Source organism: Vicia villosa, linkage group LG4 (assembly GCF_029867415.1).
Source record: "Vicia villosa cultivar HV-30 ecotype Madison, WI linkage group LG4, Vvil1.0, whole genome shotgun sequence".
Taxonomy (NCBI): domain Eukaryota; kingdom Viridiplantae; phylum Streptophyta; class Magnoliopsida; order Fabales; family Fabaceae; genus Vicia; species Vicia villosa.
This window is the reverse complement of record NC_081183.1, coordinates 79,489,710-79,561,798: the sequence shown is the minus strand read 5'-3', so window position 1 is coordinate 79,561,798 and position 72,089 is coordinate 79,489,710. Positions and strand designations below refer to the sequence as shown.

Sequence of the window (72,089 nt, the reverse complement as noted above, 5' to 3'; positions counted from 1 at the left end):
GAAAGTTGTAGATTTTGATCCAATAAACAACTTTGACACATCTAATTTTTTTCCATAAGATCAACCATTTAAGAGATATGGAGCTTCAAAGTTGGAACTTTATGAAAATTTCACTTAAAATCTCATTTTCTTCAAAGTTCATGGATCTTTTTCACCCATTTCCTTAAGGGTCTTGAAGAAACTTTCAACTAGGGTTTTGAAGTATGCAACATGAGCTTTCCAAAATGTCCAAGAGCATGAAAAAATATGGAGTGTAGCCATGGTTTTGAATTTTGACATTAGTGAACTTTTCACTTGAAATTACATGCCATTTTCACTAAGTTATGAACCAATTTGCCAAATGATCCAAATAATGATGCATAGATGCAATAATTGGTAGATATTTTCTGATTTGAGATCAGAATGGAAGAGGATAAGAAGCTTGAGAAATAACCATGGTTAAGTCACTTTTAACCATTTGCATTTAATGTGAAAGATTCCATTTTATCTCTTAAGCCAAATCATCATTCTTGATCAACTTGCAAGAGCTTTGTATTCAGAAACTTTGGCCTATAAATAGAGGTCCTTACCTCATTCAAAATCACACCAAAACCTCATAAACATAGGTTTTCTCTTCCTTTCTTAGAATACAAGTTTCATGGTTTTCAAAAGAGGTAAAATTCTCAACCTCTAAACCTTTGAAGTTCTAAGCAAAGTGATGCTTCTAACACTTCCCAAATACCATATGGAAGTTGTTTGAACCTTTGAAACCTTCCAAAAACACCTCAAACTCAGAATCACTACCTCACTTCTCAAATATGCATAACATAAGCCTTATCATGCCAATTTTCATTCAAGCTCAATTCTGTCCAATCTAACCATCCAGACACCATCCATGTACCATATATGAACTATTCCAACCATCATACATGATCTGAAACACCAAAATCACTAAGCTTGATCCTCACTTGAACCATACTGCAGATCGAGTACCATGGATTGATCAAGAGGTTTTCAAATTGTTCCAGGCATCCAAACATGTTCCATAAGGTCCACTGAAGCTGTCCAGATCAAGAAACAACATCTGGAATCCCTCATTTGCAGAATTCGATTTCCAGTTTTGCCATTTTTAAGGTAAGCTCTCTTGAACTTCAAACTCATACATACACGCATCATAAATGAAATATTGCTTTGCCATCTTGTTTCTGCATATGCATGGATCATTAACCCTCAATCAATTGCCAATTATCTTGCACAAACACGATTTCAGATTGAATCATAGAATTAGGGTTCTTCGTGTTCATCAGAAAATTAATGATCTTAGAGTGAAAATAAATGAAATTAAAGGTCACCATCATGTTCCTTGTGAAAAACCGAGTGAAATAGACCCTTTGATCGATCAAAACAACACAGATTTGAAGAAGTTCAAAATTCAGTTAGGGTTGTGTTCTTGGCGCGTTTTTTCGTTCAAAGAATTCAAATATTTGTTTTAAAATATAATGCATTGGAAGCGTATGAATAACAAGCTGCACGCGCAGCTCGCTTGGTTCATGTTTTGAGTAGTAAACACAAGGGCGTGGGTTCAAGCCCTAGTGGAGACATTTCCTTTTTTTTATCACTTTTTTCTTTCAATTTCTTCACAACTTCACCAATTAATTTAACCAATCAAATCAACTTATTTTTTCTTCATTTTTTACACACCTCTTATTTAATATACATATTTTGACAATATCAAAAAAAATCACAAAAAAAGATTTATTTAATATGTTTTTAATTAGGTTTAAAATGATACATTTTTAAGTGTTTTTAAATACTTTAAATTTTGTTTTTCATTTAATTTTCAAACCTAATCATTTGTAAATATATTTTGTGATCAAACCCTAAATCACTTAGGTCTTAATTAAGCATTAAAATTTGATTTAAACTTAATTAAGTTGACTTTTGTCAAATTCAAATCATTTTAAAACAAGCGATCGCGATTTCTTTTCAAAGACGATAAACCATTTCTTTTTGAAACTATTGATTAAATCTTTTTAATTGATCAATTGATTTTCAAAACGATGTGGGGCCTCTCGAATATTAGAGAGTATAAGACCCACTCCTTTTTCCTTTTATACAGTTTTTTTTCTTCTTTAAACAATAAAACTTCTTCAAAACAAAATCTTTTCAAAACAGCTTTCAAATCATTTTCAAAACAACAAAACTTCAAACTTTTCAAATATACCATGGGCCTCCATGTAGGTATAAGTCCCAAGCCCCTTTTGTACAGACCTTTGCCTTTGTACAGTTTCAGTTTCTTCAAACAGAAAACAACTTTCAAACGGTTTTTTCAAACGACGCGTCTGTAAATAAAACAATCAACCATGTTTTTCAAAATAAAACAGGGGCCTCCACATAGGTATAAGTCCCATTCCGGTACATGAAATTAGGTATTTCATTGTACGCCTTTTGTACATATCTCGATCAATTTGTTTTCTAACTTTGAATAACAAATCAAAAAATGAAGGTTTTCTTTAAAATCTTCCCAAAAATATACCATGGGCCTCCATATAGGTATAAGTCCCAAGCCCCTTTGTAAATACCTGTTTACATAGCTTTGAATAAACTCAAGTGGACTTCTCCCCGAGTGTGAGTCCCGAGCCCTGTGTATACAACTGGATCATGCTTACAGGTATATTTCCTTCATAAACTCCATTATATACACACACTTTGTCATATATAACTGTTCATATAACTGTTCATGTTTGTTCATGTACTTGTTCATATTTGTTCGTACTTGTTCATACTTGTGATTGTGTTATATATGCTTATTCAACTTAGTACAACACTAGGTTCCCCATAGCCTCCTATTGGGCTTCGTGCAAAGAATCTCCCTAGTTTAGGTTAGGACATAGAGTATGGTTTCCCGGTGAAATCGCTCTAAGAGCTCAAACCAACTATACCACGCCTCCCCTTGGGCTTTGTACAAACGAGTGACCCTCCCATAGCCTCCTCTTGGGCTTACAATGCAAGGACCCTCGATTGTCCCTCCCATAGCCTCCTCTTGGGCTTACATTGCAAGGACCCTCGGATAGCCTCCTCTTGGGCTTCGTACAAGGACCCACGGGCTTCTTATAAGCATCCCCAATATCCAAATCAAAATACCCTAGGAGATTAGACATTTATCATCTCTATGATAGGAGTATCTCTTCTATATCATCACAAACAATCTATCAATCAAACTTTTTTGCCACAAGTCTGGCTAATCAATCAAACTTCTTTTTGCCACAAGGCTGGCTAATCAATCAAACCATTTTGCCACCATACTGGCTGATTAATCAAAGTTTTTGTCACAAGGCTGACTTCATTGAAACTTTTGCCACAAGGCTGGCTGATTAATCAAAACTTTTTGTCACAAGGCTGACTTCATTGAAAGTTTTTGCCACAAGGCTGGTTAAACAAAAAAAAACATCTTTATCATTCTAAGCGCCATAAGTGGCATGGCCCAGGGCTTATAATGAAAAGATTTTCAAACAAAAACAAACAGATGTATGTGATGATATAGATTAGATACATCAAACATTTAGATGACATTTGTCTCTTATCCTTTGCTTCCACTAGCATAAGTGGGAACTACGATTGCTCTGACTTTCTCAACATCCCTTTGAGAATACGTAGGCACAAGGTCGTATCCTTGGCGAGCAAAACAAAGCAAAACAAAAAAACCACTCAAACCTTAGCACCCGTAGACCCCGAGCTACAGATGCTCTGATTCCCTCTAAGGGATATGTATGCAGAGGATCGCGATGATCTTTGCGAGCATAATCAAACAAACACCTTAGGTCCCACCTATTTCACAAGAACCTCTCAATAACATGGAATGAAAAACAAAGCAAAGAAACCTATAGAGTACTATAGATACGTTGGGTGCTAATACCTTCCCTTCGTATAACCAACCCTCTTACCCAAGATCTCTTCCCCCACTTTTAGGTTATTGCAGCTTTTTTCCTTTTCCTACTTTGGAAACAATAAAAAGTTTGGTCGGTACAAAAGAAAAATCATTTTTTGAGCACTCGAGCCCAAAGAAGGCATCAGGTGTCTCATCCCGAAAAAGGACAACGATTTTTCCCCGCGACACTTACCTTCAAATGATGCTTGGTTTAAGTGGAGGTTTCTTGGTTTTGCAATTCCAAATTCTTACTCCCTTTGAAACTTGAAACTTGGAAGAGAGAAAAGAAAAGAGAAAACAAAGACTTGACAATGTTTTTTTTTGGTGTCCCCCCCTTTTTCCTCCTCTTGAATGAAGAAAATGAAGTTCTATTTATAGGCAAATGATTTGATATGGAAGCCTTGCAAGTTGGAATTGTCATGATTAATTTTGTGGAAAAAGAATGGAATATTCTTTCAATGAGTGTATTTCTTTAACCATGGTTAAAACACTCAAGTGTTATTCTCTTCAATCTTGCAATAATATCTTTAAGCATCTTGAATTGGTCTTGATTGGCAACCATAAGCATCTTTGATAATATCTTTGAATTATCTCACTTTAACTAAACTTTAAATGAATAAAATTTAATTAAAATGAAATAAAAGTGTCATGAATCATGGATAGGTCGTGGATGCCCTTTAGACATATGGGAATCGAGATTGAATCACAAAAGAATTGGCCTTTTTGAAAAAGAATCAAGTTTTGGTCATTACTTGTTTTATGCATTTTCCCAAAAAAGGTCAACTTCATCAAGGCATATATCCCTCAATTTTGATTCTATGAAAGTGTTCTTGTACTTTTTGGAAAGCCCAAGATGTCCTCTACAAGCCACTTTGGAAAAATTTTTGAATTTGGAGAAGTTATCTTGATGATATGGGCTTTGACAAAAAACTGCTTTTTGTTGACTTTGAAAATGACCTGTAATGTTTTGGCTTATATCTCTTAGGCGGAAGCATTTCTTGACCTTGGTCCCAACATCAAAGTTGTAGAGAACTGAATTTCCTTGAGAATGAGATTTGGTTGGAACTTTTCTGATAAATTATGAGAGAGTTATGGTCGGTCAAAGTTCAGTTGACTTTTTGGTAAAAAACTCTAATTTTGCAATTTTGAGTTTTGTTGATTTCTGAACTTTTCTTGATGAATTATGATAAATCCTTGATCAATTGATGAATCTTTTGACAAAATATGGATGCTGACAAAAAATTGCTTTTTTGACTGTCTGTTGACTTTTTGGTCAAACTGGTCGTCTGTTGACTGTTTGAGCTGTTGACTGTGCGTCCGAGCGAATCGAAGTTTGAAAATTTTCCTGGTGGTACTTTGAGATGTATGGAGATCTATGAAATCCATTTGAGGTCTCAAAAACTCGTTCTCCTGAAAAAAAAAACAAAAACCCTAGTTAGGGACTGTTTGTGTAGGAGACAGTTAGGCGTACATGATTTTTATGCAGTGTTGAGTCTCTGTTGATCACGTGATTATCAGAAGACTTCTAGAACAAAAATCTTGGAAATATGAAGTGCGAAATATTGATTTGACTGATGGTACAAACACGGAGAATTGCGCTGATGGCGGGTTTGACTGGTAACTAGCTGTCCGGGTATTAACGTAACAGTTAAAGTGAAAACTTAACAGTTAAAGTTAATTTTTTCTTTCTTTGTTTTCTTTTTTTGTTGTATTAATGGTGAAAAATTTATTTACCTGAGCTGTTAGAAAAACACAAACATAATAAATAAATAAAATATATTGTACGCAAACGAAATTACCGATAATAACCTTGAAAAAATATTTAATGCACAGAAAAATAAATATTTAACACACATAATATTATCTTGATAATTAAACTACCGTACAACAGATAGTACAACATTTAATACTAACAGTACAAATATTACATAATATAATGAACAGTACGACAAACAAACGGTACATTATTTGAGAACAAAAGATACGACAAACTTTAAAAATGACGATTAAAAACCCATGCTATAAATAGCAACATATAGATGATCGGGAGTGTAAGCAATGCAGGTCCGCATTTTTCAGGACTGTGCAGACAGAAAAAGGACATGATCACCGTAAAAATAATGATGACTATAAGAAAAAGTGTATCTATCCACTTTGCCATTTTTGCCGGGGAAGAAGAGAAAATAATCATGAGATAGAAGTTTGAGAAATTTGGGAGATGAGTGAAATTTGATGTGAGAATATATGGAAAAAATGAGGAGTATTTATAGAGTGAAAAGAGAGAGATAGAGACGTTGGGAATGGAGTGGTACCGTTTGAATAGTAGTAGGATTTGAAAAAAAGTATGGTAGGTTTTGAAAAGAAAAGGGGTATAGAATAAAGCTAGGATTTGATTTGAAAGAAAGAGATTTGGAAAGAAAGGAAGATATTTGAAAAGAAAGAAAGAGATTTTGAAAAAATAATATAGTATAAAAATAAAAATTAGTGGGAAATAAAACCAATAATAATTTAATTGTTACCAGTATAATCTGAAACCCGGACTCCGCGCCTGCAAATTTTAATTCTGTACCAACTGCGTCAGCATTATTTATCTGAAAATAAATCTCAAATAAACAGTGTATGAAGTGATAAACAGTATTTGGCGTTTATATAAGAATAAATTTAACAGCGAACCAAAATACTGTATAAAAAAATTCTAAAAATTGAGTATTTATAAAATCAGGATATTTGTGAAATAAAAATCCAAGATTGTATAAAACTCCAAATTTTTAGACAGAAGTCTGTTGACTTCTCTTTGAAAAAAAGAACGCGAGCGAATTTTGGGTTTTTAAAAACTGGGGTGCAACACATCCCTTAATCCATATTCAAGACTAAAAATCAACAACACCAATTCCATCCCTAAAATGGTTAAAGTGTTTAGTCTTGATAGCTTTAGTCAGAACATCTGCAAGTTGCTTTTGAGTGCTACAGTGAATAACTTCTAGCACTCAATTTTGAACTTGAATGCGCAGAAAATGGAATTTCGTGTCAATGTGCTTGTTCATTCCATGCAACACTGGATTCTTGGCAAGATTTATAGCTGATTTTTTCAATCATCAACCTCACAGGCTTGCTCACCTTATCATCAGATCCTGCAACAAGTTCATAGTTCAAACAACTTGACACGCAAACAAAGCACCTGCAATGTACTCAGCTTCGCAGGTTGACATGGAAACCATAGGTTTCTTTTTGGAGCACCAAGAAATGAGACTTCCCAGTTACTTTTGAAAAAATATCTAGAAGTACTTCTTCTATCAACTCTGTCTCCACACCAATCAGAGTCTGAATCAGATTTAGCACCAGAAGGGAATAAAAATCCATACCTTTGAGTCCTCTTAATATACCTCAATATCCTGAAAACAACTTGGCAACGTGCCCACTTTGGTTTGTTCATAAACCTACTCATTATTCCAACTACATAATAGATGCCAAGTATGGTGTTACAAAAGTATCTCAATGAGCCAACCAACTGTTTAAAAATTGTAGCATCCACATTATCACCCTCAACATGAGAATCCAGCTTGCGATTTATTTTAGCAGGTGTGATTGCAGACTTGCAATTTTTTGACTCAAATCTCTTCAAAAGTTCAAGTTCATACTTCAGCTGATGCAATATTATACTCTTCTCGGAGTACATAGTCTCCATCCCTATAAAATATACCATGTTTCCTAGTTCATTCATCTCAAACTCATCCATCAGTACCTTATTGAACTTGACTATCTCATCTGAACAAATCCCTTTTAGTAATATGTCATCAACATAGAGACACACTAGAATCATATTTCTTTCACATGTATGTTGAACATAAACCTCATACTATATCGTCGGGTTCAAAAGTATATACCTTTGAAGTTTCACGTTTCCTACGTGTTGAAACATATTCTGTTAATGTTTTGAATATTACAAACTATTTTATCTAAAGAAACTCCAAAGTGATTTCATCAATTTATCATCTAAATAATTTATGGTCTCTATCAAACAAAGAGTTAAAATGATGATTCAAGACTGTGCTGACAGAGAACAAAGCTTTAAGAACATATGGATTTTCAGAAGTTCAATGAGTTACTCTTTAGAATTATGGTCCCAGAGTTACTCTTCAGAATTATAGTCCCAGAGTTACTCTTCATAATTATGGCCCCAGAGTTACTCTCAAGAATTACGGTCCCAGAGTTACTCTCAAGAATTACGGTCCCAGAGTTACTCGTCCCAAAGTTACTCATCCCAGAGTTACTCCTCCCAGAGTTACTCCTCCAGAATTACTGTGCCAAGAATAAGTCTTTGTTGAAATAGTCAAATGTCAGAATTTGTAGAGTGTCAGCAGTACCAAGACCAAGTAATACCAAGACCAAGTCCTACAAAGACAAATCTGCCAGCATTACTCTCAAGAAGCTCTCGGCTTGCATTCACTCTTGGCTTTGCTCTATAAATACAAGTCTCATGCTTTATTCTCAAGGACCGAAATCATTCACAAGCACTCAAAGAAAGCAAAAGCTCTTACTCTCAAACTATTCATATTCTCTATATATATTATCTTTAGCTCTCACTACCATATAAGTGATCAAAATATATTATAGTCATTATACACATTCTATAAGTAAAATACTCACTGCCATATGGAGAGTATTTAGGAATTTATTGTAAACCTCATAAGATCACATAGTATATCATATATATACAAACCAATCATTTTGTAAGCTATCTGTAAGCTATACCATTCAGAAGTGTAAGCTTGGTGAGGCTAAGAATACATAGAAGAAAAAGCTATTGTAAGAAGTATCAATAAAGGACAATCTCACAGGGTGTGGGGACTGGACTAACCAAGTTGGTGAACCAGGATAAGTTTTCTTGTGTTCTTTATTTACTGTCTTTTTCTTACATTATTCACTCCTATATTTTATCACACACAATAACACTAATTACTTAAACTTTTCAAGTTATTACTAATCATTCTCTTCTTATCAAAGACAACCTTTTTAAATACTTATATAAATGTTAAAAGGGACATAATCCAACCCCCCTTGTTGTGTCGTACCTTATTCCATCAATTGGTATCAGAGCTCTGGGCTCTGAATATACAAAAACACTTAACCGTGTTAGAGTTAATCGATCAAACAGGAAATGGCTGATACAAAGTTTATAGCTGAATGAGGATCATCACATAGGCCTCCTTAATTTAATGGTTCTGACTACTACTACTGGAAAGGTAAGACGAGATTGTTTCTACTATCTCAAGATAACAACATGTGGTCTGTGGTTGAAAATGGAAACTACACACCAATGACTACTGCAACAGACACAGTTGCGTCAGTTCCAAAAATTCAGTCACAATGTACAAAAGAAGAAAATGACAAGGTACTTCTAAACTCTAAAGCTCAATTTATTTTATCATGTGCTCTTAGCAGGGAAGAATACGACCGGATAGAAGAATGCACAACTGCTAAAGAAATTTGGGATTCTCTCAAAATACATCATGAAGGAACAAGTCATGTTAAAGAAGAACGAATTGATCTGGGAGTTAGAAATTTGAAACTTTCGAAATGAAGGAAGAAGAAACCATAGATGAAATGTTCTCTAGATTCACGGTAATCGTTAATGAACTAAGATCACTAGGTAAGGCTTATACTGCTCATGAAAGAATTAGAAAAATCTTGAGATGTCTTCCAAAAATCTAGAGACCTATGGTAACAGCTATCTCATAAGCAAAAGATCTAAAGACTCTACAAGTTGAAGAACTTATAGGATCTCTTCGTGCTCATGAAGGCATCCTCAATGAAGATAAACCAAGAAAAGGAAAAATGATAGCTCTTAAAACTTCTCAAAATTCTGCATCTCAAATCTCCACCTCACAAGGAACAAATGAAGAAGAAACCGGATTCCTATCTGAAGATGAGAATGATTTGGCTTTAATCTCCAGAAGGATTCAACAGATGATATTAAAAAGAAATCAGAACAGAAGATCATTTCAACCCAGAAAAGATTACCAGAAACCAGAGATTGACAAAAGCAAGATTACATGCTACGGATGCAACAAACTTGGACACTTCAAAACAGAATGTCCACACAAAACTCAAAGAAGTTTCTCCTCTAAAAAGAAATCTATGCTCGCACAATGGGATGACTCAGAAAACTCTAACTCTAAAGCTGAAGATGAGGAAGCTAACTGTTGAATAGTATATTCAAGGCAAATATTTTTAAATCGTATCTACAGAGATTGGGTGATATTACCGCCGTTCTATAGTTACTATCGCTTTAAGTTTAAGTTGTAACAAAGTTGGTTTGAGTTGATTTTCTATTTTTCTATTCAAAAGGTAAAACAAGTAATAAAATAAGATTTGTTCAAAGATAAAAGATTGACAAGATTGATTTTGGTTTCACTATCCCTATCTCCTATGTGACTTTAACAACTAAAGTATACTTCAATAGCAATGCAATGTTCTAGTATCCTCTCAACAATGTTTATGTCTAAACAAAGTTGTGAAAGTTAATATATTAATCTTTAGATGATCTCTCACTCTAACTATCAATACATTAAGCTTGATTGATTGATACAAATAGAAAAGTGGCAAATAAATCTATCTCTAGCATTTATCCACTACTTGATAAAATGTTGTAGAACAAGACTTGAAATATATTTCTCAATCATAAATCAAATCTAAATATGAAATATAAAACAACAACATTCATCCATTTCAATACTAATGAAGTTCATACAAAAGTGTTAGAGGAAATACATAGTTAACAAGGATAGCTACTACCTCCAATCTTGTCAAAGTGGGATTTAGCTACTCATCACCATGGTTGACAACAAGAAGAATGAAGAAGAAGCTCTGAGCATCAATCTCTCACAAAGTTACAAGCTTTTCTCTCCAAAAACCCTAGCCTCAATGTTTGGTTCACAATAGAATAGAATCCTCTAATTCCCCTTTTTTATCTCCCTAAATAACCCCTAATTCGTACTAACTTTTCCTATTCAAAAGATAAGCCCAATTCTCATGACAAGTGGCAACAAAGTAAAAGATAAAATTCTGCAGCGCAGTGTTTGCGGGGCAAACAATGTTTGCGGGGCAAACAGTGAAATTCAAAGCTGGACTTGTTCAGCATCTAGCAGTTGGCGGCGCAAAGGATGTTTGCGGGGAAAACTGGCCTCATCAACACTTCTTTTGCTATTCCAAGTCTTCAAGTAATTCCTTGTTGCTTCCATGATCTTCAAACCTTAAAAACGCTACAAAACTAACAAACATGTGAAATAACAATTCAAATGAACTAATATGAACAAAATTGCAAAATTATTAAATTGTATGAATAAAAGTGTGATTATTGAGTAAAAAGTGGTTAAAGGGACCAAAAACAATATATGAATATTAGTACTATTTGGTCCCTAACAACTCTCCCCAACTTACCATTTTGTTTGTCCCTAAACAAAAATTCACAAGAGTAGCAAGAGCAATGCACAAGAGAATGATGACAAGGTAACCGAACACTCAAGTGGCTCAAAAGTATAAGTCTTTTCAAAGTACACTCACCACAATGCTAAAACAAAGCATGAGAAAGAATGATGGCAAAGTGCAAATTATTATCAAGAAATTCCAAAAGAGACATGTCAAAATTGAATCAAACCTACACACACATCATAGCAATGATGAATACAAGAGGGTTTACTTTCACTCATCCGGGCATTCAACTCAACAACAACTCAAATCATGCGTTCACCATAACAATTTCAAAAATTATGTGCAAAGTGAGAATCAAGAGGGCTTTTATAGGTTGTAATGTGGCTTGGGTTACAAAGAAAGGATTTTATTAGAGGGAAATTAAACAAAAATGTCTATCCTAAGGGAGCATTCCTATCCATTTACTTAACAAAAACACTTGCTTGAATCCCCTTTTCTTTCTTTTTCTCTTTTTTTTCTTTTCTTTATTTTTCAACAACACAAAACGAGAACGATTTTTCTTTTTCTTGCCCCAAAATTTTAAAATGTGTTGTTCTTTTCTTATTACCACAAAACTTCTAAGTACCATTTTTTTTCCTTTTTTTTTCAATCAACACTCCCCAACTTTAGGATTCAAACCATAATAGATACAACAATGCTCCCTACATAGACATAGGCCCAAGGCAAAATTGCAACCATTGCGGTTGAAGGTTTTAATGAAAGAACAAAAAATTAGGATTCACATACAAAATATTTTCAATAATCACATGAATCCTAATAAGCTCAAAGGGGTTGACTAAGAATCACTCCTCACAAGGTTAATTGATTTAACTTTTTGGTCAAGTGGTTTTTCTCAAATTCAAACAATGCCTCTATCACTTTCACACTTTTCAAAAACAAGAAATATGCAAGGTTTAGCATGATAAAAATGAGTTGAAATAAATTCCGGTATCCCGCATTTAGTGTACAATGGAAAGTTTCCTCACTTGGCTAAGTTCTTTTGATTCAAAAATGACATGTGACTCAAGGAATTTATGCTAAGCAATTTGCACACACCATCAACTAATCATGTTAAGTCTAGAGAGCGATAAAGTGTACCTTAATTCTCCTTGATACCGATTCTCATCATTGCCACTCGAAGTGTTCACAACATCAACTCTTGTTCGTGCCAATTGATTCCTCAAGCTTCCTTTGTACAAGAACAATTAACAAAACAGCAATTGGAAAAGTTGGGCTAATCACTTTCCACCAAAACACACAATTAAACTACAATACTAACAAATGCAATTTTAAAGATGTTCAAATGGTGTAACGAGAGTCACCATAAAGTACATAATTAAAAACCAAAAAGTGAAACCATAAATAAATAAAACAAAACAGAATTAAGACTAAAATAAAAATAAAAATAAACTAAAAAAAATGCTACAACACCACTTCAATCCTCTTCTTCATCACCACCACCAACTGTCCCGATCACATCCTCCATTGTATCGTCCTCATTTTCGGTACCGTTGCCTCCTGCACCCCCTAATGAAAAGTGGTCTGTCCACAGGCCAATTTGCGTATGCATCATACTCCGCTTCCAAGGAATGTGGGTGAAGATAGGGTATTAGAATGGGAGATGAGTTTAGTGAGGACGAGAGCGGTAGAGTGAGAGGAGAGAAGTAAAAATAAAAGATAAAAATAAAAAACTAGGTAAAATTAAAAGCTAATTTTTTTTTATTTTTTTGAAAGTGGAATTTTTTTTTTACTGAAGTGTTTGCGGGGCAAACACCAGTTCGCGGGGCAAACAGATGAAATTTTCTTTGCAAAATTGGCTTACTTTCTGTTTTTGGTCCGTTCGCGGGGCAAACAATGATTGCGGGGCAATCACTGATGAAAGTTTCTTTTTCAAAATTGGCTTACCTGTTTGCGGGGCAAACAGGTGAAATTTTCTTTGCAAAATTGGCTTGTTCTCTGTTTGTGCTCTGTTTGCGGGGCAAACAATGTTTGCGGCGCAAACAGACTTGAATTTTTGAAAAATGCCAATTTTTACACTTAACTTCCACTTCCTTTCAAAAATAGTTACTAAATAACTCTGAAAACAAAAATCAAAAAGCATAATAGAATTTTACTTACGACGTTGGGTTGCCTCCCAACAAGCGTTTTGTTTAACGTCGTTCGAGCTTGACGGTTCGATGGTGCACCAAGGCTTGACGAGCAAAATGACACACCATTGCGGCTTGCTTATCCATCGTAGTAGCCTTTGAGTCTTTGTTCCTTTACAGTCCAGCTTTCTTGTGTTTTAGGGTCCTCCACCACAATGGCTCCATAATTTCGCACCTCTTTCACAACAAATGGCCCTGACCACTTTGACTTTAACTTGCTAGGAAACACCTTGAGTCTTGAATTGCACACAAGCACCATTTTTCCAACTTTAAAGTTTTTGTGATGAGTCTTCCCCTCATGATTTACCTTGTCCTTGTCCTTGTGAAATTAATTCTCCACCTCAATGATTTCTCCTTTTTCATCATCGACTCGGAAGTTGTCATGTTCATCCTTAGGAGGCTTCATAGACTCAAAAAGAGTAAAAATTACCTCTTTATCTTGCACCCTTACTTTCATAATCCCATCATCGATATCAATCATCATTCGGGTGGTCTTCATGAATGGTCTTCCAAGTATTAATGGCACATCACGATCCTCCTCCATGTCGACTACCACAAAATCAACTGGGAACAAAAATTTTTCCACCTTTACCAACATGTCTTGTACAACTCCATATGGTGAAATGATAGACTTATCGGCTAGTTGTAAAGTTATCCTGGTGTGTTTCATCTCAATGTTCCCCAATCTCTTAACAACGGATAAAGGTATTAAATTGATGCTAGACCCCAAATCAACCAAACCATTACTAATGTAGTTACCTCCAATGGTGATCGGTAAAATGACTCGTCCCGGGTCGGCTTCCTTTCTTGGGGGAGTTTTTTGAATAATTGCACTACAATGAGCATCAAGCACAACTGTCTCTTCATCCGTGTACTTTTTTTTCTTTGTGAGCATCTTCTTCATGAATTTAGCATACTTGGGCATTTGCTCCAATGCTTCGGAAAATGGAATATTTATGTGAAGTTGTTTAAATATATCCATAAATCGAGCGTAGCGCCTTGCGTCTTCCTTCCTTGACTGCACATGCGGGTAAGGTAGATGTTGGAGAGGAATTGTGCTCACATTCTCATTTCTCTTTTTATTCTTCTTCACTTTTTTGTCATTTTTCTCTCTTTCTTCTTTTTCTTTCCGCTCTTTTTCAACTAATTCTTCCTCTATCTTCTCCTCACTCTTTTCTCCCTCATTTTCAACTGCCACTTCCTCCTCTTCATCTTCAACTATTATTTCCTCCTCATCTTCCACTATAACCTCTTCATTTACGCCACTATTCACCTCCTTCCCACTTCTTGTAAAAATGGCTTTGCAATGCTCCTTTGGATTGGTTTGGGTGTTGGCGGAAAAGGATGCTCCCAGTTGTTGCTCGGACAATTGCTTTGCAAGTTGACCCACTTGATTTTCTAAATTCTTTATGGCCGCTTCATTACTCCTTTGATTAGCCATGGATGCTTGCATGAATTGTGTAAGAGTATCTTCCAACTTTGAGCTTCCGCCTTGAGATTGTTGACCTTGGCCTTGTGGGTTTGAACTTTGATAAGGACTTTGATGTTGATAGTGTTGATTGCCGAATCTTGAAGGTTGGAATCCTTGGTTGTTTCTTTGGTAAGGATTGTTGTGAGGTGGAGGTTGCCTTTGATACCCTTGGTTTTGATTGTTGACATAATTCACTTCTTCACCATCGGGAGGAGGACAAAAACCAGTCGGATGATCTCCATTACAAAGTTCACAAGCTGCCACATGGTGCCTAGTTTGAGATCCTTGAATCTCTTTCATTTGTTGCGGGAGTTTGGTCATTTGTTGTGTGAGTAACTCCACTTGATGTGAAAGAAGCTTGTTTTGCGCAAGGATGGCATCATTGGTGTTCAATTCAAGAACTCCCGGTTTCCTTTGTGAAGGACTTCGATCATGTTGACTTTGTCGATCATTGAGTGCCATTCGATCGATGACAGTGATTGCTTCCTCCACACTTTTGTACATAAGAGAACCACCCGCGGTAGCATCCAAAAGCATTTTGTGAACCGGTTGAAGTCCATTTCAGAATAGATGAATTTGTGTGAGCTCATCAAAACCATGCCCCTTGCACTTTCTCAACAATGACTTGTATCTTTCCCAAGCCTCATTAAGTGATTCATTGCTTCCTTGGTTGAAAACCGCGATTGCCGTTTTGGCCTCCATGAATCGGGATTGAGGAAAATATCGTTCTAAAAACTTTTCTTCCAATAGATTCCAATCTATCATCACATTTGGTAATTGATCAAGATACCACTCTTTGGCTTTCCCAATTAATGAATGTGGAAATAGCCTCTTGAACAATGATTCTTCATTCTCCGCATCAACTCCCGTTGAACCCGCAATCTCATAAAATTTGGTGAGATGAGCGAAAGGATCCTCATGATCCATTCCGGTGAATGGATTTGCATAGACAAGTTGAAGGATTCCGGTTTTCATCTCTGTGTTTCCTCCACCTTGGGCATTACGTGCAAATTGAGCGGTGCGCCTTGGACTATTGGCGGACATTTCGGTTGGAACAACACCCGCCATGTCTCCTTCAAAAGTGTCTACAACTACTTCTTCAATTTGATTGTTAGAAGAAGTAGATGCCTCTTCTCTTTGTCGCTTCTCTTGGGCCAATTTCCTTCTTCTTCGTGCTTTGCTATTGAGCTTTCGGAGTGTTCTTTCAATTTCGGGATCGAATTGAAATTGTTCTTCGGTAGCTTTTTCTCGCATGCATAAGAATCTACAAAACTAACAAACCAAGTGAAACGCAAGAGTAATATTAATAAAGTAACAAAACTTAAAACAATGAACTATTGCAATGCATATTGAAGGCAAATATTTTTAAATCGTATCCACAGAGATTGGGTGATATTACCGTCGTTCTATAGTTACTATCGCTTTAAGTTTAAGTTGTAACAAAGTTGGTTTGAGTTGAGTTTCTATTTTTCTATTCAAAAGGTAAAACAAGTAATAAAATAAGATTTGTTCAAAGATAAAAGATTGACAAGATTGATTTTGGTTTCACTATCCCTATCTCCTATGTGACTTTAACAACTAAAGTATACTTCAATAGCAATGCAATGTTCTAGTATCCTCTCAACAATGTTTATGTCTAAACAAAGTTGTGAAAGTTAATATATTAATCTTTAGATGATCTCTCACTCTAACTATCAATACATTAAGCTTGATTGATTGATACAAATAGAAAAGTGGCAAATAAATCTATCTCTAGCATTTATCCACTACTTGATAAAATGTTGTAGAACAAGACTTGAAATATATTTCTCAATCATAAATCAAATCTAAATATGAAATATAAAACAACAACATTCATCCATTTCAATACTAATGAAGTTCATACAAAAGTGTTAGAGGAAATACATAGTTAACAAGGATAGCTACTACCTCCAATCTTGTCAAAGTGGGATTTAGCTACTCATCACCATGGTTGACAACAAGAAGAATGAAGAAGAAGCTCTGAGCATCAATCTCTCACAAAGTTACAAGCTTTTCTCTCCAAAAACCCTAGCCTCAATGTTTGGTTCACAATAGAATAGAATCCTCTAATTCCCCTTTTTTATCTCCCTAAATAACCCCTAATTCGTACTAACTTTTCCTATTCAAAAGATAAGCCCAATTCTCATGACAAGTGGCAACAAAGTAAAAGATAAAATTCTGCAGCGCAGTGTTTGCGGGTCAAACAATGTTTGCGGGGCAAACAGTGAAATTCAAAACTGGACTTGTTCAGCATCTAGCAGTTGGCGGCGCAAAGGATGTTTGCGGGGAAAACTGGCCTCATCAACACTTCTTTTTCTATTCCAAGTCTTCAAGTAATTCCTCGTTGCTTCCATGATCTTCAAACCTTAAAAACGCTACAAAACTAACAAACATGTGAAATAACAATTCAAATGAACTAATATGAACAAAATTGCAAAATTATTAAATTGTATGAATAAAAGTGTGATTATTGAGTAAAAAGTGGTTAAAGGGACCAAAAACAATATATGAATATTAGTACTATTTGGTCCCTAACACTAACCTATGCTTGATGACCAACTCTGACTCTGAAGAGGTAAGTACACCAAACTTTTGTTATACTTGCAAAGAGATAGGAATTATGTTTGATAATCTATTAGAAGATTCAAATATCTTAACTCAGAAATGCTTATTCCAAAGAGAACAAATTCATACTCTTAAAACTGAAAAAGAAGATATAATAAAATCTAACTCAAAACATTTAGAAACCATTAAGGAGTTACAAAAGGCATACTCTTGCTTATCATTACATCAGAAAGTTATTAATGAAAAATTCAAACCTTCTAGCAATCAAGATAAAATTAAAAATCTTGAAAGTCAAGTAGAAACTCTCACTAAAGACATGACTTCATTTGTAAAATCTACTGAAACCTTTCAAAAAATCATGGGATCTCAATCAGGGGTTTTTGATAAAGCTGGATTAGGCTTTAAGCAATCTGAAAATCAAATGATTTATGAGAATTTTTTTCTTCCAAACAAAAATAGAACTAAGACCCAAATAAAAGAAAAAATTCCTTTAAAAGAGAAAGACATTACCAAACCAAAATGTTGTTACTGTAAAAAAACTAATCATCTTGAAAAACATTATTATTTCAAAAAGAAAACCAATGTATCAACAAATCATGTCTCTAACAATAAAGGACCCAAAGAAATATGGGTACCTAAAAAGCTACTAACACATCATGCAGGAATGTCTTCTAACCCTCAAGAAAAAGCCTTGGTACTTGGACAGTGGCTGCTCAAGACATATGACTGGAGATAGAGAAAGCTTTGTCTCTTTCAAAAATAAAGAGGGTGGAACTGTAACCTTTTGAAACAATGATAAAGCAAAAATCAATGGTATTGGTTCCATAGGTAAAAAGGGTACTATCTTTATAAACAATGTGCAATACGTGGAAGGATTAAAACACAATCTTCTTAGCATTAGTCAACTATGTGATGATGGCTATGAAGTTAATTTTAATCAAAATTCATGTATTGTAAAAATCCCTTCTTCTGACAAAATTCTTTTTCTAGGAAAAAGACACAAAAATCTTTATACATTTTATTTAGATGATCTTTCATCTGAATCTTGTTTTTTATCCAAGGAAAAGGATAAATGGTTATGGCACAGAAGATGTGGTCATACAAGTATGAAAAATATTTCAACACTTTCAAAATTAGATCTTGTTAGAGGTCTTCCCAAACTAAATTTTGAAAAAGACTCAATCTGTGAAGCTTGCATAAAAGACAAACAAGTCAAAAGTAGTTTTCATTCAAAAAATATTGTGTCAACAAACAAACCTTTAGAACTTCTTCATATTGATTTGTTTGGTCCTGTAAAAACTTCAAGTCTGAGTGGAAAAAGATATGGGTTTGTTATCGAAGATGACTTCTCAAGGTACACATGGGTGCTTTTCTTAAAAAATAAAGATGAGTCTTTTGAAGCATTCAAAATCTTTTGCAAAAAAGTTCAAAATGAAAGAAATTCAAATATTGTTGCTGTAAGAAGTGATCATGGAGGAGAATTTGAAAATATTTCCTTTAAAACTTTCTTTGATGAAAATGGTATATCTCACAATTTCTCCTGTCCAAGAACACCTCAACAAAATGGTGTTGTAGAGAGAAAAAAATAGAACTCTGCAAGAAATGGCTAGAACTATGATTAATGAATCAAATGTTGAAAAATATTTCTGGGCTGAAGCTATCAACACTTCTTGCTATGTTTTAAATAGAGTAACCATAAGGAAAATTCTGAAGAAAACTCCTTATGAACTATGGAAAAATAGAACTCCAAATATTTCATATTTTCATATCTTTGGATGCTATTGTTACATTCTTAACAACAAAGATTCTCTAGGAAAATTTGATTCAAAATCTGACAAAGGCATCTTTCTTGGTTATTCCTCAACCTCAAAAGGATACCGAATTTACAATTTGAAAAATCAATGTGTAGAAGAAAGCATGCATGTTGTGTTTGATGAACTGAATGTTGCAACTTTAGAAAAATCTCACGAGGATGAAGTAACCGATCTAGAAGCAATTCCCAACACTCAATCAACAGATACGAGCAACACTATGAACATTACCCAAGAAGCCAAAAATAACTCTGAACAACCTACTGCAAATCCTCCAAAAGGATGGAAAAGTGTAACTGATCATCCTCATGAACAAATAATAGGAGACACCTCTGATCAGGTAAGAACTAGAATTTTTTTTAAAGATAACTCTAATAACATGGCAATGATATCTCAGGTAGAACCAAAAAATATCAATGAAGCATTAAAAGATGAATCTTGGATGGAAGCCATGACAAAAGAATTATCTCAGTTTGAGAAAAGCCAAGTTTGGAAACTGGTTCCTTTCCCTCAAGATAAAACTATTATTGGTACAAGATGGGTGTTCAGAAATAAACTTGATGAAAATGGAAAAGTAATCAGAAACAAAGCTATACTTGTAGCTCAAGGATACAATCAACAAGAAGGTATAGACTATGATGAAACATATGCACCCGTGGCAAGGTTAGAAGCTATTCGAATTCTCTTAGCATATGCTTCTCATATGAATATTAAACTTTTTCAAATGGATGTAAAAAGTGCCTTTTTAAATGGGTTCCTAAACGAGGAAGTATATGTTCATCAACCACCTGGTTTTGAAAAACATTTTCATCTTAATCATGTCTTTAAACTAACAAAAGCATTATATGGTCTTAAACAAGCTCCTAGAGTTTGGTATGACAGACTTAGTATTTTTCTCATTAAAAATGATTTTATTAGAGGAAAAATTGATACAACTCTTTTCAAAAAATTACACAAAAATGACTTACTAATAGTTCAAGTATATGTTGATGACATCATATTTGGTTCAGCAAATGAAAAAATGTGTGATGAATTTTCAAAACAGATGCAAAGTGAATTTGAAATGAGTATGATGGGTGAGCTCAACTTCTTTCTGGGTTTACAAATATAACAACTCAAAAATGGAATTTTCATATGTCAAGAAAAATACATTAATGATTTATTAAAAAAAATTGGAATGAATGAAGCAAAAATAATGGTAACACCTATGTATCCCTCTTCAAACCTTGATAAAGATGAACAAGGACTATCTGTATCAGAAAAGGAATATCGAGGTATGATTGGTTCATTATTATATTTAACTGCCAGTAGGCCTGACATTGTCTTTTCAGTAGGTCTATGTGCACGTTTTCAAACTGACCCTAAGGAATCACATTTGACTACTGTCAAACGCATTTTTCGATATCTCGTTGGTACCACTGACATTGGTCTATGGTATGAAAAAGGAAATCACATCAACTTAATAGCTTACTCTGATGCTGATTATGCTGGAGACAAAATAGAAAGAAAAAGTACAAGTGGAGCATGTCAATTTCTAGGACAAGCTCTTATTACATGGTCTTGCAGAAAGCAAAATACAATTGCTCTATCAACAACTGAAGCAGAATACGTGTCTGCTGCAAATTGCTGCTCACAAATTTTATGGATAAAAAATCAACTGGAAGACTACTCACTTCAATACTCCAAGGTATCAATTTTTTGTGATAATACCAGTGCTATAAACTTGTCAAAAAATCCTATTCAACACTCGAGATCTAAACACATTGAAATAAAACATCATTTTATAAGAGATCACGTTCAGAAGGAAAACATAGAACTCATTTTTGTAGATACAAACAATCAATTAGCAGATATTTTCACCAAACCTCTAGTGGAAGATAGATTTAATTTTCTAAAGTCAAAATTATCTATTATCAAAATACCTAAGTAAATATAGCACTCCCTTATTTTTCCTTTACCTATAATAAATTAAACAAAAAAAATTATTATTTTTTAAATAAATAATTTTGCTATTAATAATATATATATTACAATTTCAATTAATCAAAATTTGCTTATATTAAGGGTTTGCTAAATTAAAATCACGTGTCTCCACTATTGTCTTTCTCGTTTCTCCATACTTCTTCATCATTACACAAAAATCCTGCCTCTTCCCTTACCAATCAAATCAGCACACTTTCTACCAACTTCCCATCAAATCAATGATCTTCCCAAAGTTTTCAAATAATTCAACTTCATCTCTCTTAAACCCTTCAAATGGTATTCAAAGTCACCACAACTATTGTTCCATTTGCTGATACTATATTCACGTCTCCTTCCAAAACACAAAAAAACCTCTCCATGGAAAAACCACCCACCAAGCGCCGCACCACCACCACTCGGCAAAAATCAACCATGAAAACCGGTGACTCCTCGCGTCCGAAACCCTCCACTCCCACCCGCCGCTCAGCTCGACATGCAACCACTTCTCACGACTCTACTCCATCTGAACCGATTCCAGAAAAATCTCAAAACCCTAACCCTCCTCCTTCCTAACCCCAGATCGAATCTGTTCCTCAACCCACGAAGCCATCCTCGTCACACGTTTCTACTCAATCAAGCGAAGGGAACTCTCTTGTATCTTCATCATTTCAAGCCTATGACCATCCCTCTGAAGTCTCTACCAAGGAGTTCATCTCCAATGACGATGTTCGCTATCTCTATAACGACAAATGGCGCTCACTCCCTATTGTTGCCGGCAAAACTGTAAATCTGGACAGCTACTCAATCTGGGGTTATGACCTAAACGAACTTGCAAAAGCCACAGGTTGGACAAACTTTCTCCAACTTTCTGATGTCTTTTACCCTAGATTAGTTAGAACCTTCTTTGCTGCTATTGAACCCTCTAAAAGTGATACCCATCTAATATCTTCTGTTAAGGGTCGTCAAATTACGACCTGGATATTGAATCCTACAGACTCTCCATCACCAAACATCCAGCTGAAAGATTTGTGTCTGCCAACCTTGAATCCCTCAGCCACATCATTCATAACTTCTGTATTCACAATATCCTTCCAAGGAAAGGCAATATGGAAAGGGTAACAGATAAAGACCTGCTTGTCATCTACCACTTTTCAAAAAAAATCCCTCTCAATATCGGTTATTTAGTGCTAAACTACCTCAAACACATAGGTCTTCGAGCAAGAAGCGCTCCTTATGGTATGCTTCTTACCAAAATCTTCAAACACTTTAATGTTCCTCTGGACGATGAAGATTCCTTTGAAATCAACAAAATATTAGATGCTTCCAAGCTAAGGCGCATGAAAATCCCTTCCCTCAAGCGTGCCCCATCACCCAAACCTGAAACCAAATCAAAACGCAGGCGCCTTGTTAAGCAATATGCTCCAACTGAACCTTTAACAACAGGTATTGAATCTCCTAACTCTCCAAATAGCCTGACAACAAATTCTCCCATTCCTCTATCTGTGGCTCTTCCAAACACTACTGACCTAGAATCTCCACAAAAGTCTTCACCAACTTCTCCTCATGCCTCTAAATCCGTATCTCCAAACCCAAAGGAAACAGATAAACAATCTCCTGAAACCACACAATGTATTGACCTAACATCTACATCACCAATCCATGTAGAATCCTCACCACAAACGGTTGTCATCTCTCTCAAGCTCCAGTTTCTCTTCAAACTGAAACTATCTCAAATGTTGAAATTCCTTCAACTCTGGAGACTTCTGACACTGACATGATCAACATTTTCGCTCTTGAAAACCTTCTTTCAAGTCCTCCTGCTACTTCAACTCACCAACCACCCTCACCAATATCTCCACACACTCCTGCTTCCAATCCAAACCCGGATGCTCAGTTGTCCTCACTCATATCCATGCTTGAGGCTGAATTATTAACTCCACCTGCTTCAAATCAACAAACTTCAATTATTCCCCATGTTGTCACCTACACTTCCCCTTCTATGACAATAGTTCCTGTCTCTACCACCTGACCATTGAATTCTCCAGAATCCTATAAAGAACATTCTCCTCCAAGATTTCAACTCACTTCCATTAACCACACAGACTCTGATGATCTTACTGCTCAGATTAAAGCCTTCTTCAACAACCCCATTCAACTACCTGAACAAATTAGTCTTACAGAAACACATAGTATGCCTTCTGTTCCATAATCTGATCCTTATGCCTTCCAAACAAACTCTCTAATCTTTTCCTCTCCAAAGGAAGATGATGACAACTCTTTCAATGTTCAAACTCTTCTTGCTCCAAGGTATGACTCATCACCCCCAAGAAACACCACTAATAATTCCAATACCCTTCATTAGCATCCCATCGTATCAATCACATCCTCATTCTTTAACAATTTCCCCAGCATTGGTAATCGTCCTCCTGTTTATCCTCGAACTACAACCTCATCTGATACGGTCAACCCCCATCAGGGCGTCTCTCTTAGGTCACTTACAGCTCTCCAAAAGCAATTAATGGCTTACCAAAAATTCTGGATTGAGTATGTCACTGAACAAATGTGCCCACGGTTTCCAAGAATGCTTCCTCCGGATCCCTCTCAGATTCAGTTTCCAATTCTGCCATTATCCTTTGAGGCAACATCTGATGATGAACCATCTGGTTCTTAATCCTCTCGTCCTCTATCTTTTGTTGCCCCCTTTATTTTTGTATGTTTGACAAAAGGGGGAGAACAAGCTTTGACCAAAGCTTTGTTTTGTTTAAGTTCTTTGTACTTTATTTATCTATAGTTCACTAGGACTTTGTATTAAATTTAGCAGTAGTCCTCTAGGATCTTTTTGTTTGTGCACCAAAATATTGATGTAAATCATTTGATGTATTGATCCTCAAACATTAGTCAAATACTGCTATCTAATCAACATGTGTTTCAAATGATTTTAAATTCATTTACTATATATGAACTAACATTGAGGGGGAGCATTTGCCCTTTCAAAGTATGCATCTTTTCAGGGGGAGTTTCAAAGTCCTTACTCAAAGAAACTAAAATAAAAAGTTTATCACCATTCAAAAAGGGGGAGAATGTTGAAACATATTTAGTTAATGTTTTGAATATTACAAACTATTTTATCTAAAGAAACTCCAAAGTGATTTCATCAATTTATCATCTAAATAATTTATGGTCTCTATCAAACAAAGAGTTAAAATGATGATTCAAGACTGTGCTGACAAAGAACAAAGCTTTAAGAACATATGGATTTTCAGAAGTTCAATGAGTTACTCTTCAGAATTATGGTCCCAGAGTTACTCTTCAGAATTATAGTCCCAGAGTTACTCTTCAGAATTATGGCCCCAGAGTTACTCTCAAGAATTACGGTCCCAAAGTTACTCTCAAGAATTACGGTCCCAGAGTTACTCGTCCCAGAGTTACTCATCCCAGAGTTACTCGTCCCAGAGTTACTCATCCCAGAGTTACTCCTCCAGAATTACTGTGCCAAGAATAAGTCTTTGTTGAAATAGTCAAATGTCAGAATTTGCAGAGTGTCAGCAGTACCAAGACCAAGTAATACCAAGACCAAGTCCTACAAAGACAAATCTGCCAGCATTACTCTCAAGAAGCTCTCGGCTTGCATTCACTCTTGGCTTTGCTCTATAAATACAAGTCTCATGCTTTATTCTCAAGGACCGAAATCATTCACAAGCACTCAAAGAAAGCAAAAGCTCTTACTCTCAAACTATTCATATTCTCTATACATATTATCTTTAGCTCTGACTACCATATAAGTGATCAAAATATATTAGAGTCATTATACACATTCTATAAGTAAAATACTCACTGCCATATGGAGAGTATTTAGGAATTTATTGTAAACCTCATAAGATCGCATAGTATATCATAGATATACAAACCAATCATTTTGTAAGCTATCTGTAAGCTATACCATTCAGAAGTGTAAGCCTGGTGAGGCTAAGAATACATAGAAGAAAAAGCTATTGTAAGAAGTATCAATAAAGGACAATCTCACAGGGTGTGGGGACTGGACTAACCAAGTTGGTGAACCAGGATAAGTTTTCTTGTGTTCTTTATTTTCTGTCTTTTTCTTACATTATTCACTCCTATACTTTATCACACACAATAACACTAATTACTTAAACTTCTCAAGTTATTACTAATCACTTTCTTCTTATCAAAGACAACCTTTTTAAATACTTATATAAATTTTAAAAGGGACACAATCCAACCCCCCTTGTTGTGTCGTACCTTATTCCATCACTACGTGCCATCAAACATAGGTTGACACACTCATCATCTAAACTTTAGCAAGAATCCGAGGAGGAGCTCCCTTCCTTTTCTTCCCACACGATATAGGCTCTACGACCTTTGGAGCTTTTTTCTTTTGTCTTATAGAATTCCTTATATTTTTTATGATGTTTGGTGAGACTTGGACAAGTGGTTATAAAATATCTCGAATTTCCGCACTCATAACTTGTAATGTGTAACACCCCGCTTCTCATGTTTTTATTTGACTTGGATTAAAATTGATTTTTAGTTGATTAGTTGTGTGTTTGGATATTTTATTGAGATTTATAGGGGTGTGTAGAAACTATTATAATTTAATTATAATTTATGGTTAAATTTAATTAATTAAAATAAATAGAAAATATAGGTTTAAGTGTAATCGGATGAAAAATAGAAACTATGAAAAAATAAAGGAAGTGGTGATAATTTGAAGTAAGTTGAGGGCCAAGGTGTGATTATTAAAAAATTAAATTATGTTTTTTTAATAAAAAAAGGATGAGTGAAGCTTTTTGTTATCAGTACGTGAATTGAGCAATTAGGAGTAAGAAGAGCATTTGTAAGAGAGTTCAAAATAAGGATTAAGGGAGAAGAAGCCATTGATTAGAGAACTTGCTGATAGAAAATTAAGGTAAGGGGGAGAACTACTCTTATATGGGTGTGATTTACATGAAGGGTAGAGAGGGATCCTCACCCTCCAATAATTTTTCCATCTTTTTCACTACTGTTGATGTTTATGTGTCCTTGAGAGGAATTGGTATGAGTTTTACATGAAGGGTAGAGAGGGATCCTCACCCTCCAATAAGTTTTCCATCTTTTTCACTATTGTTGATGTTTGTGTGTCCTTGAGAGGAATTGATATGAGTTTTATTGTTATTGATATGATTAATAGTAGATTCATGCTCTATTTTATGTTGTAAATTATACTTGATATAATTGTATGGATTTGTTTGTTGCTACCATTAATGTGTTTTTGGTGTTAAACTCGAACTCATGTCAATTTGGTGGATTGAAGGTAAATCAATGACTATGTGAAGTATTAATCGTGGTATAGTATATGTTTTAATGAATTCTATGAGAACTGGGTGAATCAGGGTCAAAATTGGAGCTTTATGGGAACTCTGATGTTGAAAATTTTATTCTGATTTTTGTAGGTTCGTGTGTTTTTTTCCTGGTGAGACAAAAGGCTCGCCTGACGAGCTGTGTAGAGAGAATAGGGGTTCTAGTTTTGTGGACTTGCTTAACAATGAGGGACTTCGCTTCGAGAGCTCGCCGCACAAGCTGATGTGCCGCCTAGTGAGGGTAACAATGAGGAGTCAATTCATTTTGACTTGATTTCTTCGATAGTGTTTTGTTCTTGTGATTGTTTGGTTCTGTTGAGTATCGATTTTTACTGTGGAATCCTATTTGGTGTTGATTAATACGTTGTTGATTATTTTTAACTGATTTTAATAACTGTTGATGGTTTGTGTTTGATTCAGAGATGGAATCGAGTATCATGTGGTCTTGTGTTGTGACACTGTTATGCTGGTCTCGTTTGATGTTTATTGTCTGTATTACCCTTCTAAACCTCGATTAAATTGAATCATATTTTCAGAGTAAACATGCAATCAAGAGCGTTACAACTACTTCATATAAAATAAAACACCTGTCATGCTATTCCGAGGAACATAAATAACTTCAAAACATGTTTCAAACACAGCGGAATACTTCATTCAGTTGAATAATCAAAACAACATCTGCCATACTCAAGGATCAAAAAGAGAGTTAATATCCAACTCTAAAACAAATGTTCCCCAGTGTTACAAGACCAGAGCAGGACACGACTCTAAAACTATCGAAAACAACTTACGAGCTATCCTCGCCAAGCAAGTACGGCTACACTTCAATCTGAAAAATAACAATAGTAAGGGTGAGTCTCATTCACAAATAAACAGTGTTATCAGTTCATAAATGATAAAACATCAACTGCATAATATTCACCCAATATCAAATACATTCAGATTATCCACACATTCACCAATCACAATCATCAATCACACACAACATTATAACATTGGAACACTTCCATTCATGTTATAATGATTCACACACCTAATGCAGTGCAACTATATGCATGTGGTACCAATCATGAGTTTCTACTTATCTCACCGATCCACCATCATCAAGGATACAACTACTTCCTCTCACTAACTCCACACAATGGGAATTAGCGACCACTGATCCATCTACGTCGGGATTCATCCACCATATGATTACAAAATGCATGCATCATCTATCACATGCTAACCACCACTTTAATCATATGAATACACCATCACAAAACAATCCATCACATAATCCATACGACAATAATGTCTATCATCATCATGTACCAAGTACATCAAACCAACACAACAACAATAGGGTATTTACATCATTTCATACCATACACAACACATCCGACATGATTCATCATTTCCGAAGAAATACCGAGTTATAAAATAAAATTGAGCTACTGCTCTTTGAATCATTTAGGTGTATAGGAAATAAAATTATCGACTCAACGCCCAAAACAGCACCCAAAACGGACTCACGGTTCGAAAGATACGAATTTTTGAAAATAAATATTTTTCACAAAAGATACAGCATAACGGGTTATAGAAAAAGCGTAACGGGTTACGAAAATAATTTTTTAAAAAAAACTTCAGCCGTAACCGGTTACAAGGAAAAAACCGTAACCGATTACGCTTGACGTAACTCTATTCGCTATTATTTTTGTTCAGCCGTAACCGGTTACGAACAACACCGTAACCGGTTACGAACTCGCAACCAGTCCAAAATCCTCATTTTTCACAACCGTAACCGGTTACAAGCCCGACCGTAACCGGTTACATCACCTGTAACAGCAAAAAAAATACTTTTGACAGCAACTTATTTCCATCCAAACATACACCAAATCGAGTCATTTCGACTATGCACGGAAAACAGAACCAATTCACAATTCATACATGTTATTTCATGCCTCAACAACACATCCAAACATAATCAAACATCACAAACATGTATCATCACACAAACCTATCAATTTGAACCTAATTGTCAAAACCCCAACCTAGAACATACTTCTCTATTGAGTCAATACCATACAAATCCTAATCCTATCATCTACAACCCGATAATAAAGGTTAATCGGAAGAGTCCCCCCTTACCTTAGAGTTTTGGGATCTTCGAAGCTCTCTTCCTCTTCTTCTCCTCTGTCGCACTTTCACGTTCTCTGTGTTCTCCCAATTGCACTTGTGTTCCTTTCTTCCAAAAACACTCTTGTTTTATGAAAACACAACACAACTTTAGTAAAGGCCTTATTTCCTACACCCCCTTTCTCACCAATTACAACACTGACCCATTACTATATATTCCAATTTTATTATTTTAATCACCGCGTAATTACATAAATCCAGATTAATTAAATTAAATTCAATTAAATTAATTCACGAAATTACGGGTGTTACATTGTCATTCATGCATCATGTATGAGTTAGGTGTTGATGTTTCCAGGTTCAGATACAAAATTAGTGATGTGTCGTACGATCTAGAGACGTGATCAGTGATGGGATGATTTCACTAGCATACCTCTGAGCTTTCAAAACTTTGTTACCACATGCATATAAAGTCTAGGAGTTGAATCACATTGCTTACATACTTGCGTTGTTAATTGATTGTCGTTGTGTTATGTGAATAATAAATTATTGATAATATCTATCCTTGCATTCATTTGCACCACTAACATATGTTAAGCGTATTCTCACGCCCTATTTTCTTGTTGTGTTGGCTTTACGCCTATGATGTAGATACTCAGGTAGAGACTAAGAAAACTTAGATGTTATTGTGTGGAAGATGGCTTGTGCCTTTTTTGTTTATCGTTTTCTGCACTCTATTTAGTACTTGGTGTCTCTCTGGTAGTGGAACACTTGGGATGAGATCATTATTTATTTATTTTGCTTATTGTTAAATTGTTATGAAACTAATGTTTTAATCAAATTGAAGTTAATTCTATTTGATACTATCAGATGTTGTTTAAAATGTTTTATAAATTTCCTTGCGATATGTTTAAGTTGTGAAAATGTTTTATGATGAGAATGTGTGACACCCTATTGGTGAAAGTAAACTCTGATTATTTTATAAAATGGGTGTTGAGAAATTAGGTTGTTACATAATGTCATCATCCTTTTTCTTGTGTTCTCTTTTGAGCGGGTTAATATTTTAGAAATTTATTAATCCTTTGTTAGAATGCTTGAGCTTATTTCTTTTCAAGTATCTATTGTAGTGTTTGACGAATAAACTCATCTCCTCCTTTTTAGGAGCTTCTTTGTCAGAGTTATCAGTTTCTTCCTTTGACTTCTTCAATTGGGATGAAGAAGCCTTCAAAGAAATATCTTGTTTCTCTTCTTTTCCTTTCTCTTTCTTTTTCGACTTTACTTCGTTATCCGTGAGTCATTTTAGTTCATTTTCATGGTCGGTTAACTTCCCAAATAGCTTTGTAATATCCAAAGTATGAAGATACTTAGATTCTTTTATAGAGGTAACATTTGGTTGCCACTCCCTGCACATAGATCTCAATATTTTTGTTAGCACAATATTTGTTAGAAGAGGTTTTACCCAAGTTGCTTAATTTGTTGATTAAGTGAAGGAATCTAGCTTGCATGGAATTCACGAATTCTCCGAGTTCCATATGAAATAGTTCAAACTCCTCTGTTAACATGTTGATCTTAGAATCCTTTATGTCATTCGTTCTCTCATAGAGATTTTAGAGAGCGTCTCATATACCTTTGGCACTTATATGATGTGAAGTAGCGTATAACACTTTTGCACTTAAACCAGAGATAAGTATGTTCCTTGCCTTCAAATTATATGAAGTCTTTTTGGTTTCATCATCAGACCAATCTTCTGGATGTTTGACAATGTCATTTTCACTCGTAGGAACAAATGGTCCCTCGGTGACGGCACACCGTAGATTTTTGTCAACTAATAGTAAGTGTATGTACATGATCACTTTCTAATAAGTATAATTTTCACCTTTGAAAACTGGCGCTTTATTATATGCTCCATTTGGATCATCATTGTCTGTCATATTAGACTTAATCAAAAACTAGCTCTTGATGCCAATTGTTGGGTGGGAATATGGAGTAGGAAAACAGAAGAGGTGAATAGACTAAAAACAAAATTCGATTGATTTTCCAAAAAAAGAATATCAGAGATTTTTCAAGGTTGCGCATGGAAGACTTGATTTGATAAATAGGTGAATTATACTTTTATTGGGTTCCGATCACTTCGACAAATACACAATTCACAAAACTCACAGCTTGTTCAATAATAATATATATTTAATTAGAAAATTTATTTACCCACCTCCTAACCTTCTTACCCACCTCTGGCGAATTTCACAAAATACCCCTTATTTCGGAAATGCATTTCCGAAAACGTACTTTTATTGAAAAAAAAAGGTGTTTTCGGAAATGCACTTCCGAAAACGCGAAAAAAAAAGGTGTTTTCGGAGATGCATTTCCGAAAACACCCCCTTTTTTGAGTTTTCGGAGATGCATTTCCGAAAACACCCCTTTTTGGGAGAGGGAGGTGTTTTCGGAGATGCATATGCGAAATATTCCAAGACCAAATTGGTCTTGGAATGTTTCGGATATACACTTCCGAAATAATTCAATAATTATTAAAAAAATAAAATCAAGGTGAATCAATACAATTAATAGGTATAAAATGGAAGTGAATCAATAAAATGAAGGTAAATCAATAAAATTAAGTTGAATCAAAATTTCCTAAACAATTTTAAAGTTAAAAATTATTTTACTAACTTATATAAATCAAAACCATCTTAATTTCATAAGTAAATTTTGAATTATATAAAATTAAGTATAAAATTTATTCATTAAAAAAAATTAAGACAAAATCTTTTTTTAAACTTTTTAAACTAAATAAAAAATTATAACTCATTTTTAATTATGAATCAGAATAGAAATATATAAATATATAATCATAATTATTAATTTTGAAAGTGAAATATATAAATATATAATATATAAATATATAATAATTATTATATAAATATATAAATATATAATAATTATTATAAATTAAAACACTCATTTTTTTAATTTTTATAATTATTATATAAATATATAATATATAATAAATTTTATAAATATAGAATAATTATTATAATTATTATATAAAAATATAAATTAAAACACTCATTTTTTTAATTTTTTGTATAAATATATAACAATTATTATAAATATATAAATAAAAAATTATAACTTATTTTGTAAGTGAAATTATTTTAATTTTTCTAACTAAAACTATTTTAAATTTTAAAATATGAATTAGGATAGAAATATATAATAACTATTTTTCATAACTCATAAATTATATCAAAATATATAATTATTATTATTCATTAATCATAAATTATATCAAATTTATGATATGTGAATTAATTAATATCCTAAAATTAATTTTTGGGATTTTTTTTGTTGTTTCGGAGATGCATCTCCGAATTATTCAAAATTACAATTTTTGGGATTTTTTCGGAAATGCACTTCCAAAGTCTGAAAAAAATTTGAAAAAAAAAAAATTTCGGAAATGCATTTCCGAAGCGGAGTAAAATAGGTTTTTCGCTGGAGGTGACCCCTATAGGGAGGTGGGTAAAGAAATTTTCTTTAATTATATATCTTGATAAAAATGATATATATTTAATTATATATCTTGATTAAAATGGTATATATTTTATATATTTTGATTAAAATAATTAATTATATTATTAATATAATTGATTCACCTTAATTATTAAGTTTTTTTTCAGATATGCATGTCTAAAAAATTCCAAAGCCAAAAAATAGATTATTTAGGATGTGCATCGGACTGCAAGTCTAAAAAATTCCAAAGCCAAAAAATAGATTATTTAAAATTCCAAAGCCAAAAAATAGATTATTTAGGATGTGCATCGGACCGCGAGTCTGTAAGAAGACATATGAGAACATAAAAAAATTACCTAAAGACAACGGGTGAAGAGTTAACATGGCAACATATGCCATATTCGCATATACTCGTCCGAACTCGTCTAAAGTTTGATGGAGAAAATTTGTTCTTGACTAAATTTGGAGTTTTCATGTCTAATTTGTCCTATATTTTAAATGAAAAAATTTGTTCTTGACTAAATTTGGAGTTTCCATGTCTAATTTGTCCTATATTTTAAATGAAAGAGCCAACTCAATTTGCTACAACAAATATAGGAATGAAATACACTATCATACTTCTTTTACAACTATGAGCTGATCCTAAGTCAAACTTCACTCAATAAATAATTATTACCAAATTACAGAATATTCATCCTACTTGAATCACTAATGCACAAGTCATGCTCAAGAGCTATATCATCTGTCAGTTAAGTTGATCTTCTATGGCACAATACATGGAAAAAATCTAAGCTTTTCCATCACTTTATGCTTTTTTTCTCCTTAAAAATGCCTCTTTTTCCCATTGTACAACATTGGAGTTCCATCATTCTCGATCCATTGATTTAGCATGCGAGAAATGGTGACCACCCTCATCTGTATAACCAAGATCATCAAGAAAGGTAGGTTACATATACAGAATCAAGTTAGGAATCAATTGCCTTTATATTGAGCGTAACAAACACATGTCAGATGATACTGCAAAAGTGCGATTAGATATGAAAAATGAGAAGTACCACTTTCACCATCAGAAAGATCTGCAAGTCTTGCAATTGCATCTATAAGAGCTTGCTCATGATTCTGCATTTAATTCATTACATTGATTATTTTCACATACATAAACCATTTGCAAGAAAATAAGAAAATTCAACAGTTAGCAGTAAAAGAAAGGCAGACAGGCGTAAAAAAGTTGCCCCATCCGGCCATACCTTCAATAGTTTCTTGGCTTTCTCAATTTCGTGTGCATCTGGATGATTTGCACTGAACACCCTTTCCACCTGTCAAGTTCTCCGGAAATTTAAATATTTTCCATAAGATCAAACAATCTCAATTGAAGAGTATTCTAGTTCAACTGTTTTCAATTACCTCCTTAACTAGTGTGTCTGTGTGAAGTATTTGTATATCTTCCAAAGCTTTCTTTCCTATTCCATTCTGTGATGGCAATAAATCTTTTTTGGATTGCCCTTTTGTACCTCCCCTACCTCCTCTTCCAGCTCCTGGAATACTATCGCGACCTACTGACCTATTATTCATCCCACGACCAGATCCGCCAAAACCCCCGCGGTTGATCCCAGGATCCTCACCTACCCACTGAATATCTTCTGGAGAGATCTGTAGTTACAATATTGTATCAAATTAGGTATTGACAAGTGCTAAACATATCAAGCAAATAGAAAATCCAAATTCTAAATATTAGGTAACCATCACAGTTAAGGGATAGTGAAAGTTGAAATAAGTCAAAAATTTATTTATTTTATTACAAATTATTTCCATGTGGAATGGAACCAGCAGCTGCAGAGATCAAAACTGTGACATTTAATAATACAACTATGCATTCATTCCTAGATGAAAATAGTTATAGAAAGAAAGTCGTGTAGGCGTATGAAATCTCAAATTGGTGCGGAAAATGGAAAGTTAGTAATAGATGTAAAATGAGATCAAGAAAAACAGAAACAAAATGCTAAAGAATATTCAGCTTGAGGTCATTACTGTAATTATGAGCCACCATTGCTTTATATCACATGTTATGCAAAAATAGTTTTCAACAATAGCATAGTCAATTTATTACAATAAATGTATAGTTTCCTTCAAGAGAAAATTACCATTTAAAATGAATATTATCCAACATTTCAAATTCAATGTGTAGTTTCTTTGCTAAAAGAACTTCTATCTTTATTAGAAACTAGGGAAGAATTCCCCTAACTAAAGTATAAATGAGAGAACTTTGAGGGCATGCACTTCTCCTAATGCCCAAAGGCCCTAATTCTCTCAAATAACAAGATGCTCCCTTATAATCCCTTGTAGAAACCACGGGCTAACATAACCAACTAAAGGGGAACCTGACAGTATGGTTAGATTAGACTCCAAAGTTACAGCACATCCCAATAATACTTTTTCCATTCGTATAAATCCTAGGAATTATCATAGAACCAGATGCCTATGGCTATAACAACTCTTAACTACTTTAACTACTTTAACTAACCACTATTCTACATCCTGACAGATCCAAACCCGTTCCCAATTGGACCATCGCACATTAGAATCCCAACTCTCAATTTAAAGATGGAAGTGAAAGCTTACCAAAAAGTTTGACAAACATACGAGAGGAATACAAACTTTTCACATAATAAGAGGAATTAACTGAAACTGACTGAATTGTATTGATAACAAGGTCAGAAGAAAAATTCTATTTAAATAGGAATTAACAGTAACAAATTAGCAATGGTTAGAGGAAAGAACTTCTTGTAGAAATGGTAAGACACAGAAAATGAACTCTCAAGTATGAGAGAGCCCCTCCTTAATGAGATGGGAATCACTCCTCTACATAGTCCCTGATTTCCCACTTCACACATATCATGCACCTTAGCCCCCCTCCCCCCAACTCCCTTAATAACCACCTACCTCGTTAAAAAATCAGTCCCCAATCTCTAATTGCCAGCTGTCCGTGTATTCTGATACATTGCAAGTTTGCAACCCATTTCGAGTTACATTTGCAATATTCCCCAACATATCTGCCTAACATCCGCAAGTCTAACAATTTGTTTTTAATTTCATTAATAAAATGAACTTTTTGTCGCCAAGTAGCAAATCACTTGTAGGGCTCATCTCATGAGAAGACTAGAAACCTCTCTCAACATTGTCAGCAGTTGTTGGGATAGTAAAGGGGAATTAAAGTAGTTGAGAATAGGGATTAGTTTTGGATTTGACGGTGGTATGTGAAAGGATAGTCATCATTTAGAGGGGAAACTTTTGGGAAATTACTCCATTTTTATTACAGCTTCCAATAACACACTTCTATTTCTTTATTCTTCCTATATTTCTTTCATTTCAATTCTCTAGGTTTGGAACAACACTTTTTTTGGGAAAGGGCTGAAGTTTAGGGAGTCGGTGTAGAAATCACGACAAAAATAATTACTCGACAGTAATCAGTTTCAGATATACCTCTGAAAGATTAACCCATTCCCATGTTTCATTTGTACTCCCCATGTCATATACCAGATGGTGTCGACGCTGAAAAGTTAAAGGTAAAAGTAAGCATGTCGGCTATAAATTAACTGACAAGAAAATCTTAAACTAACTAGGTGGTTGCAAGTACTTCGACTGGATTGTAGTCGGTGATAACAGCTTCGTAGAAATTATTGTCATCGGGCCATCTTGTCCGTAATCTCCTACCATTGAGAGAATCAAACGATGCTCCTTCAGCAAGCTCACCTGCGACCGTACCAGAAGTAACTCTATTAGGTACTTGATTCCTTCCCCCTGGTCCGGATGAAGGGTATTGCTTTATAGAAGATCCTCCTGGTAATACTTGGCCCTGCAAATAAAAGAACCAAAATAAACACAATAATGCTGCTGATGTAGGTTTGCATAGTGGCAAATAATTTTTGAAGCAGCTATGTATATAAACAAAGAGAAGAAGAGCAATGTAACAGGATTTCTACGGTTCCTTACAGGTTTCTGCTTCTTGCCCTTATGTCCCGGAACAGAACCGCGTTTTCCAACAGAAGAAGATGGTTGGTGGGGTGCAGCCACTGGTTGGGGGTGAAATGAAGGAGAAGGCCCACCAAAAGATTGTGAGGGTACAGACGATGTTATCTTCTGCTTTTTCCGAGATGCAGAGACTGTTGGACTCGGAGCTGAATCGTGAATAACTTGTCCAGAATTCAACACACCAGTTTGATGGCCTCCTGTCTGTCTCCACTCCCTTAAATCAACATCCAACAAATAGTAATGAAAATCTCAATTTTAAAGCATAGGTCAACAAGGAACCAAGTTCAGCAATTTTACCATACCTTATCCTTCGTATGACATCATCGGCATTAACACGGCCTAGAAGTTCTCTGTGCTCCTCATTTGATAATCTTAGTTCTTTCCTTAGTTCTGTTATCAAACTTTCCTTCTCCTGAAGAAAATACACATCCTTTAAAATTAAACCTAATCAAAGAAATTCAAAAAAATTAGATAAGTACAAAGAAATTAAGAAAAAGTACCCAAGTAATGGCATCCGCCTGAGCTTTAAAGGCTCGTAAAACCGAACTATACGCTTCCTGCTCAAGTTGGTGAATTTGAGTTTCCATGTCAATTTCACCATACATCCTGGGGTATGACATTGAACCTCCTGCAGATCTTCCATTCCCGGCGAGACGCGCCCCTCTAGGAATTCTATTCTGATGTGTTGGTGGAAGATCATCATCAGTTCCTGCAATCATTATTACATCAAGTGAATGAAAATAAGTATAACAAATACTAAATATTCAAAGTGTGGACACAATCTACTCAATGCAACAAATAACTATATGAGAAATACTTTTCTTCCTTCTGTAAGTTGAAAGTTTTCAGAAACTACTTCCCAAGAATCAAAACAAACCCTAACCCTATAATCAAAAAAGACACCCACAAAAGAAAAATTCAAAATTTCGGAATAATGAGACATGAAAGTAAGGAAGTTGAGAATGAAGCTCACCGCTACTATCGTAGGGTTCGTAATCCATAGCCAGATTTCACGGGAACGGAAGTACTCAGATCCAAACAAAAAGCGCAAAAAAACAGTTTTCCACCGAATTGAAAACGAATGAGGAACGAGGAGTTTAGGATGAGAATGGAACAGAAGTGGAACAATGATTGAGGTTTTGCGGCAGGAATCGAAGATTGTAGGTCTGTGAAGAGTTGAGTTTGGATTTGTCGTGTCGGACTCGGGCACTGAGTTATGGGTACCGTACGAGCGAGTTGGGATTTTTTTCTTATTTTAAATTTAAATTTTCATGTAAATATGTTTCTTATTTTATTTTGTGAAAATAAAATCAAAAGAAATAAAATAATAATTTTTTGTTTTATCATATCACATCATTTTAGAAAAAAAATTTAAATAACCATGTTTAAAAAAAAAAATTATAAAAAAAACACCATGTTTTCAGATTATTTACCAAAATGTCTAGGTTTGAGATACCAGAAAGGTGTATGCGCCAAATGAAATGGCGCATTAATGTGTTGCAAGCCAAATGGTTTGGCGCAAACACTAAAATTTTAGGGCAAAAAATTTCTTGCCAATTGAATTGGCGCATGAGTTCAACATCTCACACATAGGCGCCATTTCATTTGGCTCCAATGTGTTGGGGTATTTTTTTTAAAAAAATAATCCCTTTCGGGTATTTTCGCGCAAAGTTTTTGATTCCGGTCTTTTATTTTCGTAAAAACGTCTGATAAATCGAGTTCGTAAAATTCTTATTAACCCTAAATAATGTTTGCGTTGTCGATTTTGGTTTTTTACTAAAGCACACTTTATTGATGAAAGACTAAGGAAAGGTTACAAGAGGTGGTAAGCGAAATTGATACATTGTTGTTAAAAAAAATTACATAGTAGATTAAACTTGCGACGAGATCGAGCCACGACTAGGACATCTTTTTTTATTGTGCCCCACCTGACGACAAATGTTGCATTTTCTTTCCATTTTGTCGTGGACGTCCATTTCGATTCTAATCCGCGTACTATTGGGGCGACCCTTTTTCTTTTGCCGCATTGCGTCATTATGCCAAACTACCTCCCCATCATACTCAGGCCAGTAATCCTCCTTGGCCACCACTGGAAATGCAGCACTGTAAACTCGGAGCAATGTCTGAGCCTTGTAAATTGGAGACAGTAGTGATATTGCGTCGCGTGCGCAAATGCACATGTCGCTATGACATGTGAGCAAGGCATACGGAAAGCTTGAAACTTTCCACAGTCGCACCAATGTTCTTCTAGCAGAACCCGATATTGTTGTCTTGGCAAACCCTCATTGTGGTCAATTGTTTCGCGAACACTGAAGGTGCGGTTGAATCGATCGAAAGCAGTTACATGATGAGTGTTTGCTTTTGCCGATTGCTCTTGCATAAATTTCATGCAACTATCACTAAACAATTGACTCGATTGTCTAACATCACTCCACTTTTTGCCTCTCGTTGAGAATAGCGAAGCCATCCTAAAGTAGGTTGCCTCCACTAGTGCAGTGATAGGAAGGTTACAAATGCCTTTGAAAACTCTATTCATGGATTCTACCAGATTTGTCGTCATGTGGCCCCATCGCACGCCTTTGTCATAAGCCCTTGTCAATTTCTCCCTAGAAAGATTATCTATCCAAGTTCCCGCATATGGATTTGTCAGTACAATCTCACTCTGATAATGCTTGAATGTAGGTTGGGTTAATGCATAACCAGCATTGACCAGGGCCTCATTGAGCTGCCTATCCTTGATCTCCCGCATGAAATTCTGGGCGATGTGGCGAATACAATAGACGTGAGTTAATGGTGGGTCATGCCATCCGTTTGCTGGATTGTTATAAGCACTCTCAATGGAAGTGTGCCTATCAGATATTAAATAGAGGTCAGGCTGAGGAGCAACATGTTCTCGGAGATTTCTTAGAAAGAAACTCCAAGCCGCGGCAGTTTCACCTTCAACAATTGCAAACGCCACTGGAAATATATTGTTGTTCCCGTCCTGTGCAACCGCCATAAGCATGGTTCCCTTGTATTTGCCGTATAACCATGTTTCATTAATTTGAAGTATGGGTTTACAAAATGCAAACCCTCCTACGCAAGGTTTGAACGCCCAAAAAAGGCGATGGAATATTCTGTTTCCTTGGATAGGGTTTCCATCCGGGGCATGCGCGGGCAGTGTCTCTAGAATAGAAACAGTGTCAGGTGCGTAAGTTTGTAGCGCAGTAAGGTAGCGGGGAAGATTTTTGTATGACTCCTCACAATTGTCGTAGACTTTTTCAATTGCCTTTGTTTTTGCAACCCACGCCTTTCTGTAAGATGGAGTGTAGTTGTAGGCTGTAACGATATGCGAGATAATATTTTTGACCTTCAAAGACGAATCAGAGCTTATGAGAGGCAAGATCTCCTGACAGATAAGATCGCCACTGAGTTTCGTATGATCCTGGGAAGTGTTTGGGTTGACACATGTGTGTTGTTGCGTAATCGACCCTATAACCCATGCATTACTTCTCTTCCTATAAGAAGCCAACAGTCCGAAGCCACACTTTGGATTTTTACAAGTGATTACACACCGTTCCAGGTTTGAACGATCTACTTCAAAATCAACGTTGTGCACTATGTGCCATTTTTTTATTGTTCTAAGACATGCCTCCTTAGAAGGAAACTTGTCTCCTTCCTTTAACTCATCGTCACTTTGGATGTACGGGGTGAAGAAGATGTCGGATGATGGTTCGTCACCTTGCAGGTTCAAGTTACTCATATGTGCTGAAGGTGCGTACACATGAGTTGGAGGCACCGACATGTGTTGTTCGTCTTCGGACTCCTCGTTGACCATGTCGTCAAATTCAGTTTCCAGATCTTCTTCTTCCTCGTCTATGATATCAACCTCTTCTTGCTCGTTGACTGGTGGGTCAATAACTTACGACTAAACAATATGAGGTTCTTGTGTCTCAACCTGTATAGTAACGTACAGCTCGATGGCATCCAAGCCAGAATATTTGTGGTTAGCAAACATATCCTGGAGGTCTTCGTCATTTGCAATCTCCATCTCATAAAACTTGACGGTGTTGTTGTTATTGAAAGCAGGATACTGGTAGACAATGTTTGCAATAGGACCCACTGCAATCTTAGCATGAAGTCGCTGAATGAAGGATGTAAAGGTGGCTCTTTTGCTTAACAAAGATGGCACAATTTGAGTGTTTCTCATCAGATTTTCTTGGTTAACAAAGACACATAGGTAAAAACAAAATATCGAAGCCAAGAAATGTGTTATTAATAATAAAAGACAAATCAAAGGACAAAACTATTATATCTATATATGTGTGCCATTGACTTAGATTTTCTTGGTTAACAAAGACACATAGGTAAAAACAAAATATCAAAGCCAAATCATAAGACAAAACTATCATATATATATATATATATATATAAACTTACATTTTTGATGAAGGCGCCATTTCAATTTGCGCATTAGTATATGGGCCATGTGGTCCCCACCTGTTTGCGTCTTAATAATTTATGTGTGTTGCATGCGTCTAGAACGATTCCTGCAAGTTCGCATGCGTCTGAAACGATTCCTGATAAGATTCCTGAAACGATTCCTCCTACTATTGCATGCATGCAACCCTATCTGTCACCTATTTCTTCTCTGCATGCATGTTACCATGTTCTGTCACCGAAAGCTATGTTGCATGCATGCCAACCACTTCTGCACAAGCAACACCTAACAGCATTGAATGTGTTGACATGTCCAACATGCAGCATGTTACTATTTCAGCCTTCTCACTATATATACTACATTGGCCTCTGCAGATTTCTCATCACCGTCACTTATTTACTCTCACCAAAATCTTTTTGTTTTCAAATTCCAGATTTCCAGTCTTCAACCATGTCTCTCTTAACCATGGGTGATACGCACCGAGGAACCGTGGAAAACATTGCAGCATATGTAAGTATTTTACTATTATGTTAATAACTGCATGTCTCTATTATGTTATAACTGCATATTAATACATACATAATTATTTTCAGGATGCTTCCCGATTCCACACTCGTAGTCACTCGATCGTCGCTCCAGACGAACGCATAAAACCATACTTAGAAGTTGCTGGTTTCGAGCCCATTAGCATCATCGCTGAGGCTTCCATAGATCACAAATTTGTTCAAGCCTTGTTAGAATGATGGAGGCCAGAGACCCACACATTCCATCTTCTGACAGGGGAGTGCACCATAATCCTGGAGGATGTACACATGTTGTTAGGCCTTCCAGTAGACGGTAAGGCAATTAATAGTTTTGTAATGCAAGCAAATTCCCTTTGCCATCAGGCATTGGATATAGATTTGATAGAGGGACAAGCAGGTGCTAGGGGACAGGGTGTTAACCTTAAGAGGTTAAAGGACTATTATCCAACATTTCGTTTGGATGATGATTCTTCCCAAGAAATTATACTTCAGAAAACCATGTGTTACCTGATCTTGCTCTTTGGAAACGTTTTGTTTCCAGATAGTACCGGTAACACCGTAAATTTTATGTATTTACGTTTGTTAATGGATTTTACTAGAGTGAGTCTATATAGTTGGGGGTCTGTTGTCCTGGCTATGTTGTACCAATCCCTGTGCAAGAACGCAAAAAACGATTCTTGTACATTCTATGGATGCGCTCTGTTGGTGCAAGTGTGGGGGTGGTGGAGAATGCCTATAATGACCCCGATTAACAGAACCAGCTGGACCTTCCCATATGCAATGAGGTAACTTTTTAATTCATAATTTTCATGCAAAATAAATTGATTATGATTTACTCTAACTGACACATTTAATTTGCGTTTTAGATTTTGCATGAAAAAGATGGACTTCACGAAAAATCCGTGGTCAAATATCACGATGTACCGCCAGCTGATTGATCACTTACGACCCGAGGATGTATTATCTCTAATCTTTTCCTCTTTTATAAGTGTCTTTTTTATAAATATTTAACCGAAATAATGTATAACTCTTATGCATGCAGTTTATCTGGAGATCGTATCTGGAATGCGACCATGAGCCAAGAGGTGCAGATGCAGCTATTTGGACTGCAAGAACTTGCCTGATCCTGTACAACATCATCGAAATGCATCATAGTGACCGGTTCAAACTCCAGTTCGGAATGCATCAAGGTATACCTGATCCTCCAGTTGACTTGGGAGTGTGGCACCTCAGACGAGTAAACCATCAGTGGAATCATCCAAACTGGAAGGATTTCGCACCCGAATGGCGCTAGATGTGGAAAGACCGTCGCCAATATGTCCTCGACTTCCACGTGAGTGATTGTGAGATGAAATCATCCGACCAATACATGAGTTGGTACCGTACGGTTACTACCCCTAATTTATTTATTGCAGATCCGTTCTACTTGATAGACCCCCGTGTTCACAACTATATCCTACCACAACAACAACCTGAAGAGGAACAACAACAACAACAATGACTACAACAACTACAACAACGAAAACAACAACTACAGCAACAACAACTACAACAACGAGAACAAGAACAAAATCAGTACACCCACCAACAACAAAATCTGTTCCAGACTCTGTCTCGTTCCAACCGCAACTACCGCCAACAAAATCTCTTCCAAACACAGTCTCAGCCATTATGTTTGTGTGCAGTTTGAATAGGTTTTGAAATAAAATATGTTCTGGTCTGGGCCGAGCAGGTCCAACACTAGTGCCCGAGCCGGGCAAGCTCAATTCATATACTAGGGTCGAGTAGGCCCAATTCTATTTCAAGCCTGATAAACGCAAATATTAGTCGTTATGGGTGTCAAACCCATGTGCCTGCTAAAGAGCACGTGATCCAATCCACTAGCGAAGGATTCGAGCAACTTACTTCGAACTCTACGCTTTGTCCATCCAGAATGTGAGCCCTTTGCTGACTCAACCCTACCACGTGGGATTCTGGCAGTTTCCTAGCACGTGGGCTGTAACACCCCAATTCTACCCCGATAATTATTAAGAAAAATTAGAGTTATAAAATTATTTTTTGACAAACAATTGGAGTATTACAATTCAACTTAACAACACTATCATGCTATCACAGATACATACACAAATACTCGGATGATCTAAAATCACATGAATCAACTTTATCAACATCAAGCAGCGGAACTACATTAATCAACTTAGATGACATAGCATTTTTTCAACTTAAAACCATTTTAACATCAACAATTACTCTTCAAGTATCAGCATAGTTATTCAACAATAAAACCAAACAACTAGACAAATAGCGTTCATCCCCCCGAGTGTTACGTATCATAGCGACAACCCGACTCGAACTAGCAGCGACTAAATCTTCATCCTTCAATTACCTACAAGTTACAACATAGGGGTAACATTCAAACAGAAGGGGTGAGATATCAACCAATATAACAAGGTGTATGATAAATAGTATATTAGATCAAGATCATGCAAATTTCACCACTTCATAACAATAACTATACAACGACCAACAAACCACTTAGTAACAACAATAGGCCACTTATTAAATCAACGTAACAACTTAATCAACACAACTTAATAACAACATCAACTTATAACAACATCAATTTATAGCAACAATAACTTATAACAACAATAGCTCACAACAATAACAACTTATAGCAGCAACAGTTTATAACAACAACAACACAACGACAAACAATAAACAACGAATAATAACAACAACTTTAACACGCGACTCAATATGTAACTCAACTATGCAAATGCATGTGGTACCATTGGAGCAGAACTCCCAACTTAAAAACATATGCCAGTTTATCGAGGCATTAACAAGGCCTAAGCCTTCGATGTGGTGCCATTAAAGCCAAGGCATAAGCCTTCCACTTTCAATGTGGTGCCATCAAGGCGAAAGCATAAGCCTTCTTCGCTAATTTGCCAATCCAGGCCAACTTAATAATGCAATGTATGCCATGCGACCTCAACTTCAACAACAAATACACAATAATGCAACAATAACATCAACATGTTAGAACAAGATTGAGAATCTATGTTCAGAATTTGGTTTTGATGATAACAAGCATATATTTTGTGAGTAACAATTTTATTACTAATGATTTCTTTGAGTGTGCAGATATTATGTTGAAAGCCTTATACTACATTCACAATGACAATATCAAAAAAAAATCAGATACATGAGTTTTCGGTAGAAGATCGTCAGAAGTTTTACATGTGAACACAGAAGACAGATAAAAGCAACAAACAACAAAGTCACATGAGAACCTTGAAAGAAGATACAACTTCAGTCTACAAAACGAATAAAAGACAAAAGCATTCAGAGTCAAAGGAAAAAGCCGTTAAAAACATAATCATTAGCCAAACAACTACACCACTTAAATGAAACAACTCCCGAGGTTGATTGAAGAAAGCAACTCACATGCAGCTTGTTGGAGAAAACAAAAGTAAAAAGCAACACGCAAGCATTTAATGTGCTCTCCAAAGATCAAGATAACAGATACAGACTAAAGGGGTACAAATAGAAGAAAGATTCATCATGGAAAGTGTTGCTCAGAAAGATGTAGTGCTCAAAGCTGAAATATCACTAAAGTGATTAAAAGTTTAAACTGAAGCAATTTAAAACACCATATTTGTAGAGATTATCAAACAATTGTTCTTAATCCGCTTGAAAAGAAGAATAAAAGATCAAAATAAGAAGCAACCTTGAATAAGAACTGTTGTTCTTAATCCGCTTGAAGAGAAGAATAAAAGATCAAAACAAGAAGCAACCTTGAATAAGAACTGTTGTTCTTAATCTGCTTGAAGAGAAGAATAGAAGATCAAAACAAGAAGCAACCCTGAATAAGAACTGTTGTTCTTAATGTGCTTGAAGAGAAGAATAGAAGATCAAAACAAGAAGCAACCTTGAATAAGAACTGTTGTTTTTAATCTACTTGAAGAGAAGAATAGTAGATCAAAACAAAAGACAACTCTGAATAGATACTATATTCACAATCTGACTTTAAAGAAGAATTAAAGATGAAGATCAACTTTAAGAAGTGTCGCATGCTCGCGAAAATCAGACAGCAGAGTCGCCACCGATATATTTATCCCAAAGAGGGAAAGGAATATCAGAAAACCTAGAATAAAGAAAGGATAAGAAAAGGTCTTTCGACCAGAGATCAAGGTACGGGAGTCGGTTACGCAAGGGGAAGGTGCTAGCACCCCTCACGCCCATCGTACTCGATGGTATCCACCTATGTTTGTTGTTATCTAAAGGGTGTATAAATCTAAAGCTTAATTACTCAGGGAATGCATGCAAATGAAAGAAAAGAAACACGGGGAAAATAAGGTTTATAAATAATTGTGCTCGTTCAAGCCCCGCGACTTGATGCCTACGTATCCTTTTCAGGAATCAGAGCGCCGTAGTTCGGCTCTTTAGTTTTTGTTTGTTTTTGTGTTTTTTAGTTGAACAGTTACATTCGCACTCCGCTGCTCGACCTCTGGAGTCTTAAGCTGGGAATGGAGCGGAAATAACGTGTCCGATTAGGAGAAAGAATGCCCTGAAGGCAAGAGAAAGAATGCCTCGGGGGCAAGAGAGAGAAGAAAGATTTTGAGCGTTTCGAGGAAATCCCTTAAGCAAGGGAAACTCGAGTTACTCTTTGGTTTGTGTTTTTTAGAGGTTGGGAACTTACGCCTGAATGGAACCCTTAAGCAAGGGAGCCCCCAAGCACTCGAACATCCCTTAAGCAAGGGAAGTTACAAGCTTCCATTCCCTTTTTATTAGTCAAAGTATTTATTAGTCATTTTTTATGAGTTTTCTTGGTATTTTTTATGGGAAATTTATTCAAATATTTTTAGATGTTTTAAGTGTTGTAAAAGAAAAGAAACTAGCCTAAGTGAAAACTAGCCTAATATGAGATGGGATTTCTACCTAATGTTGTCATGGTTTCTACCTATGGTTAGAAGTAAAAGACACATGAAAATTAAGGCAAGATTAGAAGTCAAAATTGAGAGTGATAATGGTGCAAAATTACACACAAGCATGAAATAGCAAGTCAAAAATATAGTATAAAAAGTGGACTAAAAATACTATTATTTTTGATGTTGATTTTATGAAGAAAATTTGATTAGAAATTAAAAGAAAATTAGTCCTAAACTAACATCTTTTTTATGAACGATTTTATATGACAAAAGGCAAGAGATTAGCCAAGCAAATGAATTAAAATAAAGCCTAAAACTATTATTTTTTTTATATACATTTTTTGTGTCAAAAATTATTATTAAAGTCCAAAAATGATAGTAGAAAGATTAGTTTAATCACTAAAGGAAAATAGAAAAAAGGATTAATTAAAATCTAAAATATTAATGGACAGGGGGTATCAAATGAGATTAGGGTGTAATAGGCAATTGGGGCGCAGGGCCCAGCCCACAGTTTTTATTGTTTTCTTTGAAATTTCAGCAGAAGTAAAAAAAGCAACACGGGCCAAGGGGGTGCAGAAATTAGAATCGAGGCCCAACGCTATGGTTTTGTTAGTGTCTATTTGCCAGAAAAAGTAGTAACGGGCCACATGGGGGTGCTTACAGCGATTCGGCCCAAGATACAATTATTTTGACCCATTAGATTTTTGATTCAAATCTTATTCAACTAATCACCAGTTAATTCAGTTAATCACGATAATCCATTAATTAACATTCAGCTTATTAACAATTAGTTAACAATTAAGAGGAAAAAGATTAATTAAAAGATTGAAGAAGAGGGTAGAAATTAGGTTTACGCGTTACGACGTTCAGACTTTATCCCTCTTGCTCTCTCAGAAGCGGCGACGGCATCACCAGCCTCTCCGACGAGATTGCAGCGAGAGCCACCGTCACAGCGCTCATATCATTGCGATGATTAAACTCCTCTCCTCTAGATCCCTCTCAAATCTCCGACGGAATTTCAACGAATACCAACCCAACCGGATGAACAAATCGGCGTCTCTTCGAACTAGATGATGATTGGGAACCGAACTTCGTAAAAGGGCTCAAGAATCCAGGTAGTCTCGTTCCGTTCTCTTTATCTCTTCTTCTTGCTCTTCTCCGATTGACATTTTCAGTGGGGAGCGCATTGTGATGTGGTTTCTGCGGTGTTGTTGATTACGGGTTTAGGGAGATTCAAATGCTTCGCGAAATTGTTGATGAACCGATGGTAGTGGAGTTTGGAGTTTATGTGTGATGTGTTGTAGTGTGGTCGCTGTTGCTGAAGTTGAGGAAGATGAGGGATTTAGAGAGTTTGAAGATTGGGGGAAGAAGGTTGTAGAAGATGAGATGTGAAGAAGAAGATGAAGTCGATTCTGAGATGATGATGGAGTGAAGCAGGTGGAATGGTGGAGAAGGTGACTTGAGGTGAAGTCGAGAGAGGTGAAGGAAGGTTCTGAAAGATGGAAGAAGAAGTTTGTGGAAGGATGACTGTGTGAAGATTCTGAGGCTCTACCCTTCTTCCTTCAAAGTCTGCAAGCGAGACAATGATGAAGACTGATAGTGCTTTTTTTGGTCTCCCTTGTAGGTGGGTGAAGCTGACTATTTATAGGAGCAATCATTGGGTGATCATTAGGAATCCTTAGATGTGGGACTCAGCATTATATCTTGCAAGGTATTTTTTCAGTTTCTTGAATGTGGGACTTGCATTTGGTTTCTGATTTTTCTGGTTTTCTGTTAGTTAGTGGAAATGTTGTTTAGGCTTGATGCAGGGTAGTATATGGTATGTACAAATCTCTCGGCAGGTTTTATGCAGTGAGTTTTGACATGAATCTGATGGCTGTTTAATGAATATATGCAGGGGTTGAGAAAGGTTAGTAAATGTGAACTAGTTTGAAAAACTGCTATGCTGCTAGTTTATTTTAGAGTTAAAAAAAATGATTATGCTATTTTCTGTTGGATTTGGGTTGCTGTATGTTTATGAATGTGAGTGTTGAATGGCATGGCAGGTTTATATCTGAATGCAAGGGGATGATTTTGAATGGGGCTGGTTCTGTCTGGGCTTTTTTTTTTGTTGTGTAAGATGTTGGTTGTTTGTATGAACACTGCGTTTTTGTACATGATTCGTGACTGGCAGCAGTTTTTCTTTTGAATTATGCAGGGTTGCCATGGTGTAGCAGCTGGACTCTTTTGGCAACTATGTGGTTAAATCCTCTAGCGAACTCGGTGACAGCAGCCTTAACGTGATCGAAATCCCTGAGTAGGCTTGATTCTTGAGATGCCATTTCTATTGCAAAGTTTTGTCTTGATCTTGGAAGCTGAAAATAGTTTCAAATGGATTGTACGAAGCTGCAAAGTTAAGGAGAACATGCATAATCTTACTCATTTGGCTCTTCCTGATATATAGAAAATTGGAATTTTTTGTAATGAAATTTGTATGAAATTGTAATGTATGACTTGGATTTTGCGATGAATATTGTAACGATAATTTGAATGGTAGATGATATAATGGAATGTATTCTTGGATCCTTATAACTTGAACTTGAAACTTTATATAAATTGAATCTTTCTCTAAGAAGTAATCGAACCGTTGCGCTTGGACCATGATCTTTGAATAAACAATTCCTTAAATAACTTGTACCCAAGGTAATCAAAAGCATATGGCGTGAATTGATAAGTTGGTGAGAGATGCATTAGGTGGCCATGAAAATATTAATCAATGCTTCGATTGTCTTGAAGAGATAGAAACGAATAAAGCCATGCTAGGACGCCTTGTAAATCCACATAATCTTATGGTCTAATACTTCGAATGATAATAAGGCCCTCTTGAGCAAATCCATCCCTAGGGAGTAATCCAGTGCCAACACTTGTATCATACACCGAGGTAATGACCTAATCTTGACACCAAACTTAGAATTATTATGATGATATGAATAAGGGAAAACCATAAACCCGGGTCCTTGATCCTTTAATTATGTGTTCAATGAAATGCATGGTTTTATTGATGACCTAATATGTGAATGATTGTAGAGCAATAAGCCAGATATAAGTAAATTTAGATGGGCAAATTTTGGGGTGCAACAGCTGCCCCTATTTAATCGTCTTAAACCTGAGTGTAAGATTGGCGTTAGCCTTTCGAGCATTCAAGGTAGAAGATGATTAAATATCAAGTGAACCTGAAAATTTGCCTGATGAGAGATGTGATCCACTGGGGAGAAAATGGTGTCAAACTGAGGAAGGAAGCGTCAATTCTGGACTGAACGAAGTAACTCTGGGTTAGAAATGAAAAAACATCAACTCTGGGTTGAAAAAGAAAGGTGGGTCGACTCTGGGTCGAAGAATAGAGGGAGGTCAACTCTGGGTTGAGAAAGAAAGATAGTACATCAACTCTGGGTTGGAAACAAGAGATAAACATCAACTCTGGGTTGAGAGAAGGTAGTTCAACTCTGGGTTGAAAGTGGTAAGGTGAACAATTGAGAATAGCCATCAACTCTGGATTGAATGGGAAAAGGGTGAGAATCAACTCTAGGTTGAATAAAGGATAACCGTCAACTCTGGGTTGAGGATCAACTCTGGGTTGAATAGAGGATAACCGTCAACTCTGGGTTGAGTAGGAGAGGTAAAAGATAACTATCAACTCTGGGTTGAATGGGAAAAGAAACAAGACAACCATCAACTCTGGGTTGAGTGGGAAAAAAGATAAGGGATCAACTCTGGGTTGAATAAAGGATAATTGTCAACTCTGGGTCGAATGGGGAAAAGACAAGAATCAACTCTGGGTTGAAATAAAAGGTGACCGTCAACTCTGGGTGAGTGGGAAAGATAAAAGACAACCATCAACTCTGGGTTGAGTGGGAAAAAGATAAGCATCAACTCTGGGTTGAATAAAAGGTGACCGTCAACTCTGGGTGAGTGGGGAAGAAACAAGAATCAACTCTGGGTTGAATAAAAGGTAACCGTCAACTCTAGGTGAGTGGGAAGAAGATAAGAATCAACTCTGGGTTGAATAACAGGTGACCGTCAACTCTGGGTGAGTGGGGAGAAGATAAGAATCAACTCTGGGTTGAATAACAGGTGACCGTCAACTCTGGGTGAGTGGGGAAAAGGTAAGGGTCAACTCTGGGTTGAATACAATATAACCGTCAACTCTGGGTTGAGTGGGAAGAATATAATTAACTCGGGGTCAAAAGATCAAAGGAAAGTCAACTCTGGGTTGAACACAAAAACATCAACTCTGGGTTGAAGAGAGATGAACATGATTGACTTTGAGAGATGACACCACAATAATAACTCTGAGTGATCCAGTGGAATATCAATTGATTGCTTTGAGGACCTCATCTGATGAGTAACTTTGGCTTATGCTTCACATGCAAATATTTGATTTATTTGTGCACTTCTGGAGATGCAATGCTATGAATCCTATATGCAGTGTACTGATGAATTGTTCAGGGTTTCTGCTTTGATGTGGAATAGATTAGGTGGAGTTTTGAAACTCTGCTTGATTCAAGATGGGGTGGATGGCCCTGCTTTGTTGATGATCGGATCATGCGGGTGAAATGATAATGAAAATGCAATGATATGCATGATGATTGTATGATTATGAGTGCAATGATTGTCTCCAAGATACCAGGAGTGGATGGAGTATGCCCTTGTGGAAGGTTGTTGCTTGAAGGACAACACTTGTGAAGGTGAGGTGTTTAGTTTGACTCCTCGACACTTGTCTTGATATCTGACACTTGCTTGGGGATGGAAGAAAGAATTGTCACTAGCTTGCCCCAGCTTGTATGACCTTTTGAGATAGAATTTTGACATGCTTGAATCATGGAGATGTGCAATGGTCTGCCCCAGTGTGGATGAAGGGATGAATGCCCCAGATTGGAAGGAACTCTTCCACCAGATGGGTGCTTCAGAGACTTGCTTTGTGGATGACCAACCCTTGCCCTTGTAAGATTACTCGATGGAATTTCAATGTTGAACTTTCCTTGGTATCAAGTACTTACTTTCAGATTAGAGACAATTCTGTTTTGAAAAGGATAATGAGAATGCAATGCACATGTTAATCTCAAAGGAAAGATTTTATTTGTCAAAATGTTGTATTGATACTAACACAAGTGACACAGCAACATTAGGAGTCAGTTTGACATGATTTTACAGTTTGTATGCTTTCGGAACGAACCCTGCTTCAATTAGGACTTTTGAGGGTTGTAACGTGGCCGGGTTCACGGTTTAAGAACAAAGGATAAAGGCTCAAGTTCTACTTAACCCACCCCTCTTCATGATGTTCTCCAGTCCTACGTTCAGTTAGTTCGACACGAGTGTTCACCTTTCAGGAAGGATTGTGATGGATGAGGATCCTTTATGGTTTTGATGGAGGTGGCAGCCACCCTTTGGTGCTTTCATTGATAGTCACAACAACTTGTCCCTAGGAGGATTTTTCTTTTGCTTTGTCTTTTGCTTTCCCTAACTTTTGCCTGGACAAAAAGTTTCTTTTGATTTTGGTTTTCGTTGTCCAGCGGGATATGCCCTAATTTTTGCCTAAGTCATTTGCTTCAAAGCTTTTATTTTCTTTTTGACTTAGCGGGCTATTGTTTCCTTCTTTTTTGATCATGATTCATAACTTTCTTTTCATTCCTTTTTGTCTCGTTCGGGAACAAGTTGTATGACTTTGGCGATTGACTTGATGGAAAGGTTGTGACTGCCTTCTTCTTAGTGAATGGGAGACATCCATTGTGGATTGTGCTCTTCTTTTTTTGTGAGATATGAGATATGGTTGATCCTCTGGTGGAATACCTGAAAGTTGAACGCTCGGTCGCACTAACTGAAGACTACCCTGCCCCTGGTTAAGATTGAGGGTTTTATATATTTGAAAAGAAACTACTACTCCATAGGCTCGAAGGGGGTTACGAAGGTTTCACTCCCTTATAACTCCGGTGTTTAGGAATTGAAACAATGCCTGTACATCCTCAGCAGGATCTTGTTCCAAAAGCATACAATTAGTGATTCATGTGTTTTTGATTTTTCATCATTCTCCTTTTTTAATTGCTTAAGACAAATGAGTGTAGTATCAATGAACATAATGACAAAGATGAAATGATTTGAGAAAAACATGTATATTACATTATTTTTATTTATTCAAACAGAATGAGTTTCTTACAATGAGAAGTACTTGATAACAACAAAAGTAATACAATTGAAAATACTAAAGAAATCTATACAATGGCAAGTTTGGCCTTATTCTAATGCAAATGAAATGTTTTCTGACAAACATAAAAGTCTTCATGTTCCACTGGTGGAAGCTCCATTGTGAGGTGGCATGGGATTGTTGACCACATTAGGTGCCGCAGGTGTGAATGTAATCTCCTTTGCATCAAGCAGATCCTGAACCTTGTCTTTGAGCACTCTGCACTCTTCAGTGGTGTGACCAGATCCTCCAGAGTGGAATTCACACTTGGCATTAATCTTGTAATTTGGAGGGAGAGGATCAGGAGGAGGCCTCGCTTCAGCTAATTGAATCAGCTTTTGATCAAGCAAGGCGGCGAGAAGTTGGCTATAGGTCATTGGTACACGATCATACACCCTTTTTGGCCTATTCTGTCTCTGTTGACCTTGTCTCTGTTGATAACCTTGTTGTTGTTGAACATATTGCTGATACGGAACCCAAGGTTGTTGACCAACAGGTGCCACATAAGCTTGAGGAGCGGCGGCGTTCACTTGATAGTAGGGAGCTTGATCTTGAGCAGAAGCAGCACTAGTCTCACTTTCTTTCTTTTTGATGAAATTACCTTGAGGTTTTTTGTACCCATATGGATTAGCAGCAGTAGCATTGGCGGGATTCTGGATCTTACCAATTTTCAAGCCATTCTCAATTCTTTCACCAATCCTAACTAGATCGGAGAAGCCAGAAGAAACACTACCCACCATCCTTTCATAGTAATGTCCTTGAAGAGTGTTCATGAACATATCAACCAGCTCGGATTCAGAAAGTGGTGGATTAACTTGAGCAGCCATTTCTCTCCACCTTTGGGCATATTCTTTGAATGTCTCATTGGTCTTTTGTGCTTGATTCTGAAGTTGCAACCTAGTCGGTGCCATGTCAATGTTGTATTGATATTGCTTGAGAAAGGCATCAGACAAATCCTTCCAAGATCGGATCCTATTACGCTCCAGGTTCATATACCAGTTCAAAGATGCCCCAGACAAACTATCTTGAAAGCAATGGATGAGTAATGAGTCATTGTGGATGTGAGAAGCCATCTTACGACAGTACATGATAATGTGGCTCTTCGGACAGCTTAAACCTTGTACTTTTGAAAGTCGGGAGTCTTGAACTTGGGAGGAATAACCAGATTAGGAACCAAGCACATTTCTTCAGCGTTCATCCCATAGGCACTAAAACCTTCAATCGCTCGAATCCTTTCCTCAAGAATTTGATATTTATCAGCAGATCTCTCAATGGGTCGAGCTCTCTCAACAGTTGGTATTGTTTGCATTTCTGGATTAGCAGAACGAGTACCACAAAAAGCAGGATGAGGAACTTCTGAATGAGGAGGTGGAGTAGGAAATGGGAAAACAGGCCCATTCATAGTTGGCACTCCAGAAGTTAAGGGCATGGACCCTCCTTGGTTTGAAGCTTCAAGAGTATCAGTAGTCATGAAGCTAAATGGCATTCCAAGAGTAGCATTAGTCCTTGGTTGGAACTCAGGTGGATTAGTAGAAGGCGGAATGACATCAGGTTGACTAGCAGCAGCTTGATTAGCATCAATGGGAACCTCTTGTGCAACAGGAATCCTTTCATTCCTCAAAGCTTGGAGGGCTTCCAAAATAGCATCAACCTTAGTTTTCATTTGATCCATCTCTTCTCTAATGGCAGCTTGATCTTGTTCGTAATTCTCCATGATTCTTCTTCTGTGAGCTCTTGTCAGATATCGGTGTGGAGGAATCGTCTTGACTGATCTGATGGAGAGAAAGAGGTAAGAGTCTTGGTAACCATGAATGCATATGCATGAATGCAAAGATGTTAATGAAGATGCAAATGCATTAGGATCAAGGATCAAGGCTTCTTGGACAACAACTTCTCATGGCTAATAAGATATGGTCGAATCCTCCAGATTCAGAGGTTCGACGTTGCTTTCTGGATAAATAGCTTGGGCATAAGTCAAAGATGGTCAAACCCTCCAGATTCAGAGGTTCGACGTTGATTCTGATAGATAACTGATGTAGAACTTCTGTATAAGTCAAATGTCCCAGGATCAAAGGTTCGACGTCTTTTTATTGAATAGCAGAAATCCGGGTATGATGGAGGTCAAGTTTCCTGTCCCACCCCAATCTCACGGGTATGTAGTCTAGACACGGACAAGTGGTCCCTAATGGTCACCAGGGTCTACAGTTCCCATGGGGTACAAAGTGTTTGAGGCAACAAGCGTGCCAGACACAGTGTTCCATGAAAGAACCTCGCCCAGTTGTGGTACCCCATATTGAACTCATCCATAGCAAGCGCTACGGTAGTCAACATGAGCATCCACGCTAATCCTATGTGTCACTTGGCCTGGGTAGTGGGCCTTTTACCTCACACAACCCCCCACCTGCAAAACAGAACAGAAGACCCCAAGGAACACAGAATATAATCCATATGCATGATGTGCAAACAGAAATAAACATGATATGCAAGCGAAGAATAAGCACACAAACATATATACAAGGTATAGACATAAAACAAGCAAACACCCAGTAAATAAACAAACAAACGCAGGCTAGGATCGACTCGCTAAGAATGGACCCGCAATAGGTCTAGCAACATCCCCAGCAGAGTCGCCAGCTGTCGCATGCTCGCGAAAATCAGACAGCAGAGTCGCCACCGATATATTTATCCCAAAGAGGGAAAGGAATATCAGAAAACCTAGAATAAAGAAAGGATAAGAAAAGGTCTTTCGACCAGAGATCAAGGTACGGGAGTCGGTTACGCAAGGGGAAGGTGCTAGCACCCCTCACGCCCATCGTACTCGATGGTATCCACCTATGTTTGTTGTTATCTAAAGGGTGTATAAATCTAAAGCTTAATTACTCAGGGAATGCATGCAAATGAAAGAAAAGAAACACGGGGAAAATAAGGTTTATAAATAATTGTGCTCGTTCAAGCCCCGCGACTTGATGCCTACGTATCCTTTTCAGGAATCAGAGCGCCGTAGTTCGGCTCTTTAGTTTTTGTTTGTTTTTGTGTTTTTTAGTTGAACAGTTACATTCGCACTCCGCTGCTCGACCTCTGGAGTCTTAAGCTGGGAATGGAGCGGAAATAACGTGTCCGATTAGGAGAAAGAATGCCCTGAAGGCAAGAGAAAGAATGCCTCGGGGGCAAGAGAGAGAAGAAAGATTTTGAGCGTTTCGAGGAAATCCCTTAAGCAAGGGAAACTCGAGTTACTCTTTGGTTTGTGTTTTTTAGAGGTTGGGAACTTACGCCTGAATGGAACCCTTAAGCAAGGGAGCCCCCAAGCACTCGAACATCCCTTAAGCAAGGGAAGTTACAAGCTTCCATTCCCTTTTTATTAGTCAAAGTATTTATTAGTCATTTTTTATGAGTTTTCTTGGTATTTTTTATGGGAAATTTATTCAAATATTTTTAGATGTTTTAAGTGTTGTAAAAGAAAAGAAACTAGCCTAAGTGAAAACTAGCCTAATATGAGATGGGATTTCTACCTAATGTTGTCATGGTTTCTACCTATGGTTAGAAGTAAAAGACACATGAAAATTAAGGCAAGATTAGAAGTCAAAATTGAGAGTGATAATGGTGCAAAATTACACACAAGCATGAAATAGCAAGTCAAAAATATAGTATAAAAAGTGGACTAAAAATACTATTATTTTTGATGTTGATTTTATGAAGAAAATTTGATTAGAAATTAAAAGAAAATTAGTCCTAAACTAACATCTTTTTTATGAACGATTTTATATGACAAAAGGCAAGAGATTAGCCAAGCAAATGAATTAAAATAAAGCCTAAAACTATTATTTTTTTTATATACATTTTTTGTGTCAAAAATTATTATTAAAGTCCAAAAATGATAGTAGAAAGATTAGTTTAATCACTAAAGGAAAATAGAAAAAAGGATTAATTAAAATCTAAAATATTAATGGACTGGGGGTATCAAATGAGATTAGGGTGTAATAGGCAATTGGGGCGCAGGGCCCAGCCCACAGTTTTTATTGTTTTCTTTGAAATTTCAGCAGAAGTAAAAAAAGCAACACGGGCCAAGGGGGTGCAGAAATTAGAATCGAGGCCCAACGCTATGGTTTTGTTAGTGTCTATTTTCCAGAAAAAGTAGTAACGGGCCACATGGGGGTGCTTACAGCGATTCGGCCCAAGATACAATTATTTTGACCCATTAGATTTTTGATTCAAATCTTATTCAACTAATCACCAGTTAATTCAGTTAATCACGATAATCCATTAATTAACATTCAGCTTATTAACAATTAGTTAACAATTAAGAGGAAAAAGATTAATTAAAAGATTGAAGAAGAGGGTAGAAATTAGGTTTACGCGTTACGACGTTCAGACTTTATCCCTCTTGCTCTCTCAGAAGCGGCGACGGCATCACCAGCCTCTCCGACGAGATTGCAGCGAGAGCCACCGTCACAGCGCTCATATCATTGCGATGATTAAACTCCTCTCCTCTAGATCCCTCTCAAATCTCCGACGGAATTTCAACGAATACCAACCCAACCGGATGAACAAATCGGCGTCTCTTCGAACTAGATGATGATTGGGAACCGAACTTCGTAAAAGGGCTCAAGAATCCAGGTAGTCTCGTTCCGTTCTCTTTATCTCTTCTTCTTGCTCTTCTCCGATTGACATTTTCAGTGGGGAGCGCATTGTGATGTGGTTTCTGCGGTGTTGTTGATTACGGGTTTAGGGAGATTCAAATGCTTCGCGAAATTGTTGATGAACCGATGGTAGTGGAGTTTGGAGTTTATGTGTGATGTGTTGTAGTGTGGTCGCTGTTGCTGAAGTTGAGGAAGATGAGGGATTTAGAGAGTTTGAAGATTGGGGGAAGAAGGTTGTAGAAGATGAGATGTGAAGAAGAAGATGAAGTCGATTCTGAGATGATGATGGAGTGAAGCAGGTGGAATGGTGGAGAAGGTGACTTGAGGTGAAGTCGAGAGAGGTGAAGGAAGGTTCTGAAAGATGGAAGAAGAAGTTTGTGGAAGGATGACTGTGTGAAGATTCTGAGGCTCTACCCTTCTTCCTTCAAAGTCTGCAAGCGAGACAATGATGAAGACTGATAGTGCTTTTTTTGGTCTCCCTTGTAGGTGGGTGAAGCTGACTATTTATAGGAGCAATCATTGGGTGATCATTAGGAATCCTTAGATGTGGGACTCAGCATTATATCTTGCAAGGTATTTTTTCAGTTTCTTGAATGTGGGACTTGCATTTGGTTTCTGATTTTTCTGGTTTTCTGTTAGTTAGTGGAAATGTTGTTTAGGCTTGATGCAGGGTAGTATATGGTATGTACAAATCTCTCGGCAGGTTTTATGCAGTGAGTTTTGACATGAATCTGATGGCTGTTTAATGAATATATGCCGGGGTTGAGAAAGGTTAGTAAATGTGAACTAGTTTGAAAAACTGCTATGCTGCTAGTTTATTTTAGAGTTAAAAAAATGATTATGCTATTTTCTGTTGGATTTGGGTTGCTGTATGTTTATGAATGTGAGTGTTGAATGGCATGGCAGGTTTATATCTGAATGCAAGGGGATGATTTTGAATGGGGCTGGTTCTGTCTGGGCTTTTTTTTTTTGTTGTGTAAGATGTTGGTTGTTTGTATGAACACTGCGTTTTTGTACATGATTCGTGACTGGCAGCAGTTTTTCTTTTGAATTATGCAGGGTTGCCATGGTGTAGCAGCTGGACTCTTTTGGCAACTATGTGGTTAAATCCTCTAGCGAACTCGGTGACAGCAGCCTTAACGTGATCGAAATCCCTGAGTAGGCTTGATTCTTGAGATGCCATTTCTATTGCAAAGTTTTGTCTTGATCTTGGAAGCTGAAAATAGTTTCAAATGGATTGTACGAAGCTGCAAAGTTAAGGAGAACATGCATAATCTTACTCATTTGGCTCTTCCTGATATATAGAAAATTGGAATTTTTTGTAATGAAATTTGTATGAAATTGTAATGTATGACTTGGATTTTGCGATGAATATTGTAACGATAATTTGAATGGTAGATGATATAATGGAATGTATTCTTGGATCCTTATAACTTGAACTTGAAACTTTATATAAATTGAATCTTTCTCTAAGAAGTAATCGAACCGTTGCGCTTGGACCATGATCTTTGAATAAACAATTCCTTAAATAACTTGTACCCAAGGTAATCAAAAGCATATGGCGTGAATTGATAAGTTGGTGAGAGATGCATTAGGTGGCCATGAAAATATTAATCAATGCTTCGATTGTCTTGAAGAGATAGAAACGAATAAAGCCATGCTAGGACGCCTTGTAAATCCACATAATCTTATGGTCTAATACTTCGAATGATAATAAGGCCCTCTTGAGCAAATCCATCCCTAGGGAGTAATCCAGTGCCAACACTTGTATCATACACCGAGGTAATGACCTAATCTTGACACCAAACTTAGAATTATTATGATGATATGAATAAGGGAAAACCATAAACCCGGGTCCTTGATCCTTTAATTATGTGTTCAATGAAATGCATGGTTTTATTGATGACCTAATATGTGAATGATTGTAGAGCAATAAGCCAGATATAAGTAAATTTAGATGGGCAAATTTTGGGGTGCAACAAGAAGCTCTCAACAACTGTAGCTATTTTTCTTACTCTGCCTACTCATATCAAGCAAGGATCTCGTCAGAAGATGCAGACAAGAAGACTCCAATGATTATTCACTTAAAAGCGATTACTTGCTTGATATGAGTAGGCAGAGTAAGAAAAATAGCCAGAACTTGTCACAAATGCCAAATCTATGCCGACAAAGTACACGTACCTCCAGTCCCTCTAAATGTCCTGACTGCTCCCTGGCCTTTTGCAATGTGGGGCATTGATATAATCGGGGAAATCAACCTACTGCTTCCAATGGACATCGTTTCATCCTTGTGGCCATCGATTACTTCACCAAATGGGTAGAGGCTGCTTCATTCGCCTCCGTTACTAAGAATGTGGTGGCTCGATTCATTAAGAACAACCTTATTTGTCGGTATGGCATCCCCGAAAGGATTGTCACAGACAACGGTACCAATTTGAACAACAAGATGATTATTGAGCTCTGCACACAGTTCAAGATCAAGCACCACAATTCTTCTCCATATAGACCAAAGATGAATGGCGCTGTGGAGGCCACCAACAAGAATATAAAGAAGATTGTACAGAAAATGGTAGTGACCTATAAGGATTGGCATGAGATGTTACCATTTGCTCTTCATGGTTACCGTACCTTAGCATGTAACACCCTTCTAAACCCCGCGGAAATAAATAAAATAATTCAGAGTAAAACATGAAAATAAGGGTGCCACAATTCAATTTAAAACAATTTATCATAAATCATTTGTCATGCTTCACTTAGGAACGAATCATCAATTTAACAAAATCATGTTTTTACACAACGGAATATTCATCATACGGATAAGCATAACATCATCTATGCAATATCCCACAAAATTAATACAATAACAACACAATAGAGTAACATCATAGACTCTAAACTAGCGTTCCCCAGTGTTACAATATCAGAGCATGACACCGACGCTATACTTAAACAAACTGGCCTATGAGCTATCCTCACCAAAGCCAAAAGCCGCTACTCGCCAATCTAAAAATGTCAACAGTAAGGGTGAGTCTCATTCAAATTAACAAATGTTATTGAATCATAAATAACAACACATCATAGTTATATCATTCACCCAATTGTTTCATAAACAGACATTCAGACAAGATTCATCATCACAAAACAATCAACCAACACATCATCAATATTTATAACACTGGAATACATCCAATCATGTTATAAAAGTCATGCATATGAATGCAACTGACACTATGCATGTGGTACCAACATCATCAAATGGGAATAACCCATGACCGATCCAACATCATCAAGATACGGCCCTGCCAGCACAGATTCCACACAATGGGAATCATGCCCTTCACTGATCCAACACACCCTTATGGATACAGTATCATCAATGAACATGAATGAATGCAAACATACATGAACATACTTATACCATCGTCAAGTCTATGAGTAACATCATCAAATACTCATTTCATCATCATCATCATCAACATCATCATCATCATCATCATCAAAGTATGTTTATATACATTAGCATCATTCAAATACAATCAATCATCATCATCATCATCATTAAAGAACATACATGTATCCACATCAATCATCATCGTCAATAAGGAAGAACATACATGTATCCACATCATTCTAAAACAAAGCAAGCATCATCATATCATTCTCAACAAATCATCACATCATAATGTTTTTCAAAACAACATCTTATATTGTCACATTTCATCATATATATCAATAATACATCATCCATCCAACAAACAAGATATGCACATCATCACGAAACTATCTCATAAGCTTCACCATACCAACAAACAAATCATCACATAATATTGTCTTAAACATAGCTTGTGTCGTTACATCTCATCATATATGTCCACAACACAACATTCATCAAAACAAGCAAAGTCGTGAAATAATCTCAAGCTACTAATCATTTCATCATCCTAACATAAAGAATACCTCATAAGCTTCATCCTGCTCGAAACGACACACAAAACGGACCAACGGTTCAAAAGTTATGAGTTTTCTAAAATGATTCATTTTTTTCAAAAACCTTCAACCGTAACGGGTTACAGAAAAAGCGTAACGGGTTACGAAGAACAAATTTTCAAAAAAACAGTTTCAGCCGTAACGGGTTACGAAAATAATTTTCAAAAAAACAGTTTCAGCCGTAACCGGTTACGAACAACACCGTAACCGGTTACGAACTCGTAACCAGCCCAAAAACCCCATTTTTCACATCCGTAACCGGTTACAAGCCCGACCGTAGCCGGTTACATCACCTGTAACAGCAAAAAAAAGCACTTTTGACAGCAACTTATTTCCATCCAACACAACCCAAATCGAATCATTTCGACCATACACAAAAAAACAGAATCAATTCACAATTATTCCATGTCATTTCATGCCTCAACAACACATTCAAACACAATCAAACATCACAAACAAGCATTTACACATACTTTATCAATTTGAACCACAACAACACAAACATCATGGATTCTAGCCAAATGATCAATCATCATTCAAATTGACTCAAATCCTTAACTCTATCATATGACTCAATCGATACGAAATAATATATCTATATCAGTCCTATTATCCATAACCCGATAATAGATGTTAATCGGAAGAGTCCCCCCTTACCTTAGCCAAGAATCCGGACTTTTCCCCTTCTTCTCCATCAAACCCGTAAGCCTCTTTCCTTCACTTTCAGCAAGAATTCCCAATCTTCAAACTCGCTTATCTCCCTCATCGAGAACCTCCCTGACACGAATTAATATATCAAATGGAAGGAAATTTCGTGTAGAATTCGAATCTTCGAGAATTACCTGATTTGGAGTTACGAGCAGGAAGTTATGACCCATTTTGTGAAGGCTGCCAAAGGGTTGCGAAAATAGCTTTTGCCCATGAGTTCTTCTCCTCTCCCTCTTAGGTTTACCTCCTCTATTTCTCAATTTCCTCTTATTTTCTTGTTTTATGATAACATAACATAATTTAGTAATGGGCTCCTTCACACTAATGTAACACCCCAAATCTACCCCGCAATAAAGAGGAATACCAGAGTACAAAATTTCAAGCAAATTGAACATAACGATTCGGAGCATCACATTTTAAACAACAAAATCACATACATATATCATGCTCAATCACTTAGATACATAGCACACATGTAGGAGAACAATATCGAAATCATTAATCATTGTCAGCCAGTCAAGTACTTGCAATCGCAGCGGAAAATCATGTGTCAACAACAATACAACTCATAATATCACGGCCAAACACGGCACGATACATCCAAAAAGTCTCAGCATAATATAAGGACAAGGTTTAACAAGGATAAACACAAGAAACCAAAACATAAACAAGTAATCCAACATTCCCCGAGTGCTACGTATCAGAGCATCGACACACACCGACTCGAGCTATAGGTACACGACTACTCCGCGTCATTACCTGCACGTTACCAACGGAGGGCAACATTCAAACAGAAGGGGTGAGATATCATTCATTATAAAGAAGCGTATGATAATATTCAAAGCGGAGAAAATAATCATACATCGGTCACCACTTCTCAACATATATCACTTACTAAAATTCACATCATTCGCAACAATAATATCAATCTCGATTAAGGCATACGTAGTTGATTATTACATATGTTCAGCGGAACAACCATCAAATCGACACAAGATAAAATTCATGTTATGCACCCACAAATATCCAAACACGGCTCATCATGCGACTTTACCTATGCAACTCGAACAATGCAAATGCATGTGGTACCATTGGAGTAAAACTCCCGTCTCAAACAATTGCCATTGGGCCGTCTCAAACATTTGCCACAAGGGCCGTCTCAAACAATTGCCACTAGGGCCGTCTCAAGCAATGCAATGAATGTGACTCAATGATGAACATTCACAATCACACTTAACGACACAATCGACTCAAACAACATAATCCACGCATACGACATAATCTACTTAAACGACATAATCAATTCCGGATATCCAATGTCAACAAAAATCCAATTCAAGGAGATTCCAAGAGTTTCCAAAGTTATACTAAACATATTCATTAGAAAGACATCAATTAGGGCTTCACGCAGGTCCAAACGACACTTAAAAAGGAGTTACGGTTCAAAAGATATAGCATTTCAAAGTTTAGAAAAATTCTGCAAAACAGGGTTCGCGGCGCCAACAGGGTTCGCGGCGCGAACTGAGAGAATCCAAAAATTCCCAACTTTCTGCCAAGCAGTTCGCGGCGCGCACAAGGGGTCGCGGCGCGAACTGAGCAGATCCAGTTTTTCCCAAGTTTCTACCAAGAGGTTTGCGGCGCGCACAAGGGTTCGCGGCGCGAACTGGCGATTTTCAGAAAACCCCAAACACAGAAAACAGCATACGAAACCCATCCCAAAACCCCTAAACTCAACCCAATCAAGTTGGAAAACATCAAACACCACAAACAACCACATAATACATGGTATAAGCACAAATACAACACATATTATGGGTCTTATAACATCATAACATCATCAAACATCAATTAAACACATTTCAAATCATCAAATCAAGCATTTGTTCATAGACCCTAACATCTCTACACACAACTTCCATGGATGCAACATACAATTAAATCCCACCCAAAACATCATCATACATCCCTTTAGCATGAAAGAATCTCACCCTTACCTTAGGTTTGGATTGAAGACAACTCTAGCTTAAACCTTGAGATTCCCCTCTTTCTCTTCACTCTACTCTTCTCTTCTTTCACCAAAAACCCTAAAATGAACTTCTAATTTCTATTTCCTCTAAAACCCTTGTTTTAGTTAAACCCTTACTATCTTAAATTACTAATGGGCTCTAACTAACACCCCTCACTTACTAATACTACCTTAAGCCCAATAACTCTCCTAATTTATTAACTTATATTATTCACTAACAATTCCCAAATAAAACAACATAAAATCCATTAAACATATAATTAATACATAATGCACAATTAATTCACATAAATAAATAATTAAAGAAAAACGGTCGTTACAACTAACACCCCCACATTACTAACTCCACCAATGACCCAACACTACATTTTATTATTTCTTCCAACATAATTCCAATAAAATGCTAATTCAAATTAATTAATTTAAAACTTAATTAAATTAATTAAATAAGAAATTTTGGGATGTTACAACTCTCCCCCACTAAAAGAGTTTTCGTCCTCGAAAACATACCTCAAGTGAAAAGTTACGGATAGGAGTCATTCGTCTGCCTCTCCAGTTCCCATGTAACATTTCCCTAGTCGATCCTCAAAATTCATTTGACATAACCAACAGAAACAGGTCTCATGCATTCAATCGTTGCTCTTACGTTGCATTCGACCACCCCAGAGGTGTACTACTCGTTATACCTCCAAAAGGTTAACAACAATAGTACATTGAGGTACAACTCATACAATACGCCCAATGACTAAATAATATAATTACACAACCCGTGGTATGATCACACCTTATCAACACTTCAGCAATGCATTCCATCTACCAAACGTACCAACCTTAGACACACTCTTCCATCTGAGTGATAAAATAATACTTACACTTTTCACCAACTGCTTCCTTCACAAAATTCAATAATCGTATTCTTCATGCCATTGAATTCCAATTATCTGACTCCTCTTAAGTCACACCATCAATTATCCAACACTTTACATTCCGCTTCCGCTACACTATTCCGATTACTCATTACAATCACATACACCAATTAGATTCCTGAGTTTTACCCGATTCCGACTCTCTTTACTCATTCGTTCGAGAATCATTCTTTACCATTCATGGTACTAATCTACCACTTAGAAATACTTACTCGCACTCAAAAATAAATTCCTGAGTTACTACATCTATTAAAACATTCCAACCATCGGAACGAGTACACCCAAGTAATTGTAATCACACTCATTAGCATTAATATACCGTTGCTTACAAAATAGCTCAGACTGAGTCTCGCTCTTTTCTAGGAATTAAATCAACTTCGTCCTCCATAGAGTAGAATTCCTCATTATATCTGGAATCTATAATGTCACCTTAATAACAGCACAAAATTATTACAGCGTCATATAGTATCAACTCATCGTCTTAACTTCGCCGAATACATACTCGTTAACTACGTACAACCATAATAACATATTCATCATCTCGGTAATTATTCAAAAGGGTTATAATTCTTCGACACGACATCCTTACATCCAATGGATTCTAAATCCAACATATAGATCAATACATATTCTCTATGTAGGCTCCTGACATATTAATTCCTCACTTCCCGCGAGTAGTACTCATAACATTACTCCACATCACACTTTTGCTGCGCGACTCTGATTACACGTCTCAAGTCATTTATCCATCATGTTGCACTCTTCATATTCACTTCTTCATAAGTTCACACAACGTAGTGAGTGATTATTCTCACGACTTAGTACTCATCACATCTTAAACCATTAAGGTAACAAAACAAGCTCATCTCATTTATATGATTTCCGTCTACTACCAACAAGAGATTTCCGTCTCACTTGTCTATGGCATGGAAGCTGTGTTACCGATTGAAGTTCAGATTCCGTCTCTGAGGATCATGAAAGATGCAGAGTTAGACGAAGACGAATGGATTCAGACTCGACTAGATCAGATAAACCTGATTGATGAGAAGAGGGTTGCGGCTGTTTGTCATGGGCAGTTATATCAGAAGCGTATGATCAAGGCGTTCAACAAGATAGTCAAGCAACAAGCGTACCAGGCTGGTGACTTGGTTATAAAGAGAATTATTCTACCACAAGGAGATCCTAAGGGCAAGTGGACGCACACATACGAAGGACCATTTGTAATCAAGAAGATATTCTCTGGAGGGGAAATGATACTCACTACTATGGATGGCGAAGACTTTCCACATCCTGTGAACACAGACATAGTCAAAAAATACTACGCATAAATACGACCCGCTAGGTCGACACACCTAGGCAAAAGTAAGGGCATCCCGACGAATCAAAAGGGTTCGGGCAAAAATTAGGGATATATATATATATAAAAAATGTACACCCGGCAAGTTGAAAACCCGAAAGGGCGACTTGGGCAAAAAAGGGTATCCTGGTAGGCTGAAAACCTGAAAGGGCGGCCTAGGCAAAAGTTAAGGATTAAAACGTACGACTATGTCTCGTTCAAATCATCCATCATTCAATTCCATCAAAAATATCAAGTTCAAAGGGCACGGACCAGCTCAATCATCTTTCTCCAACAAGCAAGGGATGAGATGCTCGAAGACATATTAGCAATAGCAGAATTGAAACTCAATAGGATTGTTTCCACATAGCTATTTTTCTTTTGTTTATTTCTGTACCTTTCTAAAAACACACAAATGTTCTCTTATTATTTTGCCTATTCACGGATTTTCCTTAATACAAGTTATCTTTCTTTCTATATTTCTGAGTTTTTCTCTTTCTCGAATACGTAAACGTCCAATGATAATTTTGAATGAACATATGCATATGAACATGATTATCATTTATCTTTTTCTTTTGCAAAATGTCCTAAAAAGATAGGAAAGGCAAATAGACAATGTCTAAAGTAATTCAAAAGTCCTCCCTCAGAGTCAATAATCTGGAGGAATCCCCACAGAGTAATCATCAAGAAGACATCTCCAAATTCTCTCAACAAAAGACATAGCTCCCCAACAGAGTTTACATCTTCAACACTGCCGGTTCTCCAACACTTTGCTCTCCTCCAACATGGGTTACTCATCTCTCTTATCCCCAGTCAGATTACATCAAGATCAATCATTCAAATGGTCATCCCCAAGCAGAAATCATAAATCCCCAGCTTACTTCTTCAAAACCATATTAAAATCACAATGGCATAGAGATTTATTTTCTCAATCAAGATGCTCCAAATAGCATGAATCATAGTCATACATCATATATCGTAAACATATTCATACATTGTATACGTTACCTCACAAACATATTCATACATAACATGTAAGTTTCTCATTTATTTTGAGAAGCTCGTCATATAATACATGCACCATGACATTGCATAAAGCTGACAACATCTGACAGGTACATCACAAATATTCGAATCTTATTCAAAGCAAAGCCTAACGCACGGCCTTCCAAACATCTACGGATGCAAATTGGTTCAGTATAACGCACGACTCATCCTTCAGCCTAACGCACGACCTTCCAGACATCTACGGATACAAATTGGATCTGATCTAACACACGACTCATCCTCCAGCCTAACGCACGGCTTTCCAGACATCTACGGATGCAAATTGGATTTGGTCTAACGCACGACTCATCCTCCAGCCTAACGCACAGCTTTCCAGACATCTACGGATGCAAATTGGATTCGGTCTAACGCACGACTCATCCTCCAGCCTAACGCACGACTCATCCTCCAGCCTAACGCACGACTCATCCTCCAGCCTAACGCACGGCTTTCCAGACATCTACGGATACAAAGTGGATCTAGTCTAACGCACGACTCATCCTTCAACCTAACGCACGGTTTTCCAGACATCTACGGATGCAAGGTGGATCTAGTCTAACGCACGACTCATCTTTCAACCTAACGCACGGTTTTCCAGACATCTACGGATGCAAATTGGATCTAATCTAACGCACGACACATCCTTCAGCCTAAACGCACGGTTTTCCAGACATCTGCTGATGCAAAATAGAACCGGTCTAACGTACGACGTTTTCTGACTATCAAGTCTATCAAGCTGGATGGCATCTTTAAGCCCATCTCAATCATACATCTTTTCCAAACCCCTGGATGGCATCTTCAAAGCCCATCTCCGACAAAAATCCACATGACAGCTAGGGCAAATATCTTGGTATTCTAGTGTTCAATCATCTTCCACCTTCAGATACCGACTGGCGTACAAGCCACTCTACATCTTCAGGTTTAAGACAATTGAACAGGGGCAGCTGTCATACCCCAAAATTTGCCCATACTATTTCTCCTGTTCAAATTCAAATCAAGGTACAATGTTCAAAGACACCCTATCCTAAACAAGGTTCAAAGAACTAGGGTTTTGTTGTTCTGAGAAGAAATCAATGGATCAAAAGCTCTAAGGCATCCCATATGGTCTATGATACTCCACACTACCTCCATGACAAATTTCAGGTCTCAGTTCAAAAGATTGATCACTCAATTGCTCAGAAAGTCAACAGTCGACTGGTTGGACCTAAAAGTCAACTATGGTCAAAATACTGTCAAAACTCCTAATTTTTTGTCAACATCCTCATATTGAAGTATCATTCACCATTTGATCAAGAATTGATCATGGTTCATCAAGGAAAGATCAGAAATCAACAATTCCAAAAGTTTCTAAATTAGGGTTTTCATAGGAGAAAGTCAACTGAACTTTGACCAGCCATAACTCCTACATGGAACATCAGAAATTTTCCATCCAAAGCTCAGTTTGAAGGAAATGGGATTCTCTACATTTTTTTCTCTCACAAGCCAAGTCTAAAAATGCTTCATTTGAGAGATATGGATCAAAACATTATAGGTCCTTTTCAAAAGTCAACAAAAAGTCATCTTTTTCAAAAGAACACACAAGGAGCATGGAAAATTATTTTGACATGAGACCAAAAACACTGGTTAGAGGACTCTTCAAGGTTTCTAAAAAGTCCTATAACTCCTCAATACCTCAAAAATTGAGAGAGATATGCCTTGTCAAAGTTGGCTAATTTTGGAAGAAAGAATGTGAAGCAAAAGGCCTTAAAATAAGTTTCTTTGCAAATGGGCCCATGTTTTTAAGATCCAATCTCCTTCCTTATGGTATTAAGAGCCCATAAACCATTGGCCACGAAATTGTTTGATTTTAATTAATTTTATAAGAATTTTTATTCATTTAAAAATTAATAAAATTAAGGAAAATCAAAAGATTTGTAAGAAAATATGTTTCCAATCAAATCCAATCTCAATTATACCTCATAATTCATATAATTTCGTGCAAAATAAAATTGGAAAAGATTGGATCACTTTTGGCCAAATTTAGAAGCCTTTAAAACATATTTTCAATCAAATTTTCTCCAAATGCAAATTTAAGATTCTAAAGGATTTGATTGAGTTTTATCAACCCTAATCTTTCCTCTATAAGTACACAATTGATTCAGAGTGCAAGGGTGACAAAATTCTGCCCTCAAGAACCCCAAACCCGAGTGCAAAAAGTGAAGAAATTTTCAAGATCGACTTTGGAATTAGAAGAGGTTTCAGAGAGTTTCAGGCATTGCAACACGTTCCTGGAGGATTGTTGAAGCTAATCAGGTCCTTACACACGATCAGAACCTTTGGAATCACCCCCAATTTTCCACGGTTTGCACCATTCTTTCATGAATTCGATTTGTATCATTCATGCATTATTTATTCAATTTGTTTGCATATTCTTGATCCTAGTAATGTGTAGAAACTATTTGGACGTTTCATTGTGTTTTTGTGCACATCTGAGCCAAACGCCATTGTAGGGTTCTTGAAGCTTCAAATTGGGGTTTTCCATATTAGGTAAAATCAGACCCAATTGCAGGTATCATTGGGTTCGTGAGACTGAGACGACCACATTGGTGTGGTCGCGAAACGTTTTTGGTTATGTTTGCATGTATTCGCTATTTTTCTCACAGGCTATGGCAACGGAGGCTGAAAACCGTGGCTAAAGGGGGGTCTAAGGCAACGGCCCAAGGTTGAAGATGACTGCGTGTCATCACGTGATTGGCCCATTCAAAAGAAAAAGGCGCGCGCGTGTTTTGGTAAAGACTTTGGATCCAGTGCGTTAAGACGCACCATCCTATCATGTGCCATCATCCACCAGTCCCTCAGATCGTTCCCCAGGGCAATCCAACATCTCTGAGCACGCAGGTGCATGGTGGACCACACGTGCCAACCACACAGGATCAAAAGTTGAATTTTTGCAATTTATTTTATTTTTAATTACATGACCCTATATCTTTTATTTAATATATATATATATATATATATATATATATAATATAATATAATATATATATATATATATTTCTTTTTCAATAATAGTTTTTCTTTACAAACTTTTTTTTCCAAAATCTTTTTTTTTCTTTAATAATATTTATTTTAATTATTTTAATTATGTTATTAAATTGTTTTATTTATTCATAATCTTATAAAATCATAATTAATTTCTTTTAATTAATAAAAAATTATGGTAGGATCATATATTTAATCGAAATTAATTTTTCTATCAATTTAATTAATTAGGTTGAAAAACCAATAATTAATTAAATCGATCATTAATTTTATTTCGTACCCTAGTCAGGGTTTCCGAAGATCACACCTACACTAAGAATTTTCTGTTTCTTTGTGTAGTTTCAGGGTTAGCACCAAGATCCTCCGACCACGAACCATATCAGATAAAAAGCTAAGTCCCGATTTAATCCTTATTTAAATATTTGTTATTTTTTCCTTGTTAATTTAAAATTAGGGTTTTGTATTCAATTGCCAACGAATTAGCCATACACTCACTCTTTTCTGTTTATTTCTTCCTTTTCCAATTTTCAGGGTTAGCCAGCCGGTCAAAGCTCGATTAGTCGGTAACCCTAGAAACTCATCCTTTAAATTCTTTATTATTATTATTACTTATGCCAAACCCTATTACGTTATTGGGGTTTAAGTTTATTGTTTTTTTTTCTTTTCCCCATCCCCATGGTTTATTCTGTATCTGCTTCGAGGTTGTATTGTGTGGCCTTGAAGGCACTTAAACTGGGATTTATTATATTATTACTGCGTGGTTAGTAACTTAGGGAGTGGTAACCCTGAATTGAATATAGATCACTTAATTATAAGATAAATTATTTTGAATCTGATCACTTGATTGTTGCACCCACACACCTTTTTTGGTACCCCTCTTGTTGCTTGTTGCCTGTTGCCTTGTGTTTTTGCAGAATAGCCAAGTCCCTCGAATACGAGGATACCTCAGCAATGTTGCCCTCGGTTCATTCAGATCATAAGTCCTTAATGATGTTGCCTTCGATTCGCTAATATGATCTCGTCCCTCGATGTTGCCTACGAAATGCTGGGGTATCCTCTGATTGCCTAAACAAAAAATGGCTATTCTGATCCTTCCCTTAGACTACCTGCCCCTCTATGGCTAGGGACAGTCTTATGGCGAATGATAATTCGACGACCCTTCAACTTCCAAATCAAAGGACTTCCTTACCCTCTTATGGTAGGGATAGCCTTGAAAGGCTAAAAAGAACATTTTTCATCTAACCAGGTAATTGCCCCTAATTGCCTTGCTCTGGCTTAAATATTTTTCTTACATCTTTTTCTAAAACACTCTCAAGGCTACGCTCATTTACGAGCTAAAATCCTTGTTTCTTCTTCTTCTACATTTCTTTCAAAAGAGCAAAGCAATTAAGAGCCCATGGATAACCATGGATGCAAAGGGTGCCTTACACCTTCCCTTTGCATAAATTACCCCCCGAACTCAGTTTTTACTTAAAAGGTTTTCCTGTTCTTTTAGCCTTTCTGATAATTTGGATAAATAAAAGTCGGTGGCGACTCTTGCTTACCGCGACATTCCGATAAAGTCAGTTCACCGTATTACAGAACTGGCGACTCTGTTGGGGATAATTTTCGAATAAAAGAGGGGTTACGTTAAAAGTTTAGGATTCACTTTAAAAATGTTTTCTATTGTTTGCTTTGCTTGCTTTATTTTTCAGGGTTGTTTTGAGAAAAGTGAAGGACGAATCCTACTCCCGGATTCAAGAACACTTAAGATAGGAGCGGCATAGTCACGAAGACCTCCCTTGTGCATGCTTGGTATTGGTCAAAATGAAGTTCGCACTTGAGTTAGGCCTCCACTGGTTATTGTGTACCTCTTTTGCATGAGAGAGGTTTATGCATGTATCTTTGGGTACGTTGGAGCTCAGGGACCTTTAGTCACCTTTAACCCATCTTAACTTTTAA

At 36.5% G+C, this 72,089-nt stretch overlaps 4 protein-coding genes across 4 annotated transcripts; 1 reads left to right on the top strand and 3 right to left on the bottom strand.

Moving 5' to 3' along the window:
* Nucleotides 1-6,934: 6,934 nt before the first annotated feature.
* Nucleotides 6,935-7,727, bottom strand: LOC131597404 (uncharacterized mitochondrial protein AtMg00810-like). Its single transcript, XM_058870105.1, has 2 exons — nt 7,193-7,727; nt 6,935-7,038 (listed from the first exon to the last, which is right to left on the bottom strand). Exons 1-2 carry the CDS (start codon nt 7,725-7,727, stop codon nt 6,935-6,937), a joined length of 639 nt encoding a protein of 212 aa, XP_058726088.1.
* Nucleotides 7,728-13,852: 6,125 nt separating this feature from the next.
* Nucleotides 13,853-15,532, bottom strand: LOC131597403 (uncharacterized). Its single transcript, XM_058870104.1, has 3 exons — nt 15,220-15,532; nt 14,588-15,162; nt 13,853-14,419 (listed from the first exon to the last, which is right to left on the bottom strand). Exons 1-3 carry the CDS (start codon nt 15,530-15,532, stop codon nt 13,853-13,855), a joined length of 1,455 nt encoding a protein of 484 aa, XP_058726087.1.
* Nucleotides 15,533-32,872: 17,340 nt separating this feature from the next.
* On the bottom strand, nt 32,873-37,607 carry LOC131594931 (protein EMSY-LIKE 3-like). The gene is made up of 10 exons (XM_058867127.1): nt 37,339-37,607; nt 36,866-37,074; nt 36,668-36,777; nt 36,327-36,579; nt 35,971-36,189; nt 35,817-35,885; nt 33,741-33,986; nt 33,584-33,652; nt 33,392-33,455; nt 32,873-33,251 (listed from the first exon to the last, which is right to left on the bottom strand). The coding sequence occupies exons 1-10, from the start codon at nt 37,364-37,366 to the stop codon at nt 33,202-33,204; spliced, it is 1,317 nt and encodes a 438-aa protein (XP_058723110.1). The 5' UTR covers nt 37,367-37,607; the 3' UTR covers nt 32,873-33,201.
* A 3,990-nt stretch (nt 37,608-41,597) lies between these two features.
* LOC131597402 (protein MAIN-LIKE 2-like) lies at nt 41,598-42,603 on the top strand. The gene is made up of 3 exons (XM_058870102.1): nt 41,598-42,094; nt 42,176-42,266; nt 42,352-42,603. Exons 1-3 carry the CDS (start codon nt 41,598-41,600, stop codon nt 42,601-42,603), a joined length of 840 nt encoding a protein of 279 aa, XP_058726085.1.
* The last annotated feature ends 29,486 nt before the right edge of the window (nt 42,604-72,089 follow it).

Bases quoted from the DNA above. Each gene is read 5' to 3' on its own strand.
- LOC131597404 (XM_058870105.1), bottom strand. From the start codon at position 7,727: ATGATTCTAGTGTGTCTCTATGTTGATGACATATTACTAAAAGGGATT. The intron at 7,039-7,192 runs GTACTTCTAGAT...AACTTGTTGCAG, and splicing joins AGACAGAGTTGATAGAAGAA to GATCTGATGATAAGGTGAGC.
- LOC131597403 (XM_058870104.1), bottom strand. From the start codon at position 15,532: ATGCTTTTGGATGCTACCGCGGGTGGTTCTCTTATGTACAAAAGTGTG. The intron at 15,163-15,219 runs GTTTTTGTCCTC...ATCAAAACCAAG, and splicing joins TAATGGAGATCATCCGACTG to GGTATCAAAGGCAACCTCCA. The intron at 14,420-14,587 runs GTGAGCACAATT...TTCATGAAGAAG, and splicing joins ATAAAAAGAGAAATGAGAAT to ATGCTCACAAAGAAAAAAAA.
- LOC131594931 (XM_058867127.1), bottom strand. From the start codon at position 37,366: ATGGATTACGAACCCTACGATAGTAGCG. The intron at 37,075-37,338 runs GTGAGCTTCATT...TAATGATTGCAG, and splicing joins CGAACCCTACGATAGTAGCG to GAACTGATGATGATCTTCCA. The intron at 33,456-33,583 runs GTATGGCCGGAT...AATTAAATGCAG, and splicing joins AAGCCAAGAAACTATTGAAG to AATCATGAGCAAGCTCTTAT.
- LOC131597402 (XM_058870102.1), top strand. From the start codon at position 41,598: ATGTTGTTAGGCCTTCCAGTAGACGGTAAGGCAATTAATAGTTTTGTA. The intron at 42,095-42,175 runs GTAACTTTTTAA...TTTGCGTTTTAG, and splicing joins ACCTTCCCATATGCAATGAG to ATTTTGCATGAAAAAGATGG. The intron at 42,267-42,351 runs GTATTATCTCTA...TTATGCATGCAG, and splicing joins ATCACTTACGACCCGAGGAT to TTTATCTGGAGATCGTATCT.